The 72,089-nt window shown below is 42.6% G+C and overlaps 2 protein-coding genes across 3 annotated transcripts; one reads left to right on the forward strand and one right to left on the reverse strand.

Moving 5' to 3' along the window:
* Window positions 1–17,402: 17,402 nt before the first annotated feature.
* LOC103696001 (syntaxin-52-like) lies at window positions 17,403–55,205 on the forward strand. Of its 2 annotated transcripts, XM_008777478.3 has the most exons (8): window positions 17,403–17,562; window positions 25,223–25,442; window positions 52,076–52,177; window positions 52,387–52,487; window positions 52,562–52,662; window positions 52,746–52,790; window positions 54,218–54,272; window positions 55,123–55,205. In XM_008777478.3, exons 2-8 carry the CDS (start codon window positions 25,225–25,227, stop codon window positions 55,167–55,169), a joined length of 669 nt encoding a protein of 222 aa, XP_008775700.2. In that variant the 5' UTR covers window positions 17,403–17,562; window positions 25,223–25,224; the 3' UTR covers window positions 55,170–55,205. The 2 variants fall into 2 exon arrangements, with proteins under 2 accessions (XP_008775700.2, XP_008775698.2); XM_008777476.3 differs by lacking the exon at window positions 55,123–55,205 and having other exon boundaries at window positions 54,218–54,444.
* LOC120108001 (type IV inositol polyphosphate 5-phosphatase 7-like) lies at window positions 21,639–22,519 on the reverse strand (the record flags this gene model as incomplete). Its single annotated transcript, XM_039121528.1, has 3 exons — window positions 22,137–22,519; window positions 21,814–21,949; window positions 21,639–21,731 (listed from the first exon to the last, which is right to left on the reverse strand). Coding segments are annotated over exons 1-3 (612 nt in total), but the record flags the coding sequence as incomplete, so codon positions are not given.
* Window positions 55,206–72,089: the final 16,884 nt, after the last annotated feature.

The following is a 72,089-nucleotide window of genomic DNA, read 5'->3' on the forward strand; positions in this document are numbered from 1 at the left end:
GGACATGCTTGGTATCTAGCACACATACAAACACTGAATAATATATCTGGTCTACTAGCAGTAAGGTAAAGTAAAGAGCCTATCATACCTCTGTACAATTTGCAGTCTATACTTTTACCTTTTTCATCCTTATCAAGCTTGCAACTTGAGCCCATGGGTGTGCTGATTTCTTTTGCATCCTTCATCTTGAATTTCTCCAACATTTCTTTGATATACTTGGACTGACTGATGAATATGCCTTCCTCTGATTGTTTTATTTGCAGCCCAAGGAAGAAGTTGAGCTCACCCATCATGCTCATTTCAAATTCTCCCTGCATAAGCTTGGCAAACTCTTGACAAAGACTATCATTAGTAGCACCAAAAATTATATCATCCACATAAATTTGTACAAGCAATAAGTCATTTCCTTTTCTTTTAATAAAGAGGGTTTTGTCTACATTTCCTCTCTTAAATTTGTTTTCAATTAGGAAATTACTTAATCTTTCATACCATGCCCTAGGAGCTTGCTTAAGTCCATACAATGCTTTATGCAATTTATACACATAATCTGGATGTAAGTGATTTTCAAAACCTGGAGGTTGTCCTACATAAACTTCCTCCATTATATAACCATTTAGAAATGCACTTTTTACATCCATTTGATAGAGTTTAAAGTCCATGAAGCATGCATATGCCAAAAGTAATCTAATAGCTTCTAATCTAGCAACAGGAGCAAAAGTTTCATCAAAATCTATTCCTTCCTCCTGATTATATCCTTTGGCCACTAGCCTAGCTTTGTTTCTTATTACTATTCCATCTTCATCTAGTTTATTTCTATACACCCACTTGGTGCCTATAATTGAAACATTTGGGGGTCTTTTCATTAGAGTCCAAACTTCATTTCTTTCAAATTGGTTTAATTCCTCTTGCATAGCGTTCATCCAATTATCATCTTTTTCAGCTTCTTCTAGTGATTTAGGCTCTATTTGTGAAACGAAAGCAAGATAATTACTAGTGTTTCTTAGAGAAGATCTAGTTCTTATACCTTGTGAAGGATCACCAAGGATTAGATCCTTTGGATGACCATGTGCATACCTCCATTCTTTAGGAAGATCTTGATTGTTTGATGGAGGTTGATCTTCTTCATCTTGCTGATTTGTATCTTCCTTAACCTCATCCTCATGTTGTTTGTCTTGTATGGAGAATTCCTTGATTCGGTCTTCAAGTATACCTGCATCAACATCTTCTTCTTTTCTAGAAGAATCTCCATTAGTTTCATCAAAAACAACATGAATGGATTCTTCAACAACGAGAGTTCTCTTGTTGAAGACCCTGTATGCTCTACTAGATGAGGAATAACCTAAGAAGATCCCCTCATCTGATTTGGCACTAAATTTACTGAGATTGTCCTTTCCATTGTTCAAAATAAAACATCGACAACCAAAAACATGAAAATAACTTATATTTGGTTTTTTGCCTTTTATCAATTCATATGGTGTTTTCTTTAAGATAGATCTAACTAAAGCACGATTTAAGATATAACATGAGGTATTTATTGCTTCAGCCCAAAAATACTTTGGTAGATCCGATTCGCACAACATGGTACGAGCCATATCTGCGAGTGTGCGATTCTTCCTTTCTACCACCCCATTTTGTTGGGGTGTCCTAGGTGCCGAGAAATTGTGATTGATACCATTTTCGTCACAAAACTTTTCAAAGTGTTGATTTTCAAACTCGGTACCATGATCACTCCTAATTGCTTTTAGCTTAAGATTGAGTTCATTTGAAACTTTATTATGAAACTTGATAAAAGCGGGAAAGGACTCATCTTTGTGTGCAAGGAATGAAACCCATGTAAAACGTGAAAAATCATCAACAATGACAAGACCAAATTTCTTACCCCCTAGACTAGCAGTTCTAGTGGGTCCAAACAAATCCATGTGAATTAGTTCTAAGGGTTTTGACGTTGAGACTATGTTCTTAGACTTAAAAGAACTTCTTGTTTGTTTTCCTAATTGACATGCCGCACAAATTTTATTCTTTTCAAAGTCTATTTTCGGTAGTCCTTTGACTAGATCCTTTGTAATCAATTTAGAAATTAAATCCATGCTAGCATGCCCTAACCTACGATGCCATAACCAACTAGTCTCATTGACTTTAGGATTCATGGCTACAAGACATTGGCCATCCTTCATGGTGAGATCATCAAGATCTACCATGTAAACATTTCCATGCCTATGTCCTGTGAGTATGATCTCATTATCAATTGGACTACTAATTATGCATAGTGACGATTCAAATGATACTTTAAAGCCCTTGTCACAAAATTGACTTATACTTAATAAATTATGTTTCAGTCCATTAACTAACAATACATTATCAATAAATGAGGAGGATGATATGGAGATTTTACCGACACCAATGATTCGGCCTTTAGCATTGTCTCCAAATGTGACTACTCCTCCTTCTTTTGATTCCAAGGTGACGAAGAGACTCTTGTCACCGGTCATATGCCTTGAGCAACCGCTATCAAGATACCACATTCTCTTTTTATTTTCGGCTGCAAGGCATACCTGCAAAATGATCATGTGAAGCTCTTAGGTACCCAAGTTTTCTTGGGTCCTTCGTGGTTAGTGTGGTTGGTTCCCTTAGGCACCCATACTTTAGTTATGTTTTTGGCTTTCACAAATGTACTCTTGTTAGTTTGGATTTTTCTTTGAATACAAGAGTAGACTTTATGTCCAGTCTTTCCACAATGAAAGCATGTAGGTTTTTCAGTTTTTACATCTTTCGCTTTTACAAAGAAATTCTTTAGATACTTTTGTTGTTTATTAGTTTTATAACCTAATCCGGCTTTATTAAAAACGGCTCTTTGATTTGAAAGAATGAGATTTAATTTTTCAGAACTTTGTGTGAATTTTTCAACAATTGGTTTGTACTTATGTACCTCATTCTTAAGATTCAAATTTTCTTTGACTAGTTCTTCCTTATCTTTTTTAAGAGATTCAACATTTTGTGCAAGTGAGGTATTAATATCGAATAGGGATTTTAATTTTAGATTTAATTCCTTAATTACTGTTTTTCCCTTTTCATTTTCAATACTAAGTTTTGAATTCTTAATTTCTAGGTTAGTAGTATTAATATTTTTAACGCTCTCCTTTTCAATTAATAGGTTTTCAATGTCTTCCTTTAGTTTTTGATTGGAGGCTTTTAATTCTTTATTTTTTGCTCCTAACATACTACAATCACCCATAAGTTCTTGAAAAGCTTCATACAATTCTTCTAAAGTAAAATTTATGGTTGGGTTTTGACATACCTCGTCGTCTTCGAACGCCATGAAGCATAAATTGGCGGTCTCTTCCTTCTCTTCCTCGGAGGATGATGTGTCACTATCATCCCATGTTGCCTTCAATGCCTTCTTCTTCTTCTTTCCAAAATACTTGTTTTGTTGAGGGCATTCGGAACGAATGTGTCCCGGTCTCTTGCAATCATAGCATATGATTGGATCTCTTTCTTTTTCCTTTTCTTTTTCCCAATCATTTCTACCTCCAAATTTCTTTCTTGGGAAGGGTTTCTTCCTTCTCATGAATTTCTTAAACTTCCTAACTATCAACCCCAAGTCCTCATCTTGGCTTTCTTCTTCACTCCCACTGCTCTCTTCTTCACACACACTTGAGGTAGCCTTGAGTGCGATTGTCTTTTTCTTCGGCAACTCTTCTTCATGTTGCTTCATCGTGAGCTCATGCGTCATCAATGAGCCCAAGAGTTGCTCTAGCCCCAAGGTGTTGAGGTCTTTGGCTTCTACGATCGCCGTGACCTTTGCTTCCCATGCTTTTGGCAAAGACCTGAGAATTTTACTCACAAGTTCCGGGTTAGTGTAGGATTTACCCAAGCTTTTTAAACCATTAATTATATCCGTAAAGCGTGTAAACATGCATGTGATGGTTTCATTGGGTTCCATCTTAAACAACTCATATTTGTGAACTAGAATGTTCACTTTGGACTCCTTGACTTGATTTGTACCCTCGTGGGTAACTTCAAGCTTATTCCATATTTCCTTAGCGGAACTACATGTGGAGACTCTATTAAACTCATTTGCATCTAAAGAACAAAATAATGAGTTCATGGCTCTAGAATTGAGTTGAGCCATCCTATCATCATTCTCATCCCAATCCTCTTCAGGTTTGGGAACTCGAATGCCATTAACTATGTGTGATGGTTCTTGTGGTCCCTTGACTATAACCCTCCACAAGGCATAGTCTTGTGCTTGAATGAAGATTTTCATTCTAGTCTTCCAATAGGTATAATTTGTCCCATTGAAGAGTGGAGGTCTATTGGTTGCTTGCCCCTCGGCAGGAACATTGTTAAAGGGTGTTCCCATCTAGATCTTTGGCTAAGACGGTTAGGTCTTTCAAGAAATATAAGAGCACCTGCTCTGATACCACTTGTTGCCCAAAGATGGTCACCCAAGAGGGGGGTGAATTGGGTGTTTTAAAAAACTTTTTGACTAATTTAAAATTAAAACACACAAATATATAAACTAAAGCAAGGATAAAGGGATAAGAGAAGACAACCACAAGCACACGGTTTTATAGTGGTTCGGAGCCTTCACTGCTCCTACATCCACTCCCCAAAGCGCCTTTGGGTATTTCCACTATAATCCAAGATTACAGTACGGTAGTTTTGCGAGTTCACTACCCAACTCGTTGTTTTACACCGGGCTCACAACAAACCCTAAACCCCCAATTTCTCTTAGGCTTGGGACGCCTTTCCCTTGTTCCAAGTCCCTTGACTTGAACAAGCACCACGATAAAAGAGTGTACAAAAGAATATAAAAGCTCTAGAAAGCAAATATAGCACTTATGAACAATGAAACCCGGAAGAATCTTTTTGCCGTTGGAAGCGTGGGAGATGTTGATTCTTCCAAGGTAGACCGCGTAGGGTTGAGTGTGAGCTTTGATTCCCGAGCGCGCGAGAGTGGTTGAGCTTGAAATCACTTGGGAGACTTGAAAGTACTTGATTTCCTTCCTTGGATGCACTCACTCCCTTGAGCTTTTCTTTCAAACTTCTCTCTTGAATGATTTTGCTTTGGGTTGGTGAAGAGTTGTTGAGAACCACTTAAGAGGTCCCTTTTATAGCCCAAAAAGCAAATATAGCCGTTAGAGACAAAAAGAGAAGGATTTGAAATTCAAAATCAAACCTGAAAAGCTGTCAGTCGCGTCCCAGGCGCTCCGGGGACGTCTCCGCTACAGCGAGAGACGTCTCACCTACAGGATTTTACTTTTTACTTTATCTGGGGTCGACTCGGCACTTTACGGGGACGTCTCGCCTTGTCTGTGCTTTTTGAGTGGGGACGACTCCGCTTCTTTGGGGACGACTCCGCTTCTTTGTCTCCGAAAAACTTGCCCTTTGGAATTCCCTGAGAGAGTCGTCTCCGCTCTTTCAGGGGACGTCTCCGCTTGTGTCCACTTTATGCGTGGGGACGACTCCGCTATCTCAGAGTCGACTCCGCTTCCTTATCACCGCAAAAACCATTCTCTGGAAAACCCTGAGAGAGCCGTCTCCGCCATCTTGGGGACGTCTCGGGGAGTCTCCTTTTTGCTTGCGGGGACGACTCCGCGTACAGCGGGGACGTCTCGCGCATATCCCTTGAGAAACGTCTTTCTGCCGCCACTGAGAGAGTCGACTCCGCTTCTGAGAGAGTCGACTCCGCTAACGCGGGGACGACTCGGCAGGTGCCGGGGACGACTCCAAGTGTGCCAGTTCTTCCTGTTTGTGCCAGAGACGTCTCTGAAACCATCAGGAGACGTCTCGGCTGTCCCTGAACTTTTTCTTTAGCTCAAAATATTCTTCAATAAATTCATAAAAATTGTGGGAACTTGCCTAGACATTTCTTAACAATTTTCTAAGTAAAACACATGAATTCCTCAATCGAATTGTTAAGATATAATGGAATTTTACTCTAGTATTTTGTATTCATCAAAATCCATTAGGGGGTCAACATGCTTCTTAGCAGGCTTCTTTTTCTTCCAAGTAGACTTTCTCTTGGAACCAGAAGTCAACTCAGCAGCAAGGACATTGTCCGTTGAACCTTTCAAGGCTCCCTCAGCAGTTACCAACATGTTGATTAGTTCAGTCTTAGTGCATTCAATCTTATTCATGTGGTAGTTTACTATAAACTGACCAAATGAATCAGGAAGTGACTGTAGGATCAAATCCACTTGTAATTCCTTGTGCATGTCCATACCGAGCTTCTCAAGCTCCTCCAGGTCCTTGATCATGGTCAGACCGTGATCATGGACAGACTGCCCCTCACGCATCTTTGCTTTGAAAAGCCTCTTGGACACTTCAAAACGAGCTGTGCGACTCTGTTCACCATACAACTCTTGCAGGTGTGCTAGTATGTCCCTAGCAGTCTTCATATTTTCATGCTGGCATTGGAGTTCATTAGACATGGATGCCATCATATAGCATTTTACTCTAATGTCATCATCCAACCACTTTTTATGCATCTCACGCTGAACATCAGTAGGACGTGTTGGTAGTGTGGGGATATCTGAATCGAGTATGTAGCCTATTTTCTCACAGTCCAAAACAATTTTGAGATTTCTAAGCCAGTCTTTGTAATTGGTTCCGGTCAGTCGGTTGGTCTCAAGAATACGGGTCAAAGGGTTTGAAGCTGACATTGTATCTGCAGAGAGTAAAGATTCTAGTTAGACTTTTGTACTTGATCCTAATCTGTTCTAAGGTCTTTTAGAACAAATGTAACTCCCACTATTTTCTCGAATCCCTCACACTCCTCTGATAGGAAAACGAAAATCCCACACGACTAGGGTTTCTAGTGGGTACTGCGGTCCCACCGATTTACATGCCACCTCACCTAACAGTTATTGGTGACACATAGATGGATGAGTGTACAACTCTTGTACAATGCTTCTCAAGCATGGTGCAGTGTAACTTGGTCTCTAAGCCATGAAGACCTCACCTAACAGTTATTGGTCCCATTTCTTAGTTAAGTCAGACCCACCGTATAACCGTAGGAATAAAGTCGTCATTGGGTCCTCACCTAACAGTTATTGGTGCCCAACCCCACCTTTACCCTACAACATCTCATGTCTATAGAGAGGTCCAGCCCCCCGATGCAACTTGACCACTGTGTCCAGCCGAGACAAATCAACATCAGAAAGGCCTTAGCAGCTCTACTACAGTGGAAGACCTATTGACTTAATATTGGTTAATCAGGTCTTAGTGTTTGCAACTTGAGCCCTTCATAAGAGGTAATCGAACAATTGGCCAGGTAAGCAGGTGGGAGGCTCCCCTTACTCAGAGAGTAAGGTCCTAATTAAGTAACCACCTTTCATGCTTTCCTAGACACCAATTAGATCAATTAATCTAATGTGACTTGCTCATGTCGGTTCACTCTCGACTTGATTGAGGAGGTTTTGATTTAGGTCTCAATTGGGTTTGCTACATTACATGTAAACCTATCTACCCGACTCGCATTCACATCTCATGCAAACGGTACATCACAGGCAGTTATAATCGCAGCATCAAATAAAGTTAAACTTTAAATAGGTGATGATCATGGATTCTAATTAGGTCGTATTACAAGCACATGCACATCAATCGATCAAGTGGTCTTCAACTCTTGAATTGGTTCTAAGCCACCTTGATTCGATCCTTGATCAACTCTTGATCCCATCGCCATCAACTGCTTAGATCACCTTTCATCTCATGCCTTTGCTTCAACTTGATCGTTGATGTACATCACATCACAGAAATACAACCAGATGTAAAATAAAAATAAAAATAAACTACATCTCCTTTTAGGAGGCACGCAGGCCTCTCAAAACATCAAATAAGATGCATGCAAGCATCTGAAAAATTACATGACATCGCAGATCAAATCGCAGGTCATTACATTTGATACCAAAAGGGTTTGAATCCTATGATCATCACCGTATGCAACAATTATAATTTTCAGATCTGAAAACTAACTGATTATATCATGACATAGGTCGCTGATCATGCTAATCATGATTCTAAACTTTGTAATCCCATTAACAATGCAATTAGAATCATCGTTTTATCACATAAAAATCAACATGTAAAAAATCAGCACCCCTGAAAAATCTGCATGCAGAATTTTTCAGCATGCATGATCATTCAATTTTCAGATCTAATAAGCCTTTAGATATTTAATTCTTACCTTAATCTACGAAGCCTAGGCTCTGATACCACTGTTGGGAACCCGCCCATGCCGCTGATATTTCAAAACAAAAATCAGATGGCAGCGGAATCGGCATGCACGGGTTCGACGTTCATCGCATGAACGTTGTTTCTAGACCTTTCGTAATTAGGTAAGAATTAAAACTTTTAAAACTATTAGGAAGATCAAATCTTCACCTTGCACGGGTAGATGATCACTGCAAATCTGAATTCGTGGTTTTGGAAGAGGGTTCGCTTGAAGCCGTTCAAACGTCCGGCCTCTACGGGTATCCACACGAAGTAGAGGACCGATCAATGTTTTCTTGTCTCCCCGGGGTGCTAGCTCCCTTGCAGAGACTTCTTTCGATGGCTGATCTCCTCTCTTTCTTTCAACTCTTGAAAGTGCTTGAGAGGAGGAAGAAGAAGGATGAAGAAGAGGAAGAAGATGAGCCCCTGCACAGCCTTCTTCTGTTGCTTGCGTTTGATGAAGAAAAGGAAGAGGAGGAGGCCGCCAACACTTGGAGGTTTCTTCCCTTGCTTGGGGCTGCAACTAAGAGGGAGGAAGAGGGTGGCCACGGCACAAGAGGAAGAGGACTCCAATGCCCTAGGGTGCCGGCCTCATGGTGCCTTTTATAGCCATCAAGGGCTCCTCCAAAGCAGGAGCCCTAGATGGTTTTCCAAAGAAAGAAGGGGGGGCGCCGGCCCCTCTCTTCTTCATTCCGCACCATCCAAGATGAGAGGGGCTCATGCCCCTCTTACTTGGTTAACCTAATCCTCTTCCAAAGAGGATTAGGTGCCTCTCTCATGGTTTAATCCCAATCCAATTAGGATTAGCCAAAATTGGGTTCAATCTATGCTAGTCCTAATCCAATTAGGACTTGAATGAATCATGACTCAATTGAACTCTTCAATCCTAATCCAATTAGGAGTCATGTTGATTTATTAGATTATTAATTAATTTAGACTTAAGGAATCCTAATCCAATTAGGATTTGTTTAATTTTAGTCCTAATCCAATTAGGACTCTATTTGAATTCGAAGTCCTAATCCAATTAGGATTTCTAGGAATCCTACTCCAAGTAGGAATCCAATTTTAATTCAAAACTCCTAATCTCATTAGGATTTTAGGAATCCTATTCCAAGTAGGAATTCCAGTCCTACTCCAACTAGGATTCCCAGTCCTAATCCAATTAGGACTCTAGGAATCCTACCCAAAGTAGGATTCTTGTTTCAAGTCCAATTAATTAATTTCCTTTCCTTCTTCAACTTCTTATCAATCAAATTGATTACTTGTGATTCCTAATCATGATTTCAACCATCGGATCGGTCAATACTTCTAGTGTGTGTGACCCCATAGGTTCTACTCTGACTGGTAGTGAGATATATTGTGATCTCTATCTCAACATCATTGAAAACTCCTTTCAATGGGTTGGAACGATTCCAACTCAACTCATTAGGGTTTATCGATCATCAAGATAATCCCTATGAGTCCCACCATCCACCAGTGACACCTAGCAGCATGTAGTGGCCACCCAGTAGAATAGAAAGATGAACCTCTAGGTGCAGTTAACGTGTGATACAGTCCTACCATCGTGGATCCCTACAGGACGGAGGTCATGGACAACTCGTCAAACCCCATCGTCTGTCATATGTCAAGATTTGTTCGACTTGAGTTCGATAGTAGAAAACTCTTTTTCACTTTATATTACTGCCCTGGCCAAGGTCTTAGAACTCAGTCTAACAAATCACATAGGATCACTCCTCTTCTATCAAGGTCGATAGATTCCTTATAGGTGCATACCCTACTCCTACAGTGAACTTACTGCAGCCAATCTACACTGCATGGACCCATATGGCTAGAGACCATGTATGTGTGCAGTCAAACTACAATAACCTCACTGTGAGTAGCCGAAGCACCGCAGGTCAAAGGACCAGTCACACTACTGCAACATCAAGCAAGTCACTGACGAGTGGATAGACATCCAAGTGACTTCTTGTCTTGGTCACGCTCAGTACCCTTGTTCTCTAACAAGCACCTGCACTATCACTTCAGTGTCCCTACACTGTGGACTCAAGTCTCGTCCATCCAGAAGAAAAGTGATCTGTGCACTGATCGGATCGATCACCGTCCTCGTGATGATCCATTGATCAGGAGCATTTAGAAATTAATCACCAATGATACATGGCTCAAATTCTCAACTCTTGAGAATATGTATCATCATCTTATTAATTTCTTGGACGATTCATAGACACATAAACAATATGAATGAAAAGATGCCTTTTATTTATTCAATAATAAATAGTCAAGTACAAAATTATGTTCCTAGAATCAACAATGTGTCAGCCAAATTGGCTTCTAGGGCATACATCTAACACCCACTTGGTGAAGTAGTCGATTGCAACAATCAAAAATTTCCGCTGGGCTGAAGCGACGAGGAATGGTCCGAGGATATCCATCCCCACTGTGCGAAGGGCCAGGGCGCGGTGATTGGTGCCAAGGGGACAGAAGGGACTCTCTGGACATTGGCGTGGCGCTGGCAGGCGTCGCATTTCCGTACGTGATCCTTCGAGTCCTCCAACAAGGTAGGCCAATAATAGCCTTGCCTCATGATCTTGTGCGCTAAGGACCTAGCCCCCAAGTGCGATCCGCAGACGCCCTCATGGACTTCGCCGAGGACGTAGGCCGCCTCCGAGGGGCGGAGGCACCTTAAGAGGGGGGCGGTGAACGAGGTCCGATACAGCCTCCCTTCATAGAGTACGTAGTGGGCGGACTTCTTGACAAGTCGCCGAGCTTGATCTTCGTCTTCAGGGAGGATCCCTTCGGCGAGGTAGGCGACGAGCGGGTCCATCCAAGACGGCTCCGGATCAATCGCCATCACCGCTCCAGCCTCGCCGATGCTCGGGGCATCCAGGGTCTCCAGGTAGATTGCCCTCGACAAGTTGTGCGCCTCTGTGCCCACCAAGCGGGACAACCTGTCGGCCCTGGCATTTTCGCTTCTGGGGACCTGCTGAATGTCGACACTGCCGAGGTCGGGAATGAGTGCTTGCACCTTCCGGACGTAGTTCTGCATGGTCGGGCTCCGGGCCTCGAACTCCCCACGAACCTGCCCGACCACCAGCTGGGAGTCGGTGAAGACCTTCAAACGCCGAATGCCGAGCTCTCTGGTGAGTTTGAGTCCCGTGACTAGGGCCTCGTACTCCGCCTCGTTGTTGGTCACTAGAAATCCAAACCTCAAGGCATACTCGGCTATCACTCCATCAGGACTGGTAAGGACCAGCCCGGCCCCTCCACCCTCGGGGTTCGACGACCCATCGATGTGAAGCGTCCAAATCGGGAGGTCGAGGCTGGGCGTTTCCGGCGGTCTAGGTTCCGCCTCCTGCACCGTGCACTCAGCGAGGAAGTCTGCGAGCACCTGGGCCTTGATGGCGGGTCGAGGCTGGTAGCGGATGTCGAACTCACCGAGTTCTACTGCCCACTTCACCAGTCGTCCCGCATTCTCGGGGTTGCTGAGGATCTGCCGTAGTGGTTGATCGGTTAAGAGGGTGACCGAATGAGCCTGGAAATAGGGGCGAAGCCTCCTGGTCGCGGTCAGCAGCGCGAAGGCGATCTTTTCAGCCTTCGTGTACCGCGTCTCGGCATCCCGTAGGACCCGGCTGATGTAGTACACAGGCTTCTGGAGCTTTGCCTCTTCCCGAACCAGCACCGCACTGACCGCGGTTGGGGAGACCGCCAGATAGAGGTAGAGCATCTCCCCTTCTTGCGGCTTGGACAGTAGGGGAGGAGACGCCAGGTATTCCTTGAGCTGGTCGAATGCTGCTTGACATTCGGCCGTCCAGAGGAAGTCTTTCGGGCGTTTTAACACCTTGAAGAATGGTTGGCAGCGTTCGGCCGATTTTGTCACAAATCGTCCAAGCGCGGCGACCCTTCCAGCGAGCTCCTGAACCTCTTTTACTTTGGTCGGAGGGGACATACCTTGGATGGCCTTGATTTTGTCTGGGTTGGCTTCGATACCCCGCTGGTTGACAATGAAACCGAGGAACCTCCCGGCCGAAGCGCCGAAGGCGCACTTCGCTGGGTTCAGCTTCATGCGAAACTTCCACAAGGTGGTGAAAGTCTCCTCCAAATCCGCGATGTGCTGGTCTGCATGGCGGCTCTTCACCAGCATATCGTCCACGTACACCTCCATGTTTCGGCCGATTTGCTCTTTGAAGATTTTGTTGACGAGGCGCTGGTAAGTGGCGCCAGCATTCTTCAGACCGAAGGGCATTACCTTGTAGCAGTACAGCCCCCGGTCTGTTATAAAGGCAGTTTTCTCCTCGTCCTGTGGGGCCATTATTATCTGGTTGTAACCGGGGAAGGCGTCCATGAAAGACAGCAGCTGATATCCGGAAGTCGCGTCGACCAGTTGGTCTATTCGCGGAAGCGGAAAGCTATCCTTAGGGCACGCCTTGTTCAGGTCGGTATAGTCGATGCACATCCTCCACTTCCCGCTCGCCTTCCGGACAAGTACAACATTTGCCAGCCACTCAGGGTAGCTTACCTCCCTTATGAATCCTGCCTCCAAGAGCTTGTCTACCTCCTGGACGACCACCCGGATCCGATCCGGGGCACAGTGTCTCTTCTTCTGCTTTATTGGTCGGTGGGTCGGGTCGACGTTGAGGGCGTGAGAAATGACCTCCGGGTCGATCCCAGGTACATCGGCCGCCGACCAGGCAAATACATCAGCATTGGCTCGGAGGAATTCCACCAACCGGGCCCGAGCTCCCGGGTCGAGATTGGCGCCGACCCGGACCGCCCGGTCGGGGCGGCCTTCCTCAAGGGGGACTTCGACCACTCCCTCGGCCGGCTCCCCGTGCCGCAAGGCCACCTCGTCTCTGGCATCAAGGGACTCGACGCTTAGGGCTTCCACGGGCTTCTTCCCTTTGAGGGTTGCTAGAAAACATTGCCGTGCGGTCGGTTGGTCACCTCGGACCTCTCCGATCCCGACCGCCGTGGGGAACCGCATGAGCAAGTGGTACGTGGAGACCACCGCGCGAAGGGCGTTCAGCCCGGATCGCCCAAGGATAGCATTGTAGGCTGAGGGGATACGGACGACCAAGAATCCGAGTCGCACCGTGGCTTCTGCAGGTGCGACGCCCGCAGTCACAGGCAGCTCAACGACACCTTCCGCCGGGACAGCGTCACCGGTGAATCCTACGAGGGGGTGGACATTTTGTGCAACAACTGTCTGGACAAGCTCATCTTTTGGAAGGCCTCGTAAAACAAAATATCAGCTGAGCTTCCACTATCCACAAGAACACGCCTTGCATCATAGTTTGCCATAGTGAGGGAGATCACCATGGCGTCATCGTGGGGAGTCTGAACCCCCTTTACATCCTCATCAGAAAAGGTGATTACATTGCCGACCCTCTGCCTCTTTACGACGGCCGTCCCTGACGCTTCCGTCGAGCCCCCTGCGTTCCTCACGGGCCGAGAGCAGCCCCCAGTGATAGTGTGGATTACGCCCGCAACGGGTCGATTCTGCTCCCGAGGCTCCGGAGGAGCCGGGTCGGCCGGACGCGGGTCTGCGGGGGTACGTCGGTCGCTCACATACCGACAGAGACGCCCCCGACGGATAAGAGCCTCGATTTCGTCCCGAAGCTGGAAGCAGTCCTCTGTGTCGTGGCCGTGGTCTCGGTGGTACTCACAGTACGCCCGGGAGGGCCTCTTTCCAAGGATCCTTCGTATCTGTCTCGGGGCCGGGAGGTCCTCCCGCCCCTTGATCTCCATAAGGATCTGGGCCCGGGGAGTCAGGAGAGGGGTGTACCGGTTGAAACGTCGGGGCGGAGAACGAGGGCGTGGGGCGCCGTGGTTCTTCGCCGGCGACGGGCTTCTGCGCCGACGCTGGGGCGTCGGGCTCCTCCTCTGGCGTGCCTCTTTCCGCCTTTTCTTCCCAAGCTTTTGTGGGATCTCGGCGGCCTCCTTGCTCCGGTGGGCGGCCGCCTCCTCGGCGTCCGCATACTGGTTCGCCCGGGACAACAGCTCTGGGAAGCTCCGCGGCAGGCGTTTGTCCAGGGAGAAGGTGAGTCTGTCCTTCCGGAAGCCACGCTTCAGGGCTGAAAGAGCTACCTCCTGACTCAGGTTCCGGACCTCCAGCGTAGCCCTGTTGAAGCGGGTAAGATAATCCCGCAGGCTTTCTCCCTCGTTTTGCCGGACATCAAAGAGGGAGTCGGAGACCAGTCGCCGCCGGCTACTGACGGCGAAATGAGTGATGAAGAGGCGAGTGAACTGGTCGAAGGACCGGATTGAGTCAGCCTCCAGCCCGGCGAACCATGCCCTCGCCGGGCCACGGAGGGTTGCCGGGAAAGCCTTGCAGAGAAGGGGATCTGATGCTCCGTGGAGGAGCATAAGGGTCCTGAAACTCTCGACGTGATCCCGCGGGTCCGCCGCCCCGTCATAGGGCTCGATCGCCGGCATTTTGAACCCCGGCAGATTCGGGGTCCGCAGGATCCTCGAGGCGAGCGCCGGCTGGGAGGAGATCTCTAAGTCGGCGAAGGGATCTTTGGAATGGCCCTTCAGGACCTGGAGTTGTCGGTGGAGATCGTCCACCCGCCGGTCCAGGGAACGCGACCGGTGGGTAGGAGACAAGGAGCGGCGAGAGGGGGACCGACTGGAGCGCGGGTTCCTCGAGGATTGGGGGGCCTGGGAACGCGCCCGGGCCCGCCTCTCGTACCCCGCGCAGCTCCGGTGGGAAGGTCCCGGCAGAATGGAGCGTGCTCGAGAATCCTCCTCGCGTCGGCGCTCCTCCCCATGGGAGAGGAAGGAACGCGGGTTGAGGAGGACAGGCGAACGCTCAGGCAGCGGCGGCTCCTGAGCCTGCTGCGGCGCTCGAGACATCGCACCCTGCAGATTCTGCACCGCCTCCGCGAGGGTGCGAACCTGCTGGGTTAGCTGGTCGAACTGGGCGGCTTCGACCATCTGAATGGGCGGTGGGGCGGTGGAGTGTTGCTGAGAGCGTGTTGGGGATGCAGCGGCCTCCCGGCCAGTGGCGCGAGAGGCCCCGCGACCGGAAGCATTGGAAGCTCCACGACCACCTCGCCGTGCCATTACGATCGCTCTGAGATCCGGCCCTCCTTCTAGCGCCAACTGTTGCTGGTGGTCCAAACCGAGAACGATTGGCACAGCGGTGTGAACGGGGTTCCCTTGGAGTTGGGTTGATTGCGCTCCACCTTCCACCGGGAAACCTGCAGGCAAGCCTCGCACCACCACTGGGGTAGTGGGGGCCCTCCGACGATCAAGTCAGAGGAGATTGAAGGAGAAGGAGAGATAGTAGTAACGGATAAGAGAATACTCTGGAAAACCTTTGCTTACCCTCCCCCTTCCCCCCCCAGCCTCATATATATCAGGCTGGGGGGTTTTTCCGGGGATTCGTCATCGTGTGGCACGATGGGGCTGCCACTGACATGGCCGTTACAGGGCGTCGTGGGGCAGCGCTGGGTACGGCCCTGGCAGGGCATAGTGGAGCTCCGCTTTGTACGGCTGTTACAGGGGATCGTGGGGCAGCGCCGGATACGGCCGTTGCAGGGAGTAGTGGAGCAGGGGGCCGCGGCGTGCCTCAGAGGAACAGTCTGTTGTTGTCGAGAGATTGCCGACTCGGGGTCGGATGACTGTATCAGGGGGCAGCCGACTCGGGGGTCGAGCTGCGGAGCCGAAGATATCCGACTCGGGGTCGGATTGCTGGATCAAGGGGCAGCCGACTCGGAGTCGGGCTGCGGAGCCGAAGATATCCGACTCGGGGTCGGATTGCTGGATCAAGGGGCAGCCGACTCGGGATCGGGCTGCGGAGCCGAAGATATCCGATTCGGGGTCGGATTGCTGGATCAAGGGACTGCCGTAGTCTTCCTGGGCGCGCGTGCCGGTCACGTGGGGCATGGTGGCTAAATTCCCCCGTAACACCTGGAATTTGACATTCGAACACCTAAAAGCCAAAACACTAGCATGTTGACACCTAGAGTGTGCAAAAAGAGAAGTGCCACGTAGAATGCATGTTTTGGATGATTATTATAGCTTTAGAGATGCAATTGTCCTAGGTTTAGGGATATTCATTAGATAGTACTCCTAGATAATGCATAGGTGTGAAAATGATGTGTTTGCAAAGGAACGGTCTATGATTAATTAAAAAGGATGAGGAGAGAGCATGTTAGGTTTGAACTTGGGACCTTCTTTTTAGAAGGAAAGGTACTTGCTTGTTGATAGCATGACAAATATTAAAATTGTAGTAAATAATGCTTGAAAGAATACTATGACACCACTTGTGTGAATCCCTAAAAGTTAGTTGGTGCGTGGTTATTTTGGAGGGTTTTTGAATTTTATTTCATCATCCATGGAAAAATTGGATCCAACTTTTAATTTTTAGGAGAATTTATGATGTTTGACATATATATGTTTGAATATGTTGCTTGAACTTATCTATCATATTAGTAGTAGAGGCCCTTCAAAATTATCACAAGTCTTCTAGTTTAAACCATGGCATATTATGATTTAGGAATGGGCTATTCAGTATCTCTTATCATTTTAAACCAAATCACCAAATAAGTAAATTAAAATAGCTTATTTCTTGGCTTATCTTATCATATTTGTTAATTTAATATTAACTAACTAATTTTGATAATAATTCTAATTATATTTTGATTATGATGCTAAGTTTTAGAATTTTAAAGTTGCTAGATTTAGCAGAGAAACATAATTTTATGAAGTCTCAATTTATAATCTAAATTTATAATATTTTGTTTGGCATAGAAAAATTTGTCAAGATTACATTCAATAAATTTTAATTTTTTTAAAATTATTTTATAAAAAATGTTTGATCGTAGAGATGAAAACATCTTAATTAATTTTTAATAATTATCTAAAAAATACCGTATCTCGGCCTGCGCTGGTACATTAATTAATACGTCAAGAGTAGGGCGTTACGTGGGCGTTACGTGGACCGGGAACACGAAATTTGGTTAGAGAATCCGTTTCGTAAGCATCCGTGGCGCGGTAGAGTTTATCCCGTTCGCCCGCCCAAGGCTCGGTAAGCGGCTCGCTTGGTCTCGTCCAGAAACAAGAGAGCTGGAGACCCTGAAGGAGTTGGGTCGGACCGCGTCGGGCGGGGCTGGTTGGGCCTGGTCGGACTCGGTGCACCCGGCCGATTGATAACGTACATTTGAGAGCGAGCGTAAGGGGATTTCTATTCCGTTCCCAACTTTGGACGAGAACAACATTGTCCGACGAAGCCTTCACGCGGAGGCGCGCTCGCTCTCTCCCGTTTCAAGAAGGGGAAGAATTCGAGAGCGGGAGGACAGAAAAAGGGGAGAGAAGTAGTCTCCGTGATCGTCCTTTCCGAATTAAAAGGTCCATAATCCTCGTTTAGTTCTTCGACTCCCTCTGCTTATTGTTCTCTTGGGATCCTCATGAATTAGAATGCCGATCAGTGTGTTTTTTTCTTGTTTGTGTTTCTTTTGGTTGAGTTTTGTCACGCCCCGAACCTAACTCCCGGGTCCGGCACGCGACCGGCCGCATGAGCCCTAGAGCAGTACCCTAAAGATCATGCAAGGCCTAAAAGGTACAATATTCACATATATGCCAAAATCAAAGATTAATGTAATTCAATCAAATCCAACTACAATGTACTGATTTATTACATAATTTCAAATGTCCATAAATAAAAGATAGATTAACTCCTATCTATCCAGCAATCAGACTCCATGCTGATCTTATTTCTCGTCCCACCCAATGGTCTCTACAAATCCAGTGCCTCTGAAAAAGAAAGTAAATATAGTATGAGCTTTTCCAGCCCAGTAAGAATCCCAACAGCCACACACAGTAATTGTTACGGGGGAACTCAGCCACCATGCCCCACGTGACCGACACGCGCGCCCAAGAAGACTACAGCTGCCCCTTGATCCAGTAACCCGACCCCGAGTCGGATATCTTCGGCTTCGCAGCCCGACCCCGAGTCGGCTGCCCCTTGATCCAGTAACCCGACCCCGAGTCGGATATCTTCGACTTCGCAGCCCGACCCCGAGTCGGCTGCCCCTTGATCCAGCAATCCGACCCCGAGTCGGCAATCTCTCGACAACGACAGGCTGTTCCCCTGAAGCACGCCACGACCCTCTGCTCCACTACTCCCTGCAACGGTCGTATCCGGCGCTGCTCCACGATCTCCTGTAACAGCCGTACAAGGCGGAGCTCCACTACGCCCTGTCACGGCCGTACCCAGCGCTGCCCCACGACGCCCTGTAACGGCCATGTCAGTGGCAACTCCATCGTGCCACACGATGACCAACCCCCCAGAAGGACCCCCCAGCCTGGTATATATGCTGCGGGGGGGAGAAGGGGGGAGGTAAGCAAGAACTTCCAGTGCATTCTCCTACTACCTGCAATTATCTCTCCTTCTCCTCCAATCTCCTCTGACTTGATCATCGGAGGGCCCCCACTACCCCAGTGGTGGTGCGAGGCTTGCTTGCAGGTTTTCCGGTGGAAAGTGGAGCGTAATCAACACCAACCAAGGCGACTCAGACGGAACCCCGTTCACACCGCTGTGCCAATCGTTCTCGGTTTGGACCACCAGCAACAGTAATAATGATAAAATCATCAAAACATCAAATAAATGTCATTTCATCATTTCAAAAGCTCAACAAACAACAAGTGTATATAATTAGTACATATACACAAATCCTTTTCCACATTATGTGATCCATATCCGTATTACTCTGATTCTCAAGTTTTCAGATTTTTCACTTCTGGCTTTGGACTAACCAAGATCATGACCGAGTCCAAGACTGCACAAATCCCACGCATAAGCTCGTGGCAGCTATCCCATGCGTAAGCCCGTGGAGGCTATCCTACGCATAAGCTCGTAGAGGCTATCCCATGCGTAAGCCCGTGGAGGCTATCCTATGCATAAGCTCGTAGAGGCTATCCCACGCATAAGCTCGTGGCAGCTATCCTACGCATAAGCTCGTAGAGGCTATCTCATGACAAGGTTAGTCCAACCTATTTTACATGTCTAGTTTTACATGTTTAATCACATTTCAATCATGTCACATATTTTCATAATTTCTCAAAAATATGTTATTCCTTCCCAATTTAATTATTTCAATACTTTCATAATAAACAAAATGCACACCTCATAGTGTCGTACAAGCTCAAAAACAAATAGCAACATACTGATAAAATATATCCAACGATAAATCCAATATATGCATAAATAAAAGTGCTCATATGTAGGGATTCTTACCGAAATTGTAGACTGACTCAATCACGGATCCGAGTCACAACCTACTCACTGGGGTGCTGAGTCCCTTGATCAAAATCTCCTGGCACCGCCGACTCTTCCTCTACAACATCAATTATAAATCACAACTAAATTATTTAATATTTAAATATTCTAAACCATAATTCACATCTACTATGGGGTCCATCACCAGATCCCCAAACATCTCAATCCCTCCAAATCTAGGGCAGTCGGGGTGGCCCGACTCCCACCCTTGTACCATCGGCCTATGTCGTCGCCAGCCATGGCCGCCGCCATGCCGGCGACGTGGCCGGTCCCGGTGAAGAGACCAAAAGAAGGGTGAACGAGAGAGAAGGGAATAAGACTCTTCTCTCTTCACAGATGGGGGTATATCTCCCCTTCCCCAATTCTTGGTTCAAGGGCAGCAGCCGCCAACTGCCTAACCCTCGGCCACCACCCTCCCGACCCTCGGCCACCACTGGCCGAACCATCGTCGGCCGCCTCTGCTGCAGTCGCCGGTGATGGTGGCCGGCCAAAGAAAGAGAAGAGAGAAGATCCCTCTTCTTCTCCTTCCCTTAGAACCGAAAGGGGTTTTTCTCTTCCCCCCCTCTCCTTCTCGATCACTGATAGAAGGCCCGCACGGACCCTCACAGCCACCGTGATGGTGGCTCTGCTTCCCACCCGACAGCACCCAGCCGCCGTTGTCGCCGGCCGGCGGCGAACCGACGAGAGGGAGAGAGGAAGAGGGTGGAACCACGAGAGGAAGCCCTCGGTCCACCATCCCTGTCCATAACAAATCCTAGGAATTCATCTCCAACCCTCATACAGATCCGATCAACCCCCTTCCCGCCATGGATCTCGGCCATCCCGGCGGCCGGCGGCGGCCAAAAATCCAGAGGAGAGAAGCCGAAACAGGGGTACCCCTGTTTCGGACTCTTTCCCGACGATCCGACGGCCAAAATCCCACCCACAACCCAAAAAACCAAACAATGAAGCGCAAGAGGGCTTACCTCAGTCCGACGGGTTGCTCCGACGACTTTCCGGCGAGGAATCGGAGAAGGGGTCTTGGGTTTTCACGCACGGATCCGAGACTTCTTCTCCCGATTTGTGGGGGATCTTCACCGAGGGAGGGAAAAGCTTCCGGCTTCCTCCGCGGCCGACCGGTTCCTCTCTCCGGTGCTCGTCTCTCCGGCGATCTCCTCTAATGCCGCCGCTACCCCTCAACAACCCCCTCTTCCACGATCGTGCCTAGGGCACGATTGTAAACAGGTGGATGGGCCCGGTCTTTTCGGGCCGGCCCGTCCATCTTTTTTTTTTTTTATAGGGGTATTACATAGTTTAGTTTAGACGGAGAATTCTGTGTTGTAATAATACTTGGATGAAGGATTTTTGGGGTTTCTGTTGGGGATGGATGGAATTATTTCGACCAATTGCTGGGAATTCTGAATTTGTTAGACTTTTAGGGCATGGTTTCGATTTCTCATAAATTTATTTCAAATTATCTTCTCTGATTAATTTATGGGGTCTAATTTGGTGTTCCCAGTAGGCGGGTTTACTTTTGAATGAAAATTGTGGTATTTTCTAGGATGGTTTGGAGCTGTAGGGGAAGGTTTTAGGAATTCTTTGGTGGGTTTGGAAAGATAATGTTTTTCTTGGCAGATAGTTCCTTATATTCAAGGATTTTATGCCGATTGTTGGGAAGAGAAGCTCATGGGTAATTCTGGAGTATCTTCGTGGGAAACCGATTGAATTTTGTTAGAGAATAAGATATAGTATGGGGCAGCTCCGATGTTTTCTCATTGAGTGAGAGAGCACAGCAGTATTGGAGTGACTTACCCTTAATACAAGATGTGCCATAAAATCAACGGAACTTCCTACTTATCATATCAAGACTGTTGGGCAAAGGTGAAGTTGACCACTAAAAACATAGCCACTAAAGATTAACTTTGGATTTTAAAGAGCTCCAGATATGGAAAAAATGGAACTTTTGAAGATACTCTCGATAGTACACATCATGAAATGGCTGCTAGGATGGAAATTAAGATTCGTCGTCTCGATACTGGACCCCATACCGGTACCATAATATTACAGTATCAATACGCATAGTGTAGGACCAGTTCGGCATATGAGTGTCGGTATTCTCCCTATATCAGGTTCGGTATCGGTATGATGTGGTATGGTCCGTACGCACCAGTACTGACCACACTACAAGGAGGTGATCATCATCATCCTCCTCCTCCTCCTCCTCATCAGCTTGGTGTTGCCTCAACAAAATACCTGGGAACTATACGTCATCAGTTCAAATCATAAAGACAGAGGAAAAGAGATCAGATTAAATTGATGTAAAACTAAACAAGTTCATTTACCTTGTTACCGAGATAACCCATTAAACCTCTGCCAACACAAGATACCTTCAAGTTCTTTACATCGTCTCTAATTTCACTCCTCACCCATACTGTGAGAAATATCCCAACCATCTGCTTACTTGCCACCGAACAGTACCTGGCATTGTCCCAAGTTCAAATTTAAGACTATTTCAGCAACGGCAGAGGCTTGAGCATAGAGAACAAAGTGTAAAGTTAAATCATGATTGAAAAAGGAAGGAAAAGCTTTACATAGAGTTAGAAAAACATTAGACCAAAATTGTCAAAAAATTTATGAAAATTTAACAAGTCTTGCAAAGGGCTACCTAGATTTTCCTGATGGTCTCTCCCTCTCTTCCACTGATGAATCACCATAGCCATATGACATTGGTGAAAAAATGACTGTACTAGGTGACTCTATGCCAAAATTCTCATCATCAGATGACCCACACCATCTAAAATTGGGATCAAAATCACTTGGTCTGCTCCCAAAGCTGACACGTTCGCAGACACTGAATCGACGATCCAGCCTTGACTGTGGGACCATGATATCTCCATCAATTCTTAAACTGCGGCTCAGGGACTGGAACGACCGTCGATGAAGCAGCAATGAACTCTTTTGCCTCATTGCCGAACCCTCAAAGTCGGCATCAAGCTCAGCAATTGGATTGGGAGCAAAATAGACAAGCAATGGGAGGCCAATATTCATAATAGGGACCCCTTTGACTAAGTCAACAGCAGCAGCAGCATCAGAAACTGGCTAGCTTCGTTTAAAACTCAAACAAGTGAGACATTTACCTCTTCATCATCTTCATCCCCATCAAAATCCTCCTCATCAGCCTCCTGCATCATCAGATTATTGAAAAGTGCAGAAGAGTCTTAGGTGAACTCAGAAATGATGTTCGGTGAGAAGAAATATCAATATTTGACAAAAGAAAGAGTAATGGATGGAAGGGAGAACACTTGCATTATTAAAATATTTCAAAGGGTTGGGCCATAAATCTTCCTTGATAATCTCTGCCACCTGCATCAGTTTGTTGTAGAGGAAACTTTGGTAAAAGTACTGGAAGTGCGCCAACTTTGGTATTGTACCAAACTTGCATAAATATTCCACGCTTGCGGCTTGCACAAACATTAAAGGTCATAAACCAAAATGATACATACATATGTATGTACTTTGCTCACATAGGTCATGTCACCATAAATAATAAGCTTGCACTACTTAAGTGAAAAATATCAGTTAAGCAGATAGTGAAGTTCCATACATGAGTTCATTAACTTCACACAGAGGAATAGAGGAAGCATGCCTATTTTACAATTGATCGTGGAAATAATCAAAGCCTAACATCTATATCTTCCATAAATGTCCAATATAGTATGTGATACACCTCATATAAGCTGCTCATGGCATCACCTCTTGTAGCCCTCACACAAGCCTTGAAGCACTATTGTTAAAAGTTCTTTCTAAGATATCATGCTAATGGTCCTCAAATAAGCTTATCAGAGCCAGAGTGTATTTTATGCATAAGATTCTCATGAATGCAAACATAACTAAGGTCTTAGATGTGTTAAAACATAAAAGAAAATAGTTACCCACTCACCATTCCTGATCCCAAACACCAACTTGAATAGCCATAAAACCTTCAATAAGTTTAATTATATTCAGATGAAGTTTGTCAAAGCTATATTGGCACATCAACAAGTCTATGCCCAACAAATTATCCAGAGGTAACTATCTGACATGCTTCAGATGGCATTTCAGGCATTATGAACATATCTCGTCAGTATTCTTTCAAAACTAGACATACCCAAACTATAATATACTGCAATCGAGAAGAACAGACAGTGCTATGCCATAAAAAGTAACACACAATCTTGAAACACTTCTTTCTAATACATTATTTGCTTATTAAATATATATCCAACTAGCCACGAGTGATTTATCACCTGATAACCAAGCCAAATGCTGTAGTGCAGAGTAGAATCCAAACTAAAACCAGGGAAGTCAGAAGTCCTAATTCTTAACACCAGATCCATTTAGGCAATGCAAACAACTTTAATTCCTCCATTTAAGAGCACTAGTATCAACATTTATAAGTTACCAGAAACATAAGAAGCGAAACCGAAGGTGACCCTGAGAATCTAACTAGAAATCTATAGACCACAAAACAGATTAGATGCAAAGCAAATTTCATGTTAGTATGACACCATGACCAAAGAACCAAAAGTCTGTAATTCTTATAACTAGATGAATTCAAGAAATGGAATGAAGCTAACCAGAAGAATGAGAACCGGAGATCAAAGGGAAGCTGCAGTTCCTTGCCGGAGACCCAATCGAGGGCGACGGCGGCGTTGTCCCGCGTCCTCAGGCACTCCCGGCGGAAAGCGACGCGGGGGAGGGAGCGGAAGGGAGATGGGCCTCCGATGAGGGGAGGGTGAGAGGAGGAGAAGATCTTGGAGGGAGATGGGCTGCAAGGGTGGATGGAGAGGTGAGGAGGAGATGAAACTTACGAGATGGACGAGGGTCATGAAACTCACAAACCCAGCCTCCATTTGCCTACATCCATGGCCGCTCATCTCGTCGGACCACAGCCCGCCCGCCGTCACCGCCGTATCCCCAGCTCGGAGGGGTAGAACACCTTTCTCGACGGCCATCGTCGTCCTCGAAGCTCGGAGGGGGAGGGGGATCCAAAGCAGAACAAGTTGGATTGGGGAGGAAGGAGGGGGGGATGGCGGCTGGGTGAAAGGGTTAGGGTTTGCTCCGCGTGCGAGAGAGAGAGAGAGAGACACAGAAGGCAGGGGATCGGGGAGGAAAAAGGAGGGATCGGGGGCGGTGGCCCCTATTGGCCTCCGACGACGCTTTAAAGCGTCGTCGTATCTAAATTTCACCAAGCGTCGTCCAATTTCGGCCCCGCTCGAAATTTGCCGACGCTTTTTGTTAGCGTCGGCGGGGAAGAGTCGGCAAAACCGTATTTTCTTGTAGTGCCAGTATGACAAACTTCGATGAAAATTGACGTTCTTCGAGGAGAGGAGTGTATAGCTCGTATAGTTTAGATTATCTCACTCGAGGCTTTTTTTGTATTCCATGCAATCACAGTGAAATTGTACATTTCATACATGTGGACTACCTTGCTTTATCCTCTCATCTCATGATTTCTATCTTTATTATTGGCGTCCAAACTTTGTTTAATCTCCAGCTCTCATTATTTTTATTGGTCCATATGTATATGTATATGTGTGTGTGTACTGTCGGCAACTTCAGTATTATTGTTTATTTGATATTGGCACTACCAATCAAATATTTTTTGTTGTAGATCTCATCTTATCATTTTCCATAGTTTCTTAATATAACATATAAATAGATGATTCACCGTGTGGGGTGGAATCTAATGTGGGTTTGTGTTTTGCACAGCAATGGCGTCCTCTTCAGATTCATGGTTGTGGGAGTTAAATGAAGCTTCCAGGCTTGCTAATGATATTAGTGCCATGATTTCCGAAAGAGGTTCTTTGCCTCCATCAGGGCCAGATATCCAACGTCATACATCTTCCATTCGGAGGAAGATAACAATTCTTGGGACTAGACTGGATAGTTTGGAGTCCCTTCTCTCCAAGCTTCCTAGTAAACAGCCGATGTATGTGTCATTTTCAAGATTTACTAGTCTACAAAAAGTGATCTATGATTCTACTAACTTCTTACTTAGCTACAATTGTACAGTCATTAATAGGATATTATGTTTTATCCGGTGGACATTGTTACTGTTAATATTATAAATTAGATAAGATTTTCAAGGTGCTTTCTATTTATGTTTATTTTGATTGCGAGATGAAGCCAACTAGACTTAGACTTTAAATTTATCATGATTTGGTACATATTGTTGCTTAGCTTTTGAAGGTGTAGAATTTTTTATTTAATATGATATGATCATAGATTGCTTGATACTTGGTAGATACACCAGTTTCAAAGAAATGGAGTTTACTCCTTGAGGTTGGTGCACCTGGTCAGATGTCACTGAGTGGTGACTATGAATTTTGTGCAGTATAGCTGAGTATACTCTTGCAGCCTTTCCAATTATCAGTACAACACTAGTTTTTCATGTCCATTTTTTCTTTAATGCTGATTGATGAGAATTATGAATCAGAAAATGGCAAATGAAAATCACTAATATGTGCATGATTTCTGTGATACAATGAACTCTACGTCATCATAGACTTGGGCAACTATATATGAATGTTTTATTGAGGTTGGAACTTCTGTAACACTTGGCTGTTCTTATTCAAATATGCTTTTGTCTACATAAATTTATTTTTTTAGTTTTTTCGAATACTAAATTTTGAATTGAGGATGATAGTGTTATTTTGATGATTAACACAACCATTGAGGAAATATCTAATCGAATACTACATGTTAATATGATACATCATTACTGAATTTGACACTCTCGATACATTAGAAAAATGAGATCAAGATGTCTTTCAATGATTAATAATGAGATAAAATTTGCGATAGAAAAAGGATAGTGAATTCTAAATTCTAATTCAGCAAAGTTTCAAGTAAAACGCACTCTTAAGGGCACAATAGTAATTTTCAGCCGACCCCAGATGGAGCCGACCCCAGGAATACTTGAGTCGACCCCAATGGAGTCGACCCCAACTGAACATGAGTCGACCCCAAGGCTATGTCGTTCAAAACTGTCTCTGGAATCCCTGAGAGGGTCGACCTCACTGTAGCTTGAGTCGACCCCACTGTAGCTTGAGTCGACCCCAGTGAAAAACAGTTGAAATACAAGGTTCTGTGATCCCTGAGAGGGTCGACCCCACTGTAGCAGGAGTCGATCCTAGTGAAAGTTGGGTCGACCCCACTGGAAGTTGAGTCGACCCCAAGTCCGATGAACAGTGGTTTGAGTCGACCTCAGGAAAGTTTGGGTCGACCCCAGCACGGGCAGAAGCATAACGGCTAGCTCTGCATAAGTACTTTTTGACCTCCCAACGGCTAGTAATGGATAGTTTTTCAAATCTAACCAATGGGGAGTAACCTAAACATGTGGAAAAGTATTTATAATGACACTATTCATCAGAGCAAAGCATCCTTTTGCAAAAATATCAAAGCTTACCCAAGAAAGACAAAAGCTCTAATTTTCTTCATCAAGGTGCTTCATTCAAGAGTCAAAAGGAAGTGGTTGAGCAGATCAAAAAGAGGCATTAAGAGCTCCACCAACCCTTGAAGAGTGAAGCATTCCTTAACAAAGAAGAAAAGAGCCATATCAAAGTGATAACTATATTCTAAATCTTCTTTGTAGCTTATATTTGTTATATCTGCTCATATAGGAGTTTAAATCTTCTTCTTTCTCTTTTTAACAATCTTGTAAGGTTTGTTGGTGAGCTCGTAAAACCAACGGTGTAGGTTTGTTGGTGAACCCGTAAAACCAACAGTGAAGGTTAGTTGGTGAGCCCGTAAAACCAACAGGTTTTTGGTGATCCCGGAAAAATCAAGTGTAAAGGTTTTTGGATTGTGAGCCCGGAAAACAATCCAACTGTAATCCGCGGAATTATAGTGAATTTCCAAGGGATCGCTTGGGGAGTGGACGTAGGTGCATAGGAGAGCACCGAAGTACTATACTTCTTGTTGTTTGTATTGTGTATTGTTCTAAGTTCACTATTTGCAGTTAATCTATATTAACCAAATCACTCACTCATCAATTAGCAAGATTAAGGAATCGAAAATCAAGAAAAACCAATTCAATCCCCCTCTTGGCTTGTCACCTTGGGCAATAAGTGGTATCAGAGCGAGGTGCTCTCATAGTATTTGTTGATCTTACGATCAAGAGTCAATGATCATGACAACCCAAGTAGGATGTTCTATTAGCAAGGGACAATCCACAAATAGACCACCCTTGTTTAATGACACTAATTATACTTATTGGAAAGCTAGGATGAGGCTATTCATTCAAGCACTAGACTATGACATGTGGAACAACGTAACTAGGGGGCCCCACACACCCACTGTTAGTATAGAGGACACAATCATTCCTAAGCCTGAAATGAATTGGAATGAGAATGATAGAATTTGCACAATTAAATGCTAAAGCAATTAATGTACTTTACTGCTCACTAGATATAAGTGAATTTAATAGAATATCCACATGCATCTCCGCTAAAGAAATTTGGGATAAACTAGAGGTCACACATGAAGGAACTAATCAAGTCAAAGAGTCAAAAATAAATTTATTAGTACATAAGGATGAATTGTTTAAAATGGAATCCACTGAGTTCATAACTGAAATGTTCACTCGATTCACTGAAATCATAAATGGACTAAAGAGTTTTGGAAAGTCATATGCTAACTCTGAACTAGTGCAAAAAATTCTCAGATCTCTACCAAGAGTTTGGGAGGCCAAAGTAACTGCAATACAAGAAGCAAAGGATCTCAATACACTGCAATTGGAAGAACTTCTAGGATCACTCATGACCTATGAGCTGACTATGAAACAAAACTCAGAAGAGGAGGTTAAGAAAAGGAAGACCATTGCCTTGAAATCTACAGCTCCAAAGCAGGAAACTGCATCAGAGGAATCCGATGATAAGGAGGAATATGATGAAGAAGGAATGGCAATGCTTGCAAGAAAATTCAGAAAATTCATGAAAGATAAAAAGAAATTTCATAAAAGAAAACCTTTCGTAAGAGGGAGCTCAAGCCGGAAAAAAGGAAAAGAAAAAGAAAAGAAAAAAGAAGTGCCAATATGCTATGAGTGTAACAAGCCCGGGCACTTCAAGATAGATTGTCCGAAATTGAAATGGATAGCAAGAAAACTTAAAAAGAGGAACCTCATGGCTGAATGGAGTGAAAGCGAAAAGTCAAGTTCGGAAGAGGAAGATCAACAAAAGACGGCTCAAACCTGCTACATGGCCAATAACGATGAGGTAAATTCTGAACTTGAATGTGATTTTTCGGTAGAAGAGTTACATGATGCATTTTTAGAACTGATGGAAGAACACAAGAAGCTAATTCATAAAAATAAAGTTCTAAAAGATGAAAATCAATCTCTTATCAAAGATCAGCTGAAACTATCTCATAACTATGAAACATTAAGTAGGAGGTTCACAAATGAAACCAAGAATCTAATTGCTGAAAATATCAAACTATAAAAAGATGCAGAAAAATACAAATTCTTAGTGGATAAGTTTACACTTAGTTCAACTAAATTAAATATGATTCTTGATAGTCAAAAAGCGGTATATGATAAGGCTGGTTTGGGATATAAAACTAATAGAAAACAAAAATACTTAAAGAACATATTTGTGAAAGCCAAAACTGAAAATATAACTTGTCATTGTTGCAATAAAGTAGGACACAAAGCATATGAATGCAATCTTAGAAAGCCTAGCTATAACAAATTGAGTGATAGAAGTAAGCTAAAGTTCAAAAAAATTTGGGTTCCAAAAAGAACATCAAGCACTAACCTTAAAGGACCCAACATGGTTTGGGTACCTAAAGCACATTTTTGACTTTGAATGCAGGAGTGTCTTATAGCTAATAAGAGGGATAAACGATGGTATCTAGATAGCGGCTGTTCAAGATACATGACAGGTGACATAGAACAATTTGTCACTTTGGAATCTAAGGAGGGTGGAGTGGTAACCTATAGAGACAATGGAAAAGGACTTATCATTGGAAAGGGTAATATCTATATTACTCCATTCACATTTATAGAAAATATTTTATTAGTTGATGGTCTGAAACATAACTTGCTTAGCATAAGTCAATTTTGTGATAAAGGTCTTAAAGTCACATTTGAAGCTTCAGTATGCATAATTATAAATCCAAAAGATAATAGCATTATACTTATGAGACATAGGCATGGAAATATTTATATGGTAGATCTTCATGATTTAAGTAAGAAAAATGGATTATGCTTAATTACTAATGAAGAAAAGAAAAGTAAAACAAGTTGGCTTTGGCACCGTAGACTAGGACATGCTAGTATGGACTTAATATCAAAACTAGTCAAGAAGGATCTGATAAAAGATGTGCCGAAATTAATCTTTGAAAAAGACAAAATCTGTGGACCATGCTCATTGGAAAAGCAAACAAAATTATCTTTCAAATCAAAGAATATAGTATCAACCACTAAGCCCTTTGAACTCATACAAATGGATCTATTTGGGCCTACTAGAACTGCAAGTCTAGGAGAAAAAAAGTATGGACTAGTCATAGTAGATGATTTCTCAAGATACACATGGATTTCACTTCTTGCACATAAGAGTGAAGCATTTTTAGCATTCTTGAAATATTATAAAAATACCATAACTGAAAAGAAGCTCACCTTAATTGCAATTCGAAGTGATCATGGAACTGAATTTGAAGATCAACACTTTGAAGAATTTTGTAATGAAAATGGTATCTTCCATCAATTTTCAGCACCTAGAACGCCTTAACAAAATGGGGTTGTTGAAAGAAAAAATAGGACCTTGGCAGAAATGGCACGCACGATATTGTGTGAGTCAAATCTTCCAAAGTACTTTTGGGCTGAAGCTGTAAGTACTGTTTGCCATATTTTAAATCGTGTTTTAATGATAAGTGCTAAATAATGCATAAATTAATATCTTATTCATAGCACTTATCATTATTTTAATTCATATATTTTGTAAATTCAACTAAAAATTTGTGTTACCTTCATCATTGCATTTTAATTAGAAATAATTCAAGTTTGATTATTTATTGGTCGAGTCTAATGTGTGCAGATCGAGCCGAACTAATTGGGATGATGTTTGAACTAATGTGTGTAGGTCGCATTTGCAGCTGAACCCGTGTCCACATCAACCTCTAAGTGCTTAGCGGTTAATGCTCCAAGTTTGATCTCAGCCGTCCCATGTTGATCTCCCAATACCCCAACTCACAGATCCGTTTCATTACTTTCCCACATTACAACATCTGTCCGGATTATTTCCTAGCCGACCCAAATTCATCTCTTCCAAAGTCCCCTTAAATTTAGTGTCTTCCCTCTTCCGAACTAACCCAAATGAACATGTTCCCAGTGACCATTTGTGATTCCCTGCACCTCACGAATCCAGAATTCCCAGCTTCCGACCACTTCTTCCTTCAAAACAGAATATCAATCTATATCCTCTTCTTCTTGGATCGCTTCCCGGCGTCCGTGATTCATGAGAATCTTACAGCCGTATCCTTCTTCCTCCCAACTTCCGAATCCAAACGTCCTCCTATGTGGATCAATTGACCATGGAAGAATCCCCTGTTTCAACTTCCATGTCTTCGTATTCATCCACCCATGCCTCCCCTGTTTCACGCGTAATCTGTTCGTGATCCATCCTTATCCCGTATCCAGCTTAATGCCCATGCTTCCTGCATCCGCATCTCACGTTCGGCCGTCCACATTAGCTCTCAGCTTCATGGATCGTATTCCACCTCTCAACCGGATCCCCAACTTCTTCCCAGCAGAAGGATTCTTCAGCAGATTTCTTCCCAACTGCCAGCCAAACTTCATCTCTTTGCCGATGGATTATCACCTACTTCATACGATCCAGATCCCCTGTTTCACGCAGCCGTGAATAGCATCCCAGTAAATTTCGGAATCACAGCTGCTTCATTCCCATTATCCATAGGATGAGCTTCGAATCCCCACAGGATCCCACATTCCAAACCAATTCCAACGCGTCTAAACTAGGAACCAGTTACCCAACCTTGCATCCTTATCCCTTTTCTTCCGTGATTCATCTGCATCTTCCCTTTGCGATCAACCTCTCAGCCGTTCCAAGCTCCTAAGTCATCCTTATCCACGGATTCATCCCAGCATCCCTTGCATTTTGCTCCACGTCCTTGTCACCCCCCTGCAGCCGAAGATCAAGCAACAGACTTCCGGATCAACTACCAGCTCACCTTCCTCTGCTTCGGAATCAAATCCCAACAGCATACCAACTTCCGGATCGTCTCCAAATCATCTACGCAGGCGTCAGCCGTTCATCCACCCTTATCTCTTCATTCGAGAAAGCTATAAAAGGGGAAGCTCCACCGAGAGGGAAGGCAAGCTTTGGGGGTCCGGTTCCAGGATCTCTTCAGAACAAGGGAGAAGCCAAGTTCTCACGGGAGACAGAGAAGAGAGGAGAGAGCCGACGGGAGGAAGGAGCCAATCATTATGAAGTCCCCCTGCAGTGCAGCTGTTCAATTCTCCATGCAGGGCTGATCTCCTCTCTAGGGCTGGATGCAGCCCTAACACAGGGACATGGGTTTTATATTTTATTTTATGTTCTTGGAGTTGTATGAACTTATTGTTTTTAATGGATATCTTCTTTTGAATCATATTTAATTTCTGTGATTTTAAGTATGATGTTCGTACAACTATTCTTCATGATCACTGAGTAAATATAAGATAGTCCATGCTTAAGGAAGATGCAGTGTGCTACCACCTTAGATTAGGGTAGACATTTCATGCCAACTGAAGATGGATTATGTCCAAATTACTTTTGTGAATTTTTATTTCAATGCTTATTAGGCTTGTAGCCAATTTGCATGTTAATCCAAGAACGAAATAAAATATAATTAATCCTTGTTCCGATGTTAGTGGTGAATTCCTTGCCCTAGGTTCTCTTAAACTGATATCCCTTTTAATTGCATTTTCTTTTATTAAATTGCTTAGTTTAATAGTCTTCACAAATTCTCTTTTTCAAATATTTTTATTTTTAAAGAAAAAACAACTATACCTCAATCCCTGTGGATCGATACCCGTAATCACTATCCTACTAGATACGTGCTATTGCGTGGTCTTTAAAGTTGACTATCATTTAATAAGACCTATAACCAAGAAAACTCCTTATGAACTTTGGAAGAATAGGAAGCCAACTGCTAAATATCTTAGAGTATTTGGATGTAGATGTTTCATTTTAAATAATGGCAAGGAAGATCTAAGTAAATTTGATGCCAAGTCAGATGAAGGTATCTTTTTAGGATACTCTACATCTAGCAGGGTATACAGAGTATTCAACAAAAGAAAACTTGTAGTTGAAGAGTCAATTCTTATCATTGTTGATGAGTCTGATAGCGAGTCTCCTAGGAGAGAAAATACTTCTGATGATTATGCAGGAATTCTTGAGTTGGAAAAATTGAATCTTAATGACATACCAAATCAAGATAAAGAGGACGATCATGTACCACAACACTCTCAAGACTTGCAAAAGAAATGGAGGTACGCACATGGGCATCTTAAAGATTTAATTATTGGTGATCCATCTCAAGGAGTAAGAACTCGATCCTCTCTTAAAAATATAAATGACTATCTTGCTTTTGTTTCACAAATAGAACCTAAGAATTATGAAGAAGCTGAAAAAATGTCAATTGGATAAATGCAATGCAAGAAAAATTAAATCAATTCAAAAGAAGCAATGTATGGACATTAACTGAGAGACTAAAGCATAATTTTATAATTGAAACAAAATGGATCTTTAGAAATAAATTAGATGAAAATGGGGTAGTTATAAGAAATAAAGCTAGACTGTAGCTAAGGGATACAATCAAGAAGAAGGAATAGATTTTGAGGAAACATTTGCTCCCATAGCCAGGTTAGAAGCTATTAGATTACTTCTGGCTTTTGCATGCTTCATGGATTTCAAATTGTATCAAATGGATGTAAAAAGTGCCTTCTTAAATGGGTATATAGAGGAAGAAGTATAAGTTTTGAGAATCATGAATTGCCAAATCATGTGTTTAGATGACATAAGGCATTATATGGATTGAAACAAGCACCTAGGGCTTGGTATGATCGATTAAGCAAATTTCTGCTAAATAATGATTTCAGTAGAGGAAATGTAGATAAAACATTTTTTCTCAAAAGAAAAGATAAAAATTTGCTAGTAGTACAAATATATGTAGATGACATAATCTTTGGTGCCACTAATGATAATCTTTGCAAAGAGTTTGCTAAATTAATGCAAGGAGAATTCGAGATGAGTATGATGGGAGAACTAAATTTCTTTCTTGGATTACAAATCAAGCAAACTAAGGAAGGCATCTTTATTCATCAAACTAAGTATACAAAGGAAATACTAAAGAAGTTTGGGAATGAAAATCACAAGGGGATAGGCACTCCTATGAACCCCACTAGTAAACTAGACAAAGATGAACAAGGAAAAAGTATTGATATGAAGCTCTATAGAGGATTAATTGAATCATTGCTTTACCTAACTGCCAGTAGGCCAGACATAGTATTTAGTGTAGGAATATGTGGTAGATACCAATCAAATCCTAAGGAATCACATTTAAGTGCTGTCAAAAGAATCCTTAGATATTTGAGAGGAACCACAAGCATAGGATTATGGTACTCTAGAGACTCCTGTATTGATTTGCTTGCATATTTTGATGCTGATTTTGCTGGATGCAAATAAGATAGGAAGAACACCAGTGGACATGTCAATTCTTATAGAATAACTTAGTATCATGGTTCAGCAAAAAGCAGAATTCAGTAGCTTTGTCAACAGCTGAGGCCGAGTATATAGCTGTTAGGAGTTGCTGTGCTCAAGTACTATGGCTCAAGCAACAACTAGAGGACTATGAAATTAAATTAGACAGCATTCCTATAAAGTATGATAACACTAGTGCCATTAACCTTATCAAAAATCCAGTTCAGCACTATAAAGCCAAGCACATTGAAATAAGGTATCATTTTATTAGAGATCATATGCAAAATGGAAACATATGTATTGAGCATATATGTACTGAGAAACAATTAGCTGACATATTCACAAAACCTTTAAGTGAAGATAGATTTTGCATGCTTAGGAGAAAATTAGGCATATGTGATCCCTTTGATTGAGAGGAAATGAAAGGAATGAGTTGCCTCATGATACTCCTTTCTTATTTTGAAAATTTCATGAAACATGAGTAAAATTATTCATTTCTAGATTTCTTACTCACGTATCAATGTCCCACAAAAATTTGGCAAGGATCGGAAGAAAAGAAGAATTTTAAAAAAAAAAGCTGAACTGGGGCCGACCCGAGCCAGAATGGGGCCGACCCCACGTTGAGTCGACCCTAGCAGAAACTGGGGTCGACCCAACGGCGGGACCCTATTTTTAAAAGGGACCCGTGAGTTATTGTTAGGGCACTATTTCATCTTGTTCTCTTCCTAAAATCCTATTTTCCACTTTCCAATCTCTTCCAATCATCTCCAAATAGTAGAAGATTGCTTCCCCAAATCATTGGATCAAGACCTAAGGAAGCATTTGGTGAAAATGGGACCCAAGCGGGCTGTTGCTGAGAGATCCGGGAGAGTTTCATGGACAACCCTTGTAGATAGACATGCTAGAGAGTCTTCTACAGTGCCTCCACAAGGTGAGACACATGTAGAGCGTCCTCCTCCTCCCCTTCAGTTTAACTTGCAAAATATGCGGGGAGACCGGTTACCACGGGGAGAAGGATCCACTCCGAATTTTTGGATCAAGAAGGGTTCCGTTGGAGGATTGGATCCGAAGGCAAGGATGGGAGTATCTTTGCTCTCTAGATTTGGTGACCTATCCGGGCTTGGTTCGTGAGTTCTACGCCTTCCTAAAGGTTGGACCGGGAGGGCTTGTGTCTGAAGTCCGAGGAGTAAGGGTTAGGGTCTCGGAAGAAAGTTTGAGTGAGTTGCTTCATCTCCCCTGCGAAGGTGCAACTCCAGAAAGACCAAAAAGCAAGTTAAGAGCTCTACAGTTGATCTTTGAGAGAGATGATTTTGATTACTCTGAAACTGTGATAGCTAGCTCTCTATCAGCTGAGATGACGTTGTTGCACAACTTCATAGGTCGGATTTTGTTTCCAAAGAGTGGAAGATTTGATCACATATCTGAGCAAAATTTAGTCATTATGGAGCATGTTATTCAGGGCATTCCCCTGAACCTCCCAGCTATGATGGTCAGACAGATGAGAGAGGCTATATGCAAATCGAGAGTTTCTCTGCCCTATGGTATGATACTCACCCTGGTCTTCCGACAGCATGACATATCTGTGGAGGGAGAGATCTCCAGGCATCTGCTATTCACTGACACTTACACTGCCCGGTCCCTAGTTCGCATGGGTTATGAGAAGGTGAACGGGCAATTGGTGCGTGCAGGAGCAGGGATACATGCATAGGAGGGTGATGCACCAGAGGTTGGAGATCCCATCCCTGAGGCTGGGGTACCTGAGGATTATCCTACGGCACCTTCAGAGGCTGGTCTGTCGTCATCCGTACCCACGGGATGCACAGAGGAGTTTTGGAGTAGGATGACTGAGCTTGTGTCAGCTCAGGTGAGGACTCTCTCTAACGGATTGACGAGCATGATGGACATTATAACTGCTGAGATTAGAGACCTCAGAGAGCAGGTGGGAGCATTACAGAGAGAGAGAGAGGCTCATGGTCCATCTGTGCCCCGAGCAGCTGAGTCGGAGGTTTCGGCACAGAGTCATCCAGCTCAGCGAGGTCCATGCCAGACTCAGTCCCATCAGGCTCGACCTCCCCTCGCCACTTATACTAGGAGGATGAGGACTAGATCACAGCCCTTAGATACCCCCTAGGCTAATGTTAGCATTATGATTAGTGCCTAGAATTTATCTAGCTCTCATATGTATTTTGCTTTGTTGATGTACTTTGCACTTTGATTGAAGAACATTGTATTTTTGGCATTAATGTACTACAATGTTTCATTTTGATCAATGAAACTTGAATGTTTCTTATTTACTGCCTCTACTTATCTATTGCCATGCACTTGTTTGATGATAACAAAAAGGGGGAGAAGTAAGGAAAGAAAGAAGTCGCAATAAGTTGACAAATAAGTTTGAAAATTATAATAGGAGATAATATTCACTTAAGGGGGAGCAATATGTAACATTGGAAATTTTAAAGTCTAAACTTTTAATCAAAATTTTATAATTTGGCACATACCTCTCATGCCTCGATACATAGCCTGAAACTCTTGCTTTATCTCAAATTTTTGAAGTTTCATCCTTAACTAAATATAAAAGAAAGGGGGAGAAAATTAAAAGTTCAAATTGGCAATATTTGGATGAAAAAGGGGGAGACTTCACTCTCAAATTTGAAAAGCTGAAATTCAGCAACTTGAGCTCTTCTAGAACAAATTTTCTGATTTTAAGATAAGTATCAATCTGCTCATACTCAATATTTTGTAATCATCAAAAAGAGGGAGATTGAGGATGATAGTGTTATTTTGATGATTAACACAATCATTGAGGAAATATCTAATCAAATACTACAAGTTAATATGATACATCATTATTGAATTCGACACTCTCGATACATTAGAAGAATGAGATCAAGATGTCTTTCAATGATTAATAATGAGATAAAATTTGCGATAGAAAAGAGATAGTGAATTCTAAATTCTAATTCAGGAAAGTTTCAAGTAAAACGCACTCTTAAGGGCACAATAGTAATTTTCATTGTTAAGAGTATGTAGCACTACCATGGCATATATTCAAAATTGCTTGAAGTATATTTCATTGATTGTATGGATGAGTCTAACCTTAAGATGCAGCAAAGTGTGGAATGAGTCGACCCCAACAAAGGTGGAGTCGACCCTGGCACATCATGGAATCATCAGGCACACTTCTGCGAAAATGGCACGGATGAACAGTAGTGGAGTCGACCCCAAGTATGATTGAGTCGACCCCAGCTTCAAGCCTCAAGAAAACAAGTCTCTGGAATTTACTGAGAGGGTCGACCCCAACCTTCCTTGAGCCGACCCCAGGAATACTTGAGTCGACCCCAACTGAACATGAGTCGACCCCAAGGCTATGTCGTTCAAAACTGTCTCTGAAATCCCTGAGAGGGTCGACCCCAATGGAACTTGAGTCGACCCCACTGTAGCTTGAGTCGACCCTAAAAAGAGTTGAGTCGATCCCAGTGAAAAATAGTTGAATACAAAGTTCTGTGATCCCTGAGAGGGTCGACCCCACTGTAGCAGGAGTCGACCCCAGTGAAAGTTGGGTCGACCCCACTGGAAGTTGAGTCGACCCCAAGTCTGATGAACAGTGGTTTGAGTCGACCTCAGAAAAGTTTGGGTCGGCCCCAGCACGGGCAGAAGCATAACGGCTAGTTCTGCAGAAATACTTTTTGACCTTCCAACGGCTAGTAACGGATAGTTTTTCAAATCTAACCAATGGGGAGTAACCTAAACATGTGGAAAAGTATTTATAATAACACTATTCATCAGAGCAAAGCATCCTTTTGCAAAAATATTAAAGCTTACCCAAGAAAGATAAAAGCCCTAATTTTCTTCATCAAGGTGCTTCATTCAAGAGTCAAAAGAAAGTGGTTGAGCATATCAAAAAGAGGTATTAAGAGCTCCACCAATCCTTGAAGAGTGAAGCATTCTTTGACAAAGAAGAGAAGAGCCATATCAAAGCGATAACTATATTCTAACTCTTCTTTGTAGCTTATATTTGTTATATCTGCTCATATAGGAGTTTAAACTTTTTTCTTTCTCTTTTTAACAATCTTGTAAGGTTTGTTGGTGAGCCCGTAAAACCAACGGTTTAGGTTTGTTGGTGAACCCGTAAAACCAACGGTGAAGGTTAGTTGGCCCGTAAAACCAACATAGGTTTTTGGTGATCCCGGAAAAACCAAGTGTAAAGGTTTTTGGATTGTGAGCCCGGCAAACAATCCAACTGTAATCCGCGGGATTATAGTGAATTTCCAAGGGGTTGCTTGGGGAGTGGACGTAGGTGCATAGGAGAGCACCGAACCACTATACTTCTTATTGTTTGTATTGTGTATTGTTCTAAGTTCACTATTTGCAGTTAATCTATATTAACCAAATCACTCACTCATCAATTAACAAGATTAAGGAATCGAAAATCAAGAAAAACCAATTCACCCCCCCCCCCCCCCCTCTTGGCTTGTCACCTTGGGCAACATGAATAACATATTATAGTCTATGGTATAGAATTCTAGTGCATGTAGTGCAGTGCAAATATAATAATTATAATACAACGCATCTATTGGATTGTCCCATCCTGCTTTTGAAGGTTAGCTATTTAACTATTCTTCGAAGTTACTAACAAGTAGTTGAACTTATAGGTATTCTAGATTAGGTGTCAATATTGATTAAGAATAAGGATGGTAGAACTAGCACCAACAGGCATGTTGGTCTGCGGCCGGTATGGTATGGTGTTGGTCTGCACTGTATTGAACCGCTGCATACAGGAACCACTAGGAGGGAGAGGGCCTGAATGGAAGAAGAAGAGGGAGGGAGAGGGAGAGAGGGGGAGAGGAAGAAGCAGAGGGAAGGAGGAGGGGAGAGGGAGAGAGAGCTCCTTCTCGGTAGCCATGGAGTTTGGGCTAACCCTAACCTTAACTCCATGCCTTCCCCTCTCTCCTCAATGAGCTTTCTTGGATATTTTCCCTTTGTTCCGACTAGTGGAATAGAGGTAGGAGGTGGAGTGGCGCAGATATGGAGAACCAGAAGAAGTTGCTGCTGATCTAGCTTTGGGTCATGGCAAGAAAGTGCGAACGGAAGTCAAACTTCAGCGATGGCTCCGCTCAAAAGTTCTAGGAGCGGGACTGCATTAACTTTATGTGGAAGCTCCACCACGGCAAAATTGGTGGCCTCCCTCGGATGGTTCGGGGCAATATCACCAATGCACCAGAGAAGTTCTACAACATCCAGCTTCTTTTGGATTCTAACGACATTTCAAAACTTTCAACAAATGTGTCGCCGGAGAGGGTTTTGATTTCGAAGGGCCAGAGGGGAGCTTTTAAGATTTTGAAGAGAGGGTCTGAATCGTAGTGGTAATCGACCAGTTTAGTTCATATGCTCTAAATCGGCCGGTTCGGCAGAGTTCAGCAAACTATGGTCAATAAGGTATAGGGCACTTTGGATAAATATTCTCACTGACCTTATATCCCAAATGTTTCTTCTCTTCACTTCAAGATTTGCTCTTATTAAGGATACCTTGTGAAACCTCCTTGATCTCATAGCTCACACATTTGCTCTAATGCCCCACCTTGCTTCTTAAGGTTAGCTAACTATTTTTTCTGAGGTTGCCAACTAAGCAAGTAATTGGGTTATAAACGTTCTGTATCAGATTGCAAGCATCATATTGAAGACAACTATTGGTTAAAAAGTTACAGGACTTTGTGGAGAGATCTACGCTGACCTCATACTGATAATGTTTCTCCTTTCACTTGAAGGAGTTTGTTTTTATTATATATACCTTGTAAAGCCCTAGTTAACCTTCAATCTCACAAATTTTTCAAAAATTCTGCAATAAACCATGTAATCACCTCCTAGGATTCACAACTCTCAAGGTATTATTGGAAGACAAACTCATCTTGGTAGAACGACACCCTTACTTCCTCATGAATCTTAGTTTATAAAACAAATATCCTGAAGTTAGCTAGAATGCACTGTTTGTTTGTAAACCTATTGTGAAAACCCTAACCAAAAAGGTTAAGGAAAACTAGTCCGGAAGAACCCAGAATTCAGAGCGGGTGTGAGCGGGTGCGCCAAAAATCGTGCTACCGGTGTGGCAATTCCCCGAACAGCTGGGGAGGGGGGTGGAGGATGGCTACCCGGGGGGACAAAGGCAAGGGGAAGGAGACGGAGGGAACGAAGACGCCAATGGCTGGGAAGCGCCAAGGACCGGGAAAGGCTGGGTCTTCGCAGTCCTGGTCGGAGGTGGCTAGGGGCTCGGCCCGACCACCCATGTGGACCAACCAAGAGATCCCACCCGAGGAGTTAGAGGAGGTCCAGCGGAGGTTCCCGAAAGTGCTGGAGCTGTCGCCGGAGTGGGTGGAGAAGGAGAGGGAGGCCTGGAGTTCCACGGCGGTGATTGGGAGGAGCTTGGGAAGGAGAGTCCCGGCAGAGTGGGCTGCCCGGGAGATGAAAGCAAAGGGAAAACTGGACTACGAGGTTGAAGCTTTCCCCATGGCCACTGGGTATTTTGCCCTTCGTTTCCGGAATGTGGAGGACAGGGAGGCGGCGCTGGCAAGAGGCCCATGGATCGTTGCTGGCCAGTTAATGGCGGTGGAGAGATGGCAGCCCGACTTCGTCCCTGGGAGGAAGGAGGTGAATAGGGTGGTGGTCTGGTTGCGCCTCCCGGGGTTGCCACTCGAGTATTGGCGCAAGGAGTCCATCTGGGAGATTGCAACGGAGGCCGGTGTCCCAATCGAAGCGGATGGCTTCACGGTGGATCGCCGTCGCATGGGGTATGCGAGGATTAAGTTTGAGGTGGACGCCAGATTACCCGTGCGGCCGGGGGTGTTCATCAGGGGGAAGGAAGGGAAGCTCTGGCAGACCTTCCAGTATGAGTTCCTGCCGCCGGTCTGTTTTCGATGTGATCGGCTTGGCCATGGAGGGAGCGGATGCCGATACTCTACGCCGGAGTCGGCTTCCGGGTGTGGGGGGCCGGGGGCCAAAACGACTGAGGGGGAGAAGGCTGGCCATGAGTCCAGTGGCCAGTCGGAACCAGTAGGGGACGGCGAACGCGGCCGACGAGTCTATGGCCCGTGGCTCGCCACGCACAGAGTGCCACCGGCGCCGACGAGTACGGGTGCCGACCCAACACAGGTGCGTCCGGCTGTTCAGTCCGTGCCGAGCCCCTCCCACGTGGTGCCGACCTCCCCGGAGTCGCCCGCGGACACTGATGGGTGGCAAAAGCCAACCAAGGTGGCCAGGCGGCGGTCGCCGGAGACGGGGGTGGTGGGCGACTCGGTGGCGCCGGACACTGGGTTAACTCATCCTGAGTTGGGGCCTGATCTTCACTCCGAGTCTACTGGGATTCTGGGTGAGCCGGGCCAGGCGGAGCTGGGGCGGGCCGGGTTGGATGGGCTGGTGCCAAGGCCGGCGGCCCGAGGTCGTATGGGCCAGGCGGAGACGGACCAGGCCGATGCAACCGGACTGCCATTAGGCCGGGGTCCAAGCCCGATGAAACGGGCTAGAAGCCCGACGAAGAAAATATTCGGAGCGGGACGAGGTGCGACTTGGTCGACCCTCCCCAGATCGGCCTCCTCCATCTCATTCGACGACCTGGCATCTCGCCGGAGGGAGGAAGGGAGGAGACATTTCCGGAGTGCCTCCCTGCCCCCGGCGAGGGACCCTAATCGCCCTCTACCGGCGGGTGATGCTGCCGGTGGAGCACGGATGGAGAAGACACCGACGGTGGAAGGCGTCCCCATGCCGACCGGAAGGCGAGCGGCGGAGGAAGTACCACCGCTGCAGACGGCAGCGAGGAGAGGCGACGGGAAGGCTACCGCCGACGGACAGGGGTTGAAAGGGGGCAAGACGGCTTCAGGAACGGGTGAGGCTACGGTTGATGTGCTGTCGGCCGGGAGTACCCAGGAGCAGGTCGACCGCCCTTCTACGCCATCAGGGAAGGGGAGGCCTGTGAAGGGGCACAACATGGAGTTGAAGAACTCCATCCCATCGCCATCGGGGGCAGTGGTGAGGAGAGGTTTGTCAGGGGGCTCGGGGCAGGGATCATCTTCACCGATTTTGGAGCATGGGAAGGTGGTAGACTTGCTGAGAGCTGTGATCCAGGGAGATGCTTTGGCACCGATGGAAGGAGAAGCGACTGCTGCATCAGGAGTGTTCGGCCCGGGGCAAGAGGGCAAAAACTCTTCTTCTGTGTTTGAATGAAGGTACTAGCTTGGAACTGTAGAGGGGCGGCCAAGCCGTCTTTCTCGTCGTCTTTTAAAAGATTAATTCAGATTCATTGCCCGGATATTTGTGTTCTTTGTGAAACCCGGGTGTCCAGAGATGGGTTACGCCGTGTGCAGCGGCGATTGGCAGTAGATTGGGAATCTTTTGCAGTTGAGTCTCGGGGCTTGTCTGGGGGCATCCTAGTGTTATGGAAGCATGGGATAGCCTCAGTAGATATCATCTGCAACTGTTCTCAGCAGGTAGTGATGGTACTTTCGGAACCAAATGACCCTCCGTGGGTTCTGTGTGGGGTTTATGCCAGTACCGACTACCAGGCTCGGAGAGCCCTTTGGGATGAACTGACGACTCTGTTGGCCCAAGGAGTACCGACTATGGTGGTAGGTGATTTCAACTGCATTTTAAGCCCTAGTGAGAAAAGAGGAGGTAGGGCCTACTCAGATTCTGTGGATAGAAGGGAGTTTCGGGAGGTCTTGGAGTGGAATGGGTTGGTAGACCTCGGCTTCTCAGGACCTCGGTTTACCTGGTGCAACAATCAGCTTGGGCATGCTAGAGTGTGGGAGCGGATTGACAGGGCACTTGCATCTCCAGACTGGATTCAGCGGTTTCCATCCTATCAGGTTAGTCATCTGGCCCGGATTGCATCTGACCATTGCCCTCTCTTGATTTCCACAGTTTCGGGGTCCACTCATCACAGTCCTTTCCGGTTCGAGAAGTTATGGTTGTCATACCCCCAGTCCTGGGATGTGGTCAGGGAGGCTTGGGGTATGCCAGTACGGGGGGATGCCATGCAGAGGGTGTCGCGCAGACTGGAGCTTACCAAGCGGCGTCTTCGTCGATGGAACCGTGAGGTCGTCAGCAATATTTTTCGGAGATTAGAGGGGGTGGAGGCTCAGATAGTGGATTTCCAGGGGTGGGAGGATCGGGGAGAGGAGCTCACGGAGGCGGAGATGGTGGACTTACGACGATCACTAGCTACTCATCATTCTTTGCTCCGCCAGCAGGAGATCTTTTGGAGACAGAAGTCCAGAGTTCAGTGGGTTAGGGATGGTGATCGGAATACCAGCTTCTTCCACCGATCGGCAGTCATCAGGAGGCAGAGGAACATGATTCGTTCCTTGAGGGTTGGGGCTGGTCCACGGGTGGAGGAGGATGCTGCAGTGAGACGGGTGTTGTTGGAGTTTTTCAGATCCAGGTGGACGGAGGATGGTGGGACACATGTTACAGGTCAGCTCCCTAGGCCGCTGGTCAGAGTTGAGGAGACAGAAAATGCAACTTTGATCCAACCAGTGTCAGAGATGGAGGTGCAGGAGGCGGTATGGAGTCTGGCCGAGGATAAGGCCCCAGGACCGGATGGATTTCCACCTTTCTTCTTTCGGAGATATTGGTGCATTATTCGGAGGGGAGTGGTGGAGGCAGTACAGTTTTACTTTGGTCGGGCAGTGATGGCAGATGATTGGAAGGCCACTTTTATAACATTGATACCGAAGCGTCAGGATGCTTCGGAACCGAGTCACTATAGACCTATTAGCTTATGCACTACTATGTACAAGGTGGTTGCGAAGATCATGGTGAGGAGGATGAAAGATATATTGCCGAGGATCATTAGCCAGTAGCAGGGAGCTTTTGGGGGGGGAGGAGTATTTCTGATAATATTTTGCTAGCACAAGAGATGATGGGGGACCTACTGCGCGCCTCGAGGAGGCGATGCTTGATGGCAGTGAAGCTGGACATGGAGCGCGCCTATGACCGGATACGGTGGGATTTCCTTCGGCGAGCGCTAGAGAGCTTCGGATTCCACCAGATTTGGATTGACTGGATATTGGTATGTGTGCACGGGCCTAGTTTTTTCATCCTGATCAATGGCACGCCATCGCCTTTCTTTCGAGCCTCCATGGGTCTTCGTCAGGGATGTCCTCTCTCTCCGTATCTATTTATCATTTGCTCTGATGTACTATCACGTGCTTTGCATGTTACTTGTGGGAACCGGGAGTTGGCAGCCTATAGCCCAGCCCCGGGTGCCCGCCCCATTTCTCACTTACTTTTTGCAGACGACTGTCTCTTGCTCGCTAGGGCGAGAGAGACTGATGCGAGAGCTCTTCAGGGAGTTCTGGAAGGATACTGTGAGATGTCTGGGCAGAGAGTCAACCTCCAAAAATCTGCCATATATTTCAGTCCGAGCACGGAGCGGAGGACACGACGGGAGGTACGGGCGATTTTGGGGATGCAGGAGGACGAGGGGACCCTGGTTTACCTAGGGGTCCCTCTCACAGGGAGGAGACTGCGGGTGGCGGAGTGCTCTACCTTGTTGGAGAGGGTGCGGAGCAGGCTAGAGGGTTGGAGAGCATCATCACTCTCTATGATGGGCAGGTTGACGCTGATCAGGTCAGTTCTATTTTCCATGCCCATTTATCTGATGGCACATACTGTCATGCCAAAGAGGGTCCTGGAGGAGATCGAGAGGCTCATGAGGAGTTTCCTATGGGGCTCTTGTGGGGGGGGTCACGGAGTACATCTGGTGGCTTGGGAGAGAGTATGCTTGCCCCTGCGTGAGGGTGGTCTCGGGGTGCAGTCACTACTGGCGCGGCGCGAGGCCCTTCTGGCACGGCGGGCGGTGCAGGTTGTTCTTGAGCCACACAGTTTTTGGAGCCAGATCATGACTGCTAGATATGGTCGAGGTGGAGTCACTGTTCAGGCGGTCGGCAGCCGGAGGGTTTCCTTTATGTGGCGAGAGATCGGGAGGTACTTGCCGATGGCCTTGGCGCAGTCCAGATGGCTGGTCGGTGACGGATGGAGCATTGATGTGATTGAGGATCCGTGGGTGGTTGCACTCCCATTGAGATTATGGCCGACGATGTTCAGTGGCGAGGGAGTAGAGGGGCTTTGAGTTTCTGACCTTCTCAGGCCGGGGACGGCGGAGTGGAATGGTGACAGACTAGGCCAGTTGTTTGGAGAGCATTTGGCGGAGCGGGTTCGGGCGCTCCCCATTCCGGGATCTGCAGGCCCAGATGTCAGGGTTTGGAGCACTACTAGTAGAGCGAGAGTTGGGGTCGGTGATGTTTCTCGAGCTATTCAGCGGATGTCAGCGCCGGGCTTGGACTGTGGCTGGGTGTGGAGGTTTGGGCTACATCAGAGGGTCGCTCTTTTCCTCTGGAAGGTGGCCTGGGAGTGACTGCCGATGTGCTCAGTGTTGAGTGGACGAGGAGTGAGTCTTTCCCCCCTATGCCCGGATTGTGGGATGGACGAGTCGGTGGATCATGTGCTCTTCCAGTGTGACCGGGCGCGAGGTGTGTGGAGCCTGACTGAGATTCCGGAGGAGGTTTGGAGCCGGAGGGATTGGTTTTTGGAGGCGGTTCGGCGATGGGCTGGTATCCCACAGATGCGCAGCTTGGCTATTCAGGCGTCCTGTTCAACTTACCAGGTATGGCTGGCCAGGAACGCCCGGATCATTGGCGAGGGCAGGCCATCTCCGCGGTTCGTGATGGAGCGGGCTCGAGCATAGGCAGCAGAGATCACACATGTAGACCTAGCCCATAGACCTTTGACAGCTCGGGACATCTGGGGCCCCCACACTGCTTCGGCTGCTCCACATAGGGTATTCTTTACCTGGGAGCCCCCACCCCCGAGTTTCCTCAAGGTCAATTTTGATGGCTCAGTTTTGGATGGAGGTAGGAGAGGAGGGGCGGGATTCGTCATCAGGGGGCCGAGCGCTGGCGCAGTGGCAGCGGGGGGCTGCCATCTTTTTGACACTTCGGTACCTGGGGCAGAGCTGCGGGCGGCTTGGACGGGCATGTGTTACGCGCGGCGAGTGCTTCAGGCGAGGTCTATCCTTTTAGAGGGAGATTCGGCTACTGTGATCAGCTGGGTCCGAAAGGGCTCAAGCAGCCATGGGGGGGTCCACCCCTTACTTTTCGACATTTTTGAGATGGCGAGGGAGTGTGTTACATTCCGAGCCATGCATGTATACCGCGAGGCCAATGGGGCGGCCGACTGGGTGGCGGCATATGTTGCGAGCCACTCAGGAGACACCTTATGGTCTGGAGAGAGAGAGATGCCCGGAGCACTTCGGGACCTTTTGCTTTCTGACTCTATTGGGTGTATTCGTACCCGTGTTGTATGAATTACCCGCTTTAGCAAAAAAAAAAAAAAAAAAAAAAGGGTTACTACTACATCCAACCAAATTAGTTTTTTCCCCCTTTCTGCAGCTAGTGACTTGTAAAAATTTTCCACCATCAAGTCCTAATTGCATGTAAGCCTTTCAAGGATACTTTTGTACATTCCAAATGAAATGTCACCTCCGCCCCCTCGTCTCTACTTTAACACACAATTCTCTACTCACACACACACATGGAAACCTAGCAAAGAACTACGGTAGTTGGCTTGAAGCGAAATTACCTAGTAAATACAGTGTGGGAGGAATTTAAGATAAAACTGTTGCCAATTGAAAGAGGAAAAAGAAAGCAACAATTTGTCGTGCATTCACTACAAGTAGTTAGCATCTCGTATTTTATCTAGGCTCAAAACCTTTTAGAAGGTCACTATGTATGGCATTTAAGTTTGTTGAACATCTTGATAGATAGAATAATGGTGAAAGGGGATCTCCTTGGCAACTTAACTTTTAATTGTTGACAAACATTATTAGAAAGTATCTTCCGAGTGGCAAGGGCTTGAAATAAAGGGGCTCCTTTTCCCTTAGAAGTATTTTCAGCACTGACGTGAGACCTTAATTTCTTAGTTTATGTAAAGAACTGTGCGTAAATTATGTATGTGTTCTATGCAGATGATTGTTGGATCGCTATTAAACTTCACTGTAATGAACTTAATAAAATTTAATGGTGGATCGATGTATGTATGAGCTATGAGACAGGTAAAGTAGAAACTAGGAAGCTAGAAGAGTGCTTTTTGTGGAGGCTAATATAAAAGTGTTTATTCAGCTGGCTTTACAAGCCCAAGATCTTCAAAATAGTTGCAAGTTCTATCTTTACAGGGGTGACGTATGAGTTGAAGATAATGAGGGATTCCTTTTGGAAGCATGTTGTTCAAAGTTGTGAAGTTATTGAGATGCTGTAGTGAAGTTATTGAGGGATTCCTCAAGGAGATCATCATCAGTTTCCCTCTGGAAATCTAGGTTCCTGGTGACTTGTCACTCAACCAAAGAGAAGGCACTGGCTACAACTCTTCATTCTTAAAATTCTGATTGAGGTTAAGAAAAAGGTAAGTATCTTTATTCTTGTGAATTATTAAAGAGGATATGGTCTCAACATGTCAATTTATATAGAATATGTTGCAGTTTCAGAGAAGTATCTAAGTGTACTTCTAGAAAGAAACAAGTATCTAAGTGTACTTCTATTCTAGGTTTTACTCTTTAGAAAATTTGGGTGCTTAGCGATGACTTGGTTTTAAGGAGCATATGGTTCATCAAATATTTTAAGAAGGTCATGAAAGAAATTTTAGAGTTTAGAAGATGTAATCCCAACAAAAATAAATGCTAAACCTGGAATTTTAATGGTTGGAGGAAAGTTAATTTGAAAGTTTCCTATAATACGAGTCAAAGCAGGAGATGGTGGGATTGTAGCAAATGATAGTGGAAGGATTGAAACTGTATGGAGTTGGTAGAGCAATCCTACTACTCTTCTTGAAGTTGAGTTAATAATCACCAAGACTATTATGTTGCGGAGGGCCAGCCAGGTGGTTGCCTAATGCCTAGCCAGGCATGGAGAGCTCAAAGATTCCAGGCAAAAGAAAGTGCAAAAAGATTTACCATATGGTGAAGGGGGAGAAGGAGAAGGAAATAAGAAAGAAATGAATGGAAAATGGATGCTAAAACTACTATCACCTTGCCGCAATGACTATTGTTCAAAACGATAAAAGGGGGAAGAGGGAGAAGAACTAAGGAGGGGAAGATACTGACAAATGTAGGTGTCACATGCTGCAATTGCTGTAAAAACTGGCACCACTGTCTGCAAGTGGGTCGGACCCATTAAACCTGCTGAAAAATGTATCTCGGCTGTCTGGCCTAAGTGGGCATGTAAGGCTTGGAAGGCTGCCAAGTACTAGCATCTGTATAGAATATAGATTGCCTAGACCTATGCAAGGTGCCCATGAGGCGTCACCATCAGAGAGAGCACGGAGGTGGCTGCCTGGGCCCAGTTTTGGAACCATGTTGGAATCAATGAAGCAATTTGAGTGGTACTTTAAAAGTAAAAAAGGAACAAAGTTTCGGTGAGAACAAATTCCCTTGATGCTGTAAGGATGTTCAATCTATCTATTTTTTGTTTGAAAGTTTGAACTGTAAGATGTTCAGAATTAAACACGAGTGGTGTATCACAAATTTTGCTATATGGAGGCTGATCATAGGAAGAAGGCTGCCATGGGAGAATACAGTAAAGTACAAAGACTATGATTTGAATTTCACCCAAAACCCTTAAACTGAAATGTTTCCATAATCCAACCGAAACTAGGACCAATTAGATTTTCAGCCAAAAACTAACTTATGAGTCTAAAAGGGTAGTATATATGAGCTATCTACGCTAATTTTTGTTATTTCTATGTATCTTTCAAACTTGGAAGTATTTTCTCTATATTAAACTTAGATTTTGTGGACTTTAAGCACATTTTCATTGTTATGATCCGAAGAGATTTATAGAAAAATAATGTTTTTGGCATAACTCTGGCTATTCTGATCCTTTAAATTCATGGGCTTTTAGATTATCTTGTGTTAGATTGACATCAAATAGTAAAATGATATACTAATATTCTAATCATGACTTTTTAATAATATATGTTTTAAAAATAACTTTTGATTGTTTCGCTGCAAAATATATGAAATGTGACACCCATATGTCAAAATTGAAATAATTTACATTAAAATAATTTTTAACTTTTTTTTGGATTATTATTTTTTTTTCTATTTTCTTAGTTATAATGGTTTCTTTTATATTTTTCAATTGAAACTACTAAAGCTGAAATTGTTACTGAAATCAAAACCAAGATGAATCTTGGAGAAAGTTTTTAAAGAGATTTTGGAACAAATGATTCCAGATAATGAGTAGTTATTTTGTATGTAATTGGCACAAAAGACTTGTGTAGCTTCAAATCAGAAGAAAGAAAACCAACAAGGAAGTCAAGGATATCCTTTCTTAACACCTCTGTTGTCCATATTTGACTAAAATGCAACCTTTGTTTCTTAAACTTAGGGCAGTCTCAACACATTATACTCATTCTTTTCTGAATTCAAAGTACATAATAGCTTCAACACCTCTTCTTTACTGGATTCACTGTGCCTGTAAAGCACCAGTAAATCATAATATATATTTCTCTAATTAACATAATTGGTCTAGGGGACAGCTTTTCTAAACCTTGACTAGATTCACCATAAAGACCCAAAATTTTCTTGTACATACACTTGAAGGCTAACCAAAACCATGTTTTGAAATAACCATCATGCCATTCTTGTGAATTGCCCAAAATATCTTGAGGAAATTTATCTTTCTACTATATAAAGTCTTTGTTGGCATAGACAAGGATTTAAGTGGAAGTTTTATTGTATCAGTTTTCTAAGTGCCAAGCTACAAGGATGTTTGCATAGAACATTGGTGCATACGATGTACCTGTCCACATTGGCAAGTATTTGTCTGTGCTGCCTTGTGTTGTTATATCTCCTGGTGATATACTGCAATAAGATAGGCATGGGCCCATGTCTGTCGCTGTGTTATATGGATGAATTATGGCAAATCCTATATCTACATGGAGTATTGATTATTAAAATTAGCTATTTTTTTGTTGTGGCGTGCTCAAACATGTAACAATGTAGCCTTGACACTTTAAGATAAGGGTTTTGTAGCATACAGCAATGTGCCTCTCCTTTAACATTTTTTTCTGTCCATACTAGTGTGTACCATTGCCAGCATGGAATGGTGTAATATGGGTGGTGCACTATGTGAGCATTTGAGCTCTATAGAGATGATACATGACTCAAAAATTATACTCCTAATTGTCAAAATTATAATAGATCTAAATCTGGCACCCACTTCTTCATTGATCCTTTTAGTTTCAGTCTTTGGAAGGAGCCTATTTTTTTCAAAGAAGCAATATTTAAAAAAGTTTATCACCTAATCACAAATCTGCTTTCTTTGCATTTAATTCCATGGGAAAAAGAATATTCATATTACTTTTAGCCGGCATTCCTTGGGTTTCTATCTCATCAAGGGCCCTTCATTTCTTTCATATGTTCACTTTCGTTTTTCCTTTGCTCAATTATGATTCCATCTAAAAACTTTGCCTTGCATAATTTGGTCTCTCAAAAATGCTTGAATTTTCAACTTTTTGGATGTTACACACTATTTTGTTTTTGAAAAAAAAATGAAGATTGCAAATAATGCAGATCAGATTTTGCAACTCTAAAATGAAAAAGGTTTTTTTCACCTGTCTACTTAAAGAAATAAATGGTCCATGACCAGGTCTTTATCCCAGAAATTGTTGCAGGAATATAGGCCTCCAGGGTGCTGGTTAGTCCATGTCAAGAAACTTATATGCCACGAGAAAGTGTCAAGATCATAAATATTGCAAGGGTCGTGATAAATGAGGCTATTAAAGTACTGCATTTTTTTCTTTTTCTTTTACTTGCATATAGAATTGAAAAATTGATAATGCCTATTAGACCTATTCCATAGGTGGGCCGGGCTCAGCCAAAGATATAACTGAAATTAGTTAGGCCCGAACCCGGTCAGCTTGGTCTTCGGGCCTACTTCCGATGCCTAAGGCCAATACTTACTCAGGCTTCGGGCTTTGGGTCAGGCCTCGGGCTTTCTGGACCCTTTTTTTTTTCAGTTTAAAAGGTATAAAAATGCTTACAAAGATTAAATATTTGAAAGGGATTGGTAAGGGCCATGAAATTATATGTATGGTTGTTCATAAGGAGGGTTGGTGCATGGTAGAGAGCTATTAACATTTTTTTTGCTACCAAAACCAGATTCCTAAGGCAGAAGTATATATTGTATATTATATAAGATTCGAGCGCTCGGGCTAGGCTGAACTAAACCCGAGCCTGACCTATTTTAATAGGTAGTCTCATATTTCAAGCCTGGCCTGGCCTGGCCTACCAGGCTTAAAATCCAAGCCTAGGCCTATCCGAAATGCTTTGAGCACGGGCATGCTAGGCAGGCTGCCTGGCCCATGAATAGGTCTAATGCCGATGCAGTAGTGGGTAAGCCAAGAGGTATTTAGAATGATCATTTGTATTTTTAGCAATTTAGTTGATACAAAAGATTTTGATTGAAGTTGAGTGCAAAAACTTGCTTTACATTTTTGATGTACAATACCTTGGAACAGATCAGCCTGGAAAATATATATTTCTTTTTGTTTGCCTACCTTCCTAATGTGGAAGGGTCCCTAGGTATATGTGCAATCAGAAAATGAATCATATGCTTGAGATCTATTTTAAGATGGTGTATTTTCTTTTTGATAAGCACACAGTGTCTCCTGTTGCAATCCTGTTTACCATGCTGATTTAATTTTATAACTTGTATATACATCCTAAAGTATGATATAGTCTGTAGGTTCCTTCTATAATTTGTTAAACATGAATACCATTTTTCCTTTAACTTATGTTACCTACTGCCTTATGCAGATCTGATAAGGAGTTGCATAAATGCCAGGACATGCTCTCAAATTTGAGATCTAAAGCAAAACAGATGGCTTCTACATTGAATATGTCAAGCTTTGCCAACAGGTTCGTTTTTCACATAGCATTCTTTTTGGTATCAATAGTCTATACCCTACAGTGCCACTTAACTTGTAAAGGCCTTCCATTTCTATGCTATGAATTAAAAAATCTTATTTTATCATTAAGGAGTTTAATGGACATGGCATTCCGTTGTTGCTTTGTTACAATTGATTATGTGCACGTAAATACTAAGGAAACTCCTTTGTCAAATTTAGGGAAGACTTACTTGGACAAAGTAAATCAACCGATGAGGTAAATAGAACTGTGGGATTGGATAATTATGGTATTGTTGGTTTACAGAGGCAGATTATGAAAGGTATTTTCATCTGACTCGCATCAACAATTGAAGTTGTTGTTTGATTCTTCCGTGCTGTTTCCTGTGACATGCAGAGCAAGATGAGGGCCTTGAGAAATTGGAAGAGACAGTGCTGAGCACAAAACATATTGCATTAACAGTTAACGAGGAACTGGATCTGCATACTAGATTGATTGTATGTATCGCCATGACACAGGATAACTTTTCAACATGTCTGACAGCATCCTTACTACTATAACTTTTCATGCGCTGGTACAGGATAACTTGGACCATCATGTGGACTTAACCGGTTCAAGGCTTCAGGTATTATCATTCTTTTTCACTAGATTGGCTTCTGTGAGTTATATAGATGGCACTGATTGTGTTCTCTCTTAAATTAGTAGCCAAAATGAGATTTATTAAATATTTAAATTATATTGTTTCTTGGCAATGACAAAAATAAATTCCAAATACTGGGTCGAAAATGTATCTATCTTTATTTTTGTTTTAAAGAAAAGAGGTATGATCCTAGATAAATGGCATTGAGACAAATCAATATACTTGGGTGTGATCTTGAGCTAGCTCAGATCTGCTTGAGCTCGGCTCGGTATTCTGTGAGGCTGACTTGAGCTCAACTTGCGCTCATCACTAGCTGGCTATGCCAAGTTCAAGATCAGCTTGTTCACATCTGATTTGGCTCAAACTCAGATTTATTAAACTCAGTGGTGGCTGTAGTGGTCTGTGGCGGTCTGTGGTGGTCATGGAGAGTAGGGCAACGGTGAAGAGAACAATCAGCAGAAGATGGCTGCTTGATGGAAAATGAGTTGGCAGAGCAACCAGGTTGTTCAAGTCAATGACAAAGGCAAAGGCCGAGGGGCCAAAGACAATCTGTGAGAGGGAGCGTAGGAGGGAGGGAGAGGGAAGGGGAAGGAGGTGGACAAGGAGGATGGTGAGAGAAGTGGAGTTGTTTTTAGGCGAGCCAGGGCCGGTGCTTATGATCTCTGTCCAAAAGGCTGTGGTTGTTCATCTCAGCCATTAGATGTCCATCTAGTGTGTGAGATATAACAAGAGTTTATAAATAAATAAATTATGTAATTTATGGTTTATCTTGATTTAAATCATGATTAGAAATATAGAAGATCATTTAAAAGTAAATGATAAATCATTTTACTTATTTTCTACATTAATGATCCCATAATAAGTTTATATAATAGTAATGAATTTATATAATTGAGCTGAACTCAATTGAGTTGGTCCAAGATCAAAATTCAGCTCTCTATATTTTGAGCTCAAAATTTTAGCTCAAACTTGCTTGTTTGCTAGCCAAGTGTACTCGTGTCTAGCTGAATTTTGAGTTGAACACAAGCTGCTCACAGACAGCTCACTTATTTGACAGCTCTAATCTATATAACTGCTGAACTAACCTCTGGAAACATTGGCCCATGGAAAGTAGCTGTCTGTGTATGACAAGTGGCATCAAGGTTGTGTATCTAGCATTTGGCATGTATACCTTGACACAAAGTTATATGATTAGGGCCCCTCTGTATCCATTAAAAAAAAGGACTTGCCTCTGACTGGAAAAGCTTGATTTGTTATCCATTTGAAACCCAAAGTTTGTGTTCTCCTTCGTTTGCTTTCTATCTCAAGCAAATCATAGTTTAAGCCCCAAGGATGTGACAGAATTAAGCAAGCCAACCATCTGTCAGGCATTAGGTCTTCCTTGACTTACCTTTATTTTATCTTTAATGCAGAGAGTACAAAGGAGGCTGGCGATTCTTAACAAGCGTACAAAAGGTGGTTGTTCATGTATGTGCCTGCTCTTGTTGGTTGTTGCTATAGTGATTCTGGTTGTTATCGCTTGGGCTCTTATTAAGTACTTGTAGAAGTGGCACCAAAATTGATCTCTACACTGCTTAATTTGTCCTGAACTTGCTTTCAATATCAAGGAATCAATAAGAAGCTAGCCTTGTGCGATCAATATTTGAGGTTTCATTTGGTTTTCTTGTGGTAAAGCAAAAACAATCATGTAAAGCTAATGTCTATAGCGTAACACTAAAGTATCCTATAATTGTTGGGAGTGTTTTCATCTTGAGATAAGGAGTTCTTTTTTAACTTCTTTCCCTCGGGCACACGTGATTGATCCTTTGCATCTGGCATTTGCTCCTGGGCACAGCATATGTTGGATTTTGCATTTTTTTTGCACGCCGGAATACATTGCCAATTTCTATACCATGGAACATGCCTCGAGCATCATTGTGCATGGCATGAGAACAAACTTCTAGGAAGTTGGTGAACAATGCAATCATCTGTGAATTAAAAGTGTCATTCTCAGAGTTAGTCTGCTTGAATCAAGTTTGGTTTGATTTTTTATATTTTGGCTCATTCTAACTGGGTTGAGCTTGCTTGGACTAGTGAAACTCTTCTTTAGTTTACAAAATTTAGGAGCAAAACTATTTTAATGTTTACATATTTTTCCTGATGAGCCAATACTTGCAACCTAAACAGCGGGTCCACTGCCTTGCCTGTATATATGGTAAAAGTTTAACATCTTATTAACCAAGATTTTATTTGAAATAGGCATGCATTGTAATTACTAGGAGGGTCTTGTGTTAGCAAAGCTATGACAACAGTGGAATCACCCTGTCTGCAACTTCAGGTCAAATTAAGTTTGAAGATAATGTGGGAGATGCCCTTCCAGGCTAGGCTGCATGCAGCTTGGAAACCAGAACTCCGGACAAAGGCGCGTAGCCAATAGGCAGCAACCTAGCAGAATTGTGCAAGATGAATTTTGTAAAAATTATTCAAATTTATCTATCTATTCTATAATATTTAATTTATCTATTGTTTTATGTGTTGGGAATTATATCCTAAAAGTCAATCGTCAGCATATTGATGATTGAATTTTGCAAATGAATTGACAAAATTAATAAAGTGTTATTTGGCATTATTCATCATTTTATTGAACATCTTCAAATGAACTCTTATATGATGAAGTTCTTAGGACTTATTTTATGATAAAGGAGGATTTATCTTCATGTTCTTAAACCTGTTCGCGACCAAATGCTACTAGGATGACAACATTATCGAGATTAGGTCGTTGTGAAACATATATGTTGGTTGTCCTCTTAACCAAAGAGTATGGAGACACTGATATGTCACACAGGTGAAGTGTAGGAGTACATTTCACTAAACGTGACCAATTCCAGAACACTCTACTGTCGAAAGATGTTTCAAGTGGATATGGGTATAAGTATCCCTCAGACCTGAGATCACTGCAGTGATTAATAAGCAACTCACTATACTTTGATACCGGACTAGTAGAATTTCTAATTCTGGGATGGAAGGTTACTGAGTACAGTCAAGTACTTACGAAATCAGTGAGTGAGTCAAGATGGAATTAACCCCTTCTGAAAATAGAAGATAATGCTTTGTGTTCAATTTAGCAAAATCTTGGCTAGGATAATCCTTGTGAGGAGTCACAGGATTTTTAAAGTTGAATCACATCATGGATACACTAATTACAGAGTTGACAGAACTTTAAGGTCATTCTGGCGTTAGAAGTCAAAGGGATGAATTATACAGTAACCATAGTTTAGGATTTTAGAATATTCGCTTCGCATATATTCGGCCTATCCGGACGTCGGGTACCATTGCTAGATAGTCACATTGATTAATGCAGGAAGTTGTTCTCGTACTACCGGCTTAGGTTCGAACCTATGAGGTCACACGCATAGAAGTTTCCTGATTGATCAAGATAGCTGATGGATGGTTGAGAATCATTCAGCGATAATTTGGTCAATTCGATTGGCAAATTATTTTATAAAATAATTAAAGCAATTATTGAAGAATTAATTAGTAATTAGATTATTAATAAACTCAATTTGATTGAGTAATTGGACTGAGGATGAGCCAAATTGAATTGGATTCAACTCCGGGCTCAATCAGGATTTTTGACCTGATTAGATTAGGTCTGAATCAAGAGGACTTAGGTTGACCAAATTAAATTAGATTAAATTTGTGCTTAATTAGGGATTTACCTAATTGGATTAGGTTCAACCCAAGGTAATTGGACAATCCTACTTCTTAGGATTTAATTAATTTAAATGGGTTTGATCTGAAACTGTTCGGATCTTGAAATCCACATGTCACATATCCATGCATGGCGCCATGAATTGATTTTTAATATGATTAAAAATTAATTTAATTTATTTAATGGCTCCATGGGATATGTGGCACACGTCAGGAACCTCCTTCATCATCAGATGGGGCGACATGGAGAGATAAATTCATGAAAAGAATTAGATAGGATCAAATTCTCTCTCTTTATGGCGCCATGTCATCCTTATCTCTATCTCACTTCTAATTAAGTTTGAATTTCGAATTCAAACACCACAAAATCATCACATGACCCTCTAATCTGATTGTGGGCATGGGAATTCGAAATTAAAAGAAGGAAGTGGCGACATGATGAATGGTTTATATTAGATCAAGCTTCATCATGTGTTGGCGCATGAAACAAGCATTTGAATTTTGAATTCAAAATCCCACAAAATCTTTCCAAATTATTGGAAGGTTGGTGTGTGAAGAGGAGTGGAGAGCGACATTAAAAGGATCTCCATCAGCTTGTGGCTGAAATTAAGAGAAAAAAGAAAAAAAGAAAGAAAGGAAAAAAGAAAAGAGAGGACCCTAGTTCATGCATGAAAAATTCTGCATTCCATCTAGCCGACTTCTTCCTCCTCTAAGTCCATCACGCCATTAGTGTTAGGGGTCCCTGATAAAAGTCTTTAGATCAGATCTAAGTCCTCTTCAATCTCTATAAAGCTTTCCTCCAAATTCTTCCAAGAAGGCAGATCAAAGGTTGATAGTGTCAGAAAGATCAAATTTCAGCCTCAAGAAATTCTGCACAAGCTAGCATTTCTGCGGGATTGGATCTCTTCAGGAACTTTGCGTGGATTACTCATGGAGGCCAGACAATTGTGTGGCTGCGAAGCTCAAGAATTAGATCCATTATATTCTGATTTTGCAAAGGTATAAATCTCATACCAATACTTTAGTTAAGATCTAATCCCCGAGGGTTAAACCTCTTCAGGGGCTCTTCACAGAATAATCTTCAGAATCTATTCAATGGGTATTTGAAAATTAGTTGGATCATAGATTAGTTAAGTATAGAACTTAATAATCTCATTTCAGATCTGATATTAATCATGTAAATATTTTAGCATAATCGTTTAAACGATTCCGGCATATCGATCATGTGTTTTGTTGTGATGTTTTGAAATCTGATTTCTTATGCATGCTAGAATTAAAATGTTTAATTTAATATTTTTCGCTGCGATTTTAAAAGTAAAAAGAACTACGTATGGCTTGATCCCCCTTATGAAGGGGTACGTAGGCTACCCGAACAGGTACAGCCATAAAAATTTTAAAATTTCAGTATGCAATCACTGCTAGAACCGATCGATCTCTTTCAGTGGTATCAAAGCCAGATTCTCTATTTAAACTTTTATGTTTTAATCATTGTAATTAAATATGAAATTATGAATATGTTTATATCAGATCTAAAGTAGATTTATGAATGATTTAATTGCTGATTATGCATGATTAGCTAGATCTGAAATTTGGATGCATGTGGTGCTTATTTATGTTAATATATGTAACATGAATAAATTTGAAATCATAAAATTGTTTAGATTAGACCTAAATAAAATATATGATTCATTTAATCACTGATTTTAAAAGAATTATTAGATCTGAAAATAAATGCAAAAGTTGTATGATGTTTGAATTAATTCATGAAAGTTTATATATGTGATATATGAACATAAATCATCTAAGATTTAAACATGAATTAAATCTGAATTTTAACATGATTAATTACAAATCTCAGATCTGAAAAATAAGTTTTAAGAACTGAAACCTTGTAATTAATATATAATTAAAAATAATGCAATAATCCGAATTTTCATAAACTTAGACTTAATTAAGAATTAAGTGATGATGAAAACCTAGATCTAGAATTGTTAACTCAATTCAATGACATTGCATAATTCATGGGGCATTTGAGTTAGCTCAAATCATGTTCTTAAGATTGGGTTGGACCTAGGGTTAGATTCAAACATGGTCTAATTAGAGTTAATTGATCAAATCTAATTAAGTAGTAACTAGATTAGGTCAAAAAAACTCTAGGTCAAATACAATAGTTTGTAGATTGATCAATTCCATGTATTTGATTAGACCAAGATGGAGCTTGATTTAGGCTCAGAGGTAGAGCCCGAGTCATTTGAGTGATCAAATCGAAATTGATTAACTAGTCGGTGTCTAAGGTAAGTTTGGCAGATTTGACCGGTAGTTTTTAATTGAGAGCTACTCGCACTGATTCGTCTTTATCGAGTTAATGGCATATCCCTTCCACCGATCTTACTTACCTGGCTGACATGGTCAATCACATTTTGATTGGATCATTTAATGATTCAAGTTGACCCATGCTTTAAGAAAAATCAGTATGACTGATTTAGGTGTCTCCTTAATCGGATTGAATCTAGTTCTTATTAATCTGACTTGATGAAGTCAGTGGGAGAATCTAGATTAACCGCTTCTTCTCATCTATTCTCAGTTAAATCAAATTCTCTAAAATTATTAGGTCCCTAAAATGAAATAGTTATAAAGATAACTAGGTCATAGCCTCCCATTAAGTTGGATGATAATGGGTCCAATGGCTAGATAATCACTGGAGGCGCCACACGTCTGGTGATTATTTGACCATTGGAATTGTCATTTAATATATGATGAGTCGAGTGTACCTTCAATAGATGATCAGGTGGGCCGAGCCACACTCGGGCTTGGTTATCTATTAGTAGATTACATAGAACCTTATCATTTAATGGTTGGACCTAACCAGAATTTTTGGTGGAGACGCCACACGCCTGCCAAAGAGACTAGGACAAAATTATCACTAAAAATTGTTTGGTGAAACAATTGGTTCAGAACCTACCAATAAGGGCATATGGGTTGGCCGAGCCACACTCGGGCCCATATGCGATCAATTGGGTTCTAGTGCTCACTAAAGAGTTAAGTGTAATTATTCGAATTTGAGGTAGAGGCTACAAATTTATATAAAATAGTGGGAGGACCTTTAGACTAAAGTCTAAGTCTTTAGGGTATTGTCAATTCATATACTGATAGCTGATTTTCTTTTTATGCAGAAATGACCACAAACTTGTCGCTCCAATCGCTATTGGATAGTGATAAACTGACAGGATCCAACTTTAATAACTGGCCTAGAAAGCTGAAAACTCAACATAGTCAGACCAAAAAGATTAAGGCTGACAAGAGTCAGGCAGAATGCTCCTATTGTAAGAAGCAGGGGTATTGGAAGAGGAATTGTCCTCAGTACCTTGCCTCATTTGACCCGAACAGGCCAAGCAAGAGAAAAGGGCAATCAGTTGCTGATCAAGGTATTTATATAGTAACAACTTGTAATTTCTCTATATGTGATAATTCGACCTGGATATTAGATACTGGAAGTCTGTTTAATATATGCAATTCGTTGCAAGGACTTCAGGTCAATGAGAGATTTAAAAACAGTGAGAGATTCCTGAATGTTGGAGATAGAAGATCTATTCCAGTTCTAGCTTTAGGAAATCTCAATCTTGTTTTCAATTCTCATGTAGTTGTCTTGAGTAATTATCACTATTGTCCTACGTTCTTATTGAATGTAATTTCCGTAGACCTTTTGACCATGAACGGTTATGAAATTTCAATAAAGAAATATTCTTGTGATATCATTATCATTGGTGTTACTGTAATGAATGGACGATTGACCAATGGCATCTACTTGTTATCACAACCTGTTAATGTAATGTACACATCAAGTAAGCGCCCTAGAATAGATAATATCACGGATGTCTACCTTTGGCATCATAGGCTAGGTCATATTAATATGAACAGGATGAACAGGTTAAGTAAAGAGGAAATCCTCAATGTTAATGGTTGTGAATCATTGACAACCTGCAAGTCATGTCTTCTTGGTAAGATGACCAAATCACTTTTTACCGAAAAAGGTGAACAAGCAAGTGACTTATTGACCCTTGTACATTCTGATGTATGTGGGCCAATGAGCACAAATGCTAGAGGTGGGTATTTATATTTCATTACGTTTACAGACGACCTTTCTAGGTATGGTTATGTCTTTTATTGAGACATAAATCTGAATCATTTGAAATGTTCAAATTATATCGTAATGAAGTAGAAAAACAAACTGGAAAGAGTATTAAAACTCTTCGATCAGATCGAGGAGGTGAATACCTCTCCAGTGATTTTTTGGCATATCTAGAAGAAAATGGAATTCTCTCCCAATAGACTTCTCCTGGTACACCACAATATAATGGTGTGTCAGAAAGGAGAAATCGAACTCTATTATATATTGTTCGATCCATGATGGAGTTTGCTGATCTGCCCATATCCTTTTGGGGATATGCACTTGAGTCAGCCTGTTATATACTTAATAAGGTTTCAAGTAAATCCGTGAATAAAACACCACATGAGATGTGGACAGGACAGAAACCGGTACATTCTCACCTTAGGGTTTGGGGGTGTTCGGCCTATGTCAAATGTTTGAAAGCAGACAAACTTGAAGCCAAGTTTGATAAATGTTTATTTGTCGGTTACCCTAAAGAAACTAAAGGATATTATTTCTACCTTACTTAAGAACAAAAATTGTTCGTAAGCAATAGAGCTATTTTCTTGAAAAAGGAATTCCTTAGAGAAGGAAGTAGAAGCTCTAATGTAGAACTTAGGGAAGTTCAACATGCAAAAGATCCAACACCATCCACTGAACCTATTGAGTCAGATTTGATTAGATTATATCCCGAACCTGTCTTAGATGCACCATTAAGGCGATCAGGTAGAGTACCACGTCAGCCGGACATATACTACGGTTTCTTGGTCCGGGACGAGGATCCTGTCGAACTTGATGAAAACAATGAGGATCCGATCATATATATGGATGCAATGCAGAGGTATGACTCTGATAAATGGCTTGGTGCCATGCAATCCAAAATGGAATCCATGAAGGTCAATGATGTATGGACATTACTTGATCCACCCGAAGGGATTAAACTCATAGGGTGTAAGTGGCTTTTCAAAAGAAAATGGGGCGTAGACGGAAAGGTAGAGACCTATAAAGCCCGTCTGGTTGCCAAAGGATATCGTCAGCATTATGGTATAGACTATGACGAGATATTTTCTCCTGTGGTAATGCTCAAATCCATTCGGATTATGCTTGCGATAGCAGCACACTTAGATTATGAGATCTGGCAGATGGATGTTAAAACCACTTTTCTAAATGGAGATTTAGAAGAGGAAGTATATATGATATAATCTGAAGGTTTTACATCTGCATATAAGTTCAAAGTGTGCAAGCTTCAAAAATTCATTTATAGATTAAAGCAAGCTTCATGGAGTTGGAATATACATTTTGATAAAGTAATCAAAACATATAGCTTCATTAGGAATGAAGAAGAACCCTGCATTTATAAATGGGTCAATGGTTCAGTAATTATATTTCTAGTTTTGTATGTGAATGATATTCTATTAATTAGGAATGATGTCCCTACATTACAAGGAATAAAGGTCTAGTTGTCATCTCAATTTGCCATGAAAGATTTGGATGAAGCATCTTACATCTTTGGGATGAAGATCTATAGAGATAGATCTAAAAGATTGCTTGGATTATCCCAATCTACGTACATTAATACTATGTTGAAGAGGTTCAGCATGATTAATTCCAAGAAAGGCTATCTTCCAATGGACCATTGAATTAACCTCTCCAAGAAGGATTGTCCGACAACTCCTCAACAAAGAGAGAACATGAATAGAATTCTATATGCTTCGGCAGTGGGATCTATAATGTACGCTATGACATGTACTAGACCAGACGTGGCATACTCATTAGGAGTAGTGAGTAGATACCAGTCTGATCTAGGTAGCAACCACTGGAAGGTTGTAAAAACGATCCTTAAGTATTTGAGAAATACTAAGGACCAGTGGCTTGTCTATGGTGATTCTGACTTGAAACTTGAGGGATATACTGATTTCAGTTTCCAGTCAGATCGAGATGATAGCAAGAGCGTGTTGGGTTATATCTTTACTCTTAAAGGTAGTGCTATCTGCTGGAAGAGTTCCAAGCAGCACACAGTGGTAGATTCTACATGCGAAGCAGAATATATCGCAGCATCTGATGCTGCCAAGGAAGCCGTATGGTTGCGCAAGTTCATCACCGAGCTTGGAGTGGCCCCTCCATTAATGGTCCAGTTCCTATATTTTGTGATAACACTAGAGCCATAGCTCAAGCAAAGGAACCTAAAGCACATCAGCAGACTAAGCATATTCTGCGATGCTATCACCTGGTTCGGAAGATTATAGAACGAGGTGACATTAATCTTCAAAAGATTGACACAAAAGAAAATCTGGTTGATCCATTTACTAAAGTTCTCGGCATCAAAGAGTTCAACGAACACAAGTCGAAGATGGGTATTAGATACTGTGCCGATTGGCTTTAGGCTAAGTGGGAGTTGTTGGGAATTGTATCCTAAAAGTCAATCGTCAGCATATTGATGATTGAATTTTGTAAATGAATTGACAAAATTAATAAAGTGTTATTTGGCATTATTCATCATTTTATTGAACATCTTCAAATGAACTCTTATATGATGAAGTCCTTAGAACTTATTTTATGATAAAGGAGGATTTATCTCCAAGTCCTTAAATCTGTTTCGTGACCAAATGATATACCGTTACTAGGACGACAGCATTATCATGATTAGGTCGTTGTGAGACATATATGTTGGTTGTCCTCTTAACCAAGGAGTGTGGAGATACTGATATGTCACACAGGTGAAGTGTAGGAGTACATTTTACTGAACGTGACCAATTCTGGAACACTCTACTGTTGAGAGATATTTCGAGTGGATATGGGTATAATTATCCCTCAGACCTGAGATCACCGCAGTGATTAGCAAACAACTCACTGTACTTTGGTACCGGACTAACAGAATTTCTAATTCTGGGACGGAAGATTACTAGGTACAGTCAAGTACTTTTGGGCTGAAGCTATAAGCACTGCTTGCCATATTCTAAATCGGGTTTTAATATGATCTATAACCAAGAAAACTCCATATGAACTTTGGAAGAATAAGAAACCAACCGCTAAATATCTTAGAGTATTTGGATGTAGATGTTTCATTTTAAACAATGGCAAGGAGGATCTAAGTAAATTTGATGCCAAGTCAGATGAAGGTATCTTCTTAGGATACTCCACATCTAGCAGGGCATACAAAGTGTTTAATAAAAGAACTCTTGTAGTCGAAGAGTCAGTTAATATCATATTTGATGAGTCTGATAGTAAGTCTGCTAGGAAAGAAAATATCCTTGATGATGATGCAGGAATTATTAACTTTGAAAAATTGAATCTTGATGACGTGCCGAATCAAGATAAGGAAGATGATCGCGTGCCACCACAATCTCAAGACTTGCCAAAGGAATGGAGGTATGCATATGGACACCCTAAAGACTTAATCATTGGTGATCCATCTCAAGGGGTAAGAACTCGATCCTCTCTTAGAAATTTAAATGATTATCTTGTTTTTGATTCACAATTAGAACCTAAGACTTATGAAGAAGTTGAAAAAGATACCAATTGGATAAATGCTATGCAAGAAGAATTAAATCAATTCAAAAGAAGTAATGTATGGACATTAACTGAGAGACCAAAGCATAACTCTGTAATTGGAACAAAATGGGTCTTTAGAAATAAATTAGATAAAAATGGGGTAGTTATGAGAAATAAAGCTAGACTTGTAGCTAAGGGATACAATCAAGAAAAAGGGATAGATTTTGAGAAAACATTTGCTCCCGTAGCTAGATTAGAGGCTATTAGATTACTTCTAGCTTTTGCATGTTTCATGAAATTTAAATTGTATCAAATAGATGTAAAAAGTGCCTTCTTAAACGGTTTTATAGAGGAAGAAGTATATGTAGAGCAACCTCCTGATTTTGAAAATCATGAATTGCCAAATCATGTGTTTAGACTACATAAGGCATTATATGGACTAAAACAAGCACCTAGGGCTTGGTATGATCGACTAAACAAATTTCTACTGAATAATAATTTCAGTAGAGAAAATGTAGACAAAACACTTTTTCTTAAAAGAGAAGACAAAAATCTGCTAGTGGTACAAATATATGTAGATGACATAATTTTTGGTGCCACAGATGACAATCTTTGCTAAGAGTTTGCTAATTTAATGCAAAGAGAATTCGAGATGAGTTTAATGGGAGAACTAAATTTCTTTCTTGGGTTACAAATCAAACAAACTAAAGAAGGTATCTTCATTCATCAAACTAAGTATACAAAGGAAATATTAAAGAAGTTTGGGAATGAAAATCACAAGGGAGTAGGCACCCCAATGAATCCTACTAGTAAGCTAGACAAAGATGAGAAAGGAAAAAGTATTGATATTAAGCTTTATAGAGGATTAATTGGATCCTTGCTCTACCTTACTGCTAGTAGACCAGACATCGTATTTAGTGTGGGAATATGTGCTAGATACCAATCAGATCCTAAGGAGTCACATTTAAGTGCTGTTAAAAGAATCCTTAGATATTTGAGAGAAACTACAAACATAGGATTATGGTACTCAAGAGACTCTTGTTAGATTTGCTTGCCTACTCAGATGCAGATTTTGCTGGATGCAAATTAGATAGGAAGAGCACTAGTGGAACATGTCAATTTTTAGGAAATAACTTAGTATCATGGTTTAGCAAAAAGCAGAATTCAGTAGCACTGTCGACGGCTGAAGCTGAATATATAGCTGCCGGCAGTTGTTGTGCTCAAGTACTATGGCTTAAGCAACAACTAGAGGACTATGGAGTTAAACTAGATAACATTCCCATAAAGTGTGATAATACTAGTGCCATCAACCTTACTAAAAATCCGGTTCAGCACTCTAAAGCCAAACACATTGAAATAAGATATCATTTTATTAGAGATCATGTGCAAAATGGAAACATATGTATTGAGCATGTATTAACTGAGAAACAATTAGCTGACATATTCACAAAACTCTTGAGTGAAGACAGATTTTGCACGCTTAGGAGAAAATTAGGCATATGTGATCCTTTTTATTGAGGAGATATAAAAGGGAGCAAGCAGTCTCATGATACACTCCTCCCATTTCTAAAAACCCATGAAACATTAGTCAAACTAGTCATCTATAGATTCCTTACTCATGTATCATTGTCCCAGTAAGAATTTGTAAGAATTGGAAGAAAGAAAAATTTTTAAAAGAAAAAAAGGAAGAGAAAGAAAAATTTCTGAACTAGGGTCGACCCAACCCAGAATAGAGTCGACCCAACGTTGAGTCGACCCAAGAAAAATCTAGGGTCGACCCAACGACGGGACCCCACTGTTAAAAGGGGGACCCGTGAGCTATCAAGGGCACTGTATTCTCCTTGTCCTCTTCCGAAAACCCTATTCCCCACTCTCAAATCTCTTCCAATCATCTCCAAACAGTAGATTAAATCAAGATCTTGAAGAAATGGGACCCAAAAGAGCCGTAGCCAAGCGATCCGGGAGGGTTTCACGGACCATCCGTGCGGATAGAGTTGCTACAGAACCTTCTACAGTGTCTCCACAAGGTGAGACACATGTAGAGCCTCCTCCTCCTCCCTCCCCTTCAGTCCAACTTGCAAAATTTGCGGGGAGACCGGTTACCATGGGGAGAAGGATCCACTCCGAGTTTTTGGATCAAGAAGGCTTCCGTTTGGGGGAATGGATCCGAAGGCAAGGATGGGAGTATCTTTGCTCCCTAGATGTGGTGATCTACCCAGGATTGGTCCGTGAGTTCTATGCCTTCCTGAAAACTGGAATGGGAGGGCTTATATCTGAAGTTCGAGGAGTAAGGGTTAGGGTTTCAGAAGAGAGTTTGAGTGAGTTGCTTCATCTCCCCTGCGAAGGAGCAACTCCAGAAAAGCCCGAAAATAAGTTGAGAGCCTTGCAGTTGATTCTTGAGAATGAAGACTTTGATTATTCAGAAAATGTAATAGCAAGCTTTCTTTCAGCTGAAATGAGGTTGTTGCACAACTTCATAGGTCGGATTTTGTTTCCAAAAAGCGGAAGATTTGATCTCATTTCTGAGCGAGACCTGGTCGTTATGGAGCACATTATTCAGGGCATTCCCCTGAACCTCCCAGCTATGATACTTAGGCAGATGAGAAAGGTCATATGCAATTCGAGAGTCTCCCTGCCTTATGGTATGATACTCACCCTGATCTTCCGACAACATGGCATATCAGTAGAGGGAGAGATCTCCAGGCATCTGCTATTTACTGACACATACACTACACGATCCCTTATTCGCATGGGTTATGAGAAGGTGAACGGGTAGTGGGTACGTGCAGGAGCTGGGATTCAGGGTGATGCACCAGAGGGTGATGCACCAGAGATTGGAGACCCCATCCCTGAGGATGATGAGCCTACGGATTATCCTACAACACCTTCAGAGGCTGGACCTTCGTCATCTGTTCCTGCGGGGTACTCAGATTAGTTTTGGAGTAGGATGACTGAGCTTATGTCAGCTCAGGCGAGGACTATCACTGATGGATTGACGAGCAGATTGGATATTATGACTGCTGAGATTAGCGATCTGAGAGAGCAGATAGGAGCTTTACGGAGAGAGAGAGGTTCATGGTCCATCTGTGCCCCAGACAGCAGAGTCAGAGATTTCAGCACAGAGTCATCCAGCTCACCGAGCTCCACGCCAGACTCAGTCCCATCAGGCTCGACCTCCACTCGCCACATATGCTCGGAGGATGAGGACTAGATCACAGCCATTAGATACCCCCTAGGCTGATATTAGCATTATGATTAGAGCCTAGGATATATATCTAGTTCTCATATGTATTTTGTGTTGATCATGTACTTTGTACCTTGATTGAGGAACATTGTATTTGTTTTGTTTTGACTTTAATGTATTACAATGTTCCATTTTGATCAATGAAACTGAAATGTTTGTTAATTATTGTGTCTACTTATCTATTCCCATGCACCTATTTGATGATAACAAAAAGGGAGAGAAGCAAGGAAAGAGAAATAAGTTGACAAACAAGTTGAAAATTATAATAGAAAAGGATATACATTTAAGGGGGAGCAATTTGTAATAATGAAAATGTTAAAGTCTAAGATTTAAATCGAATTTCAGAATTTGGCACATAGAATTTCAGAATTTGGCACATACCTTTCACACTTCGATACATAATCTGAAACTCATGCTTTATCTCAAATTTTTGAAGTTTCATCTTTAATGAAATATAAAAGAAAGGGGGAGTAATTCAAAAGGTCAAATTGGAAACATTTGGATGAAATAGGGGGAGACTTCACTCTCAAATTTGAAAAGCTGAAATTCAGCAACTTGAGCCCTTCTAAAACTAATTTTAAGATAAGTATCAATTGGCTCATACTCAATATTTTGTAATCATCAAAAAGGGGAAGATTGAGGATGATAGTGGTATTTTGATGATTAATACAATAATCAAGAGTATGTTACAAGTTAATTCGATACATCATTAATAAGTCTGTCACTCTCAATACATTAGTATAATGAGATAAAGATGCATTTCATTGATTATATGGATGAATCTAACCTTAAGTTGCAGCAAAGTGTGGATTGAGTCGACCCCAAGATTAATTGAGTCGACCCCGGCACATCAAGAAACCATCTGGCACACTTCTGCAAAAATGGCACGGATGAACAGTACTTGGGTCGACCCAAGTAAAGGATGAGTCGACCCAATCCTCAAGCCTCAAGAAAACAGTTCTCTAGAAAACCTGAGAGGGTCGACCCAAATGAAACTTGAGTCGACCCAAACTTGAGTCGACCCCAAGTTAACATGAGTCGACCCAAAGGCAATGACATTCAAAAATAGGTTCTCTGGAAATTCTGAGAGGATCGACCCAAGTGGAAGTTGAGTCGACCCAACTGAACCTTGAGTCGACCCAAAAAGGTGTTGAGTCGACCCAAGTGAAGGAAGGCTGAAATGCAAGGTTCTGTGGTTCTGAGAGGGTCGACCCAAGTAAAAGTTGAGTCGACCCAAGTGAAAGTTGGGTCGACCCCAATAAAAGTTGAGTCAACCCAAGCACGGGCAGAAGCATAACGGCTAGTTCTGTAGAAGTACTTTTTGACCTTCCAACAGTGAGTAACGACTAGTTTTTGAATTCTAACCATTAGGGCTTGTCCAATGGATGAAGGAAACTATTTAAAGTGACACTATTCATCAGAGGAAACATCCTTTTGCAAAATATCAGAGCTTACACAAGAAAGACAAGTGCCCTAATCTTCTTCATCCAAGTGCTTCATTCAAGAGTCAAAAGGAAGTGGTTGAGCAGATTCCAAGAGATATTAAGAGCTCCATCCACCCTTGAAGAGTGAAGCATTCTTGACAAAGACGAGAAAAGTCTCATCAAGCGATAACTATTTTCTAAACTCTTCTTTGTAGATTATATATGTTATATTTGCTCATCTAGGAGTTTCAACTTTCTTCTTTCTTTTTATTAATCACCTTGTAAAGGTTTGTTGGTGAGCCCGCAAAACCAACGGTGTAGGTTGTTGGTAAGCCCGTAAAACCAACGTAGGTTGTTGGTAAGCCTGTAAAACCAACACAGGTTGTTGGTGAACCCGTAAAACCAATTATGAAGGTTCGTTGGTGAGCCCGTAAAACCAACATAGATTTTTGGTGATCCCGGAAAACCAAAGTGTAATGGTTTTTGGATTGTGAGCCCGGAAAACAATCTAACTGTAATCTGCGGGATTATAGTGAATTCCCAAGGGGTCGCTTGGGGAGTGGACGTAGGTGCTTAGGAGAGCACCGAACCACTATACTTCTTGTGTGTTTGTATTGTGCATTGTTCTAATTTCACTAACTCATCAATTGACAAAAGTAAGATAGTAAAAATTAAGAGAAACCAATTCACCCCCCCTCTTGGCTTGTCACCTTGGGCAACACATAGGTAGGAGGTCTACAGGTTTGCTAGCTTTATAACCATGGACTACCTCAAATGGACTCATCCTGATAGATCTATTGATTGACGAATTATATGCAAATTGGGCGACAGGCAGAATAGAATCCCAGTTATGATTGTGTTCACCGACTAGACTTCGCAAAAGGTTACCTAGACTTCGGTTGACGACTTCGGTTTCGCCATCGGTTTGAGGATGATAAGCAGTAGAAAATTTAAGTTTGGTGCCAACCATATGCCACAAAGTTTTTCAAAAATAGCTCATGAAGCGGACATCCCTATCGGATACAATGGTTTTCGGTAAACCGTATAACTTAACAATCTCATCAAAGAAAATCTTGGCGACTCGAGAAGCATCAGAAGTTTTGGAACAAGGAAGGAAGTGAGCCATTTTAGAAAAATGATCCACAACCACAAAAATGGAATCATGTTTTCGAAAGGTACGAGGAAGGCCGAGCACGAAGTCAATACTAAGGTCTAGCCAAAGACGATCTGGGACAGGTAACGGAGTGTAGAGGCCAGTATTTTGTTTTTTGTGTTTAGCTAGTTGACACGTGCGACACTGTCCCACAATTTTAGCAACGTCCCGTTTCAAACTTGGCCAAAAAAATTGACGTTCGACTTCTTCTATGGTCTTATCTCGCCCAAAATGTCCAGCGAGACCACCAGCATTGATGACCCAAAGATTGATTTAAAGATTGATTTTGATGATCACAAAACCTTGAAGTATAAATACTAATGTTTGTGTTGCAAGGAGAAAGAATTTATTTTGCAAGGAACATAGCAAGATTGGAAGAATACAAGAAGGCCTCCAAAGCTCTCAAGAAAAGTTGGAAGAAAGCTACAATTTATTGGCCCAAGTTTCAAGTTTAAAGAATTCAAGTTGGAGGAGCAAATTTAAAGAAAAATTCAAAAGAATAGTCCTCGAGTCGACTCCGGAAAGTTTAGAGTCGACTCTGGCACTCTAGAGTTTCAAGAAATAGTGCTCGAGTCGACTCCGATACTCTACGAGTCGACTCCGACTGAGAACAAACAAAAAGACAGAGAGTTGATTTTCAGCGCTACAGTGATCTCGAGTCGACTCCAACTTCAGTGCTACAATGCGGAGTCGACTCCCAGCTACAGTGCCGGCAGACTACTATTCACGAGTCGACTCCTATTTCAGCCGAGTCGACTCCTGCTTCAGCCGAGTCGACTCCTGCTGTTAGATGTATGCCCTAGAAGCCAATCTGGCAGACACATTATTTATTCTGGGACATAATTTGTACTTGACTTTATTATTATTGAATAATAAATGGGCATCTTTTCATTCATATTATTTATGTGTCTATGAATCGTCCAAGAAATTAATAAGATGATGATACATATTCTCAAGAGTTGAGAATTTGAGCCATGTATCATTGGTGATTAATTTCTAAATGCTCCTGATCAATGGATCATCACGAGGACGGTGATCGATCCGATCAGTGCACATATCGCTTTCCTTATGGATGGACGAGACTCGAGTCCACAGTGTAGGGACACTGAAGTGAGAGTGCAGGTGCTTGTTAGAGAACAAGGGTACTGAGCGTGACCAAGACAAGAAGTCACTTGGATGTCTATCCACTCGTCAGTGACTTACTTGATGTTGCAGTAGTGTGACTGGTCCTTTGACCTGCGGTGCTTCGGCTACTCACAGTGAGGTTATTGTAGTGTGACTGCACATATACATGGTCTCTAGTCATATGGGTCCTTGTTGTGTAGATTGGCTGCAGTAGGTTCACTGTAGGAGTAGGGTATGCATTTACATGGAATCTATCGACCTTGATAGAAGAGGAGAGATCCTATGTGATTTATTAGACTGAGTTCTAAGACCTTGGCCAGGGCAGTAAATACAGTGGAGAAAGAGTTTTCCACTATCGAACTCAAGTCGAATAAATCTAGACATATGACAGACGACGCGGTTTGACGAGTTATCCATGACCTCCGGTCTGTAGGGATCCATGATAGAAGGACTGTATCATACGATAACTGCACCTAGAGGTTCATCATTCTATTCTGTTGGGTGGCCACTACATACTGCTAGGTGTCACTGGTGGATGGTGAGACTCACAGGGATCATCTTGATGGTCGATAAACCCTGATGAGTTGAGTTGAAATTGTTTCAACCCATTGAAAGGAGTTTTCAATGATATTGTGATAGATATCACAATATATCTCATTACCAGTCAGAATGGAACCTATGGGGTCACACACATTAGAGGTAATGACCGATCCGATGGTTGAATGTGATTAGGAATCACAAATAATCAATTAGATTGATAAATAAAAACCCGCTAAGAGTTAGTGGTTAGAAGAAGGAATAATTGCAATCGGATTGCAATTTAATTTAATTAATTAGATTTAATTAATTGGACTTGATCATGAGTCCTACTTGGAGTAGGATCTTTGGAGTCCTAATTGGATTAGGATTTCAAATTAAATTAGAATCCTATTTGGAATAGAATTTCTAAAGTCCTAATTGTCTTAGGGCTGAAATTTAATAAGTTCTAATTAGATTAGGATTATTTTAA

Source organism: Phoenix dactylifera, unplaced genomic scaffold (genome assembly GCF_009389715.1).
Source record: "Phoenix dactylifera cultivar Barhee BC4 unplaced genomic scaffold, palm_55x_up_171113_PBpolish2nd_filt_p 001120F, whole genome shotgun sequence".
Lineage (NCBI taxonomy): Eukaryota > Viridiplantae > Streptophyta > Magnoliopsida > Arecales > Arecaceae > Phoenix > Phoenix dactylifera.

What these genes read in the sequence shown, in the direction of transcription:
- LOC103696001 (XM_008777476.3), top strand. Translation starts at nt 25,225, where the DNA reads ATGGCGTCCTCTTCAGATTCATGGTTGTGGGAGTTAAATGAAGCTTCC. An exon ending in CTTCCTAGTAAACAGCCGAT is followed by an intron (nt 25,443 to 52,075) that starts GTATGTGTCATT and finishes TGCCTTATGCAG; the next exon opens with ATCTGATAAGGAGTTGCATA. An exon ending in ACAGAGGCAGATTATGAAAG is followed by an intron (nt 52,488 to 52,561) that starts GTATTTTCATCT and finishes TGTGACATGCAG; the next exon opens with AGCAAGATGAGGGCCTTGAG.